This window comes from Panthera pardus, unplaced genomic scaffold (genome assembly GCF_024362965.1).
Source record: "Panthera pardus isolate Hobbes unplaced genomic scaffold, ASM2436296v1 HiC_scaffold_12, whole genome shotgun sequence".
Taxonomy (NCBI): domain Eukaryota; kingdom Metazoa; phylum Chordata; class Mammalia; order Carnivora; family Felidae; genus Panthera; species Panthera pardus.
The window spans coordinates 7,569,215-7,636,620 of NW_026526677.1; the positions used below are offsets into that span (position 1 = coordinate 7,569,215).

Genomic DNA, 67,406 nt, shown 5'->3' on the forward strand with positions numbered 1-67,406 from the left:
GACCCTTCTTCGGATTGTGTGTCTCCCTCTCTCTCTGTCCTTCCTCTGCTCGTGCTCTTTCTCTGTCTCTCAATAATAAATAAAAATTTAAAGAAAATCATAGACTTATACACCAAAAACAATGAATTGAACTATATGTGATTTTTTTTTTACTTTGTATTTATCTATTTAGTTTTAAAGTTTATTTATTTATTTTGGTGGGGGAGGGGCAGAGAAGGGGGGCGGAGAACGAATCCCAAGCAGACTCCATGCTGGGCACAGAGCCCGACTCGGGACTCGATCTTTTGACCGCGAGACCATGACCTGAGCCAAAACCAAGAGTCGGATACTCAATCAACCGAGTTACCCAGGTGCCCCTATAATTTTTTTTACATGTAATACTAGTTTAAAGTAAAAAAAAAAAAAAAATCCCAAGGGACCAGGCAGTCTTCAGGCCCACAGGTGGTGCCCCTCCCACCATCTTGCCTGTGGTGGCCAGGTGTGGTGGCCAGGTGTGGTGGCCAGGTGTCGGTACCACCTCTAACTCTTGAAGCAGGTCAACTATACAACCCTCCTGGGGGGCTCATGAAAGCAAGCTACAATTCTCCCATCTAGTTTGATTTCTGGGTCTCCATAATGACGGCTAATTTTGTCTTATTCACCAAAGTATCCCCAAAGGGCTAGAACAGCGCTTATAGTTATTCAAATAAATATTTGTTGATCGAGTAAATATTTGTTATCCCTTTATCTGACTGGCTCCAAATTCCTGAATCCACTCTCTTAATTGAAGTACTCACCTCAGCCCCCCTCCCCCTCCTCCAGTTACGTCACTCAGTTCCCTCCTGGAATTTTGTCACTTAACGTTCCTGCTCAGGGGGTGGCTCTGCCCCTTTTCTGGCCCAAGGGACACCTGTCGTCTCAGGTAAGAATTCCTCCCTATGGCTGCATCCCACGACGGGCCCTCAGCCAGAGCCCCCGTGGAGGCAGCCCTGGGCTCATCACACAAGATGGTGCCCAACATGGGGCCGACACCCTCCCCGAACAGGAAGGAAAAAACAGCGGACCACATGGGCGGAGAAGGCACCCATGCCTTGACGGAGTGTGTGCGCGTCTGTGTCCGCCAGGAGACACTTTGGTTGAATCTTCCTCGTTGAAAGTGTTTGTGTGCTCCTTTTATTTCACCCCACACCCTGTAATTGCAGACGACAGGAAGTGGGATGTTTGGTCATTTGGAGTTGTAAGTAAGCCTTTTGGTTAGAATCCCCTGGGTTCCTGCTTATTTCCCTTCCGGCCGGTTGAAACTGAAGACCCTTTGTGTCCAGTGATTATTTCCTGTTCATCACACCTGACAAGGGGCCCTCTTCCATAGGAGATCATGTACATCACACAAGTGGCCATTCAACCTTCTTTACCGCTTTGGGACAAATAATATCCAGCTAGGTAGATTACAAGTAATTAGCACATGTACACAACAGAAGCCTGATCCCTTTACCCTGCGTGGATCCTATCCCCACCCGGCCCAAAGAGGGGTCTTTCTCTTGGTTCCCAAGCATAAAGAGTGCAAGAGTGCATACAACAACTGCTGGAAAGCTGCCCGGTGCTCCGACTCAAGTATCACTAGCTTGGTCATCTTTTTCTCTGTGCCAAGCAAGGTCAGAGCCACAGATGGGTGTCTCCAGAGCTGTGCGCACAAATGTGTTAGTTTCAGTCCACAGTGTATTCAAGGTTTTCAATTAGTTGCCAACATTTTTTTTTTTTTTTTTTTGGTTAATGTTTCTTTATTTTTGAGAGACAGACAGACAGGGAGGGCACAAGCCGGGAAGGGGCAGACACACACACACACACACACACACACACACAGAATTGGAAGCAGGCTCCAGGCTCTGAGCTGTCAGCACAGAGCCCAATGCAGGGCCTGAACTCATGAGCCACGAGATCACGACCAGAACTGAAATCGGACGCTTAACCGACTGAGCCACCCCGGCGCCCCTAGTTGCCAACATTTTTAAATTGGGAGATTCCCCAGGAAAATCAGATCTGGCATTACCAGGCCACACTTCCCACAGGCCTCCCTTTAGTGGAACACTGGACAGCAGATGCCTTCTTTAGATGGGGCAGATGCCCAGGTGAGATATTTTCCTCCCCCTCCATCCACTTTTCCTTTTTCTTCCTGCCTTGCTTTTCCAGGTCTTTGCGTGTACTACTCAGTAGTAGGTGCTCAGTTGCCCTGGGTATAAAAAGACATACAAGACTCAGCCTTCAAAGAGCTTACTATTTGGGCATGTGGAGTAAAGTTTTCAGGTGGGGTGGGGGAGGCATTCCAAACAGAGGGAACACCATGAGCAGTGAAGAGGAAAGCAGAATGCAGGAGGACCGTAGACATAAGAGTTGGGATCGCCGGGTATCTGGGCAGGTCCATCTTCAGGAAGGCAGACACCCAGTCCCCCCCCCTCCCCCCAGATGACGTAGGGCCAAATCGCTTAATAATTCACATGGTCAGAATTTGATCAGCAGGGAGTTGGAGGGAAGGTGCTGGGCTTTGAAACCAGAGACCCCTGTTCCTGACCTCGCACCTCCGCAAGTCGCTCCCATTCCCACGCCTCTTTCAAAATAGGATATGAATAACTGCTTTACAGAGGCGCCCGAGTGGCTCGGTCCGTTAAGCGCCGCCTCTTGATTTCGGCCAGGTCATGATCTCACGGTTTCTGAGTTCCAACCCCAGGTCAGGCTCTGCGCTGACCGTATGCAGCCTGCTTGGGATTCTCTCTCCCTCCCTCTCTCTCTGCCGCTCCCCTGCTCGTGCACTCTTTCCCTCTCTCAAAATAAATAAATAAACATTAAAATAAAATTTTAAGGGGCGCCTGGGTGGCTCTGTCGGTTAAGTGTCCGACTTCGGCTCAGGTCATGATCTCATAGTCGTGAGTTCGAGCCCCGCGTCGGGCTCTGTGCTGACAGCTCAGAGCCTGGAGCCTGTTTCAGATTCTGTGTCTCCCTCTCTCTGTGACCCTCCCCCGTTCATGCTCTGTCTCTCTCTGTCTCAAAAATAAATAAAAACGTTTAAAAAAAAATTTTAAAAAAATAAAATTTTAAAAAACCTGCTTTACAACACTGCGGTCGGGATTTATCAAAGAAGAGCGAGTATGAAAACTGCCTTCACGATGCTGGACACATTAGTAGGGGCTCCGCAGGACACAGCTCCCATGGCAGGCACGGACTATGCGGTAAGTGAACAAACAGTGGACAGGATGAGTAGTGACAAAAAGGCCCCGGCCGGGGTGGGGCCGCGAGCCATTCGGGACCTGAGCGGCGGACCACCCACGGGCCCGTGGCGCCGCGCCGCGTACGCGCACATCACGGCCAAACCTCGGCGCGCGCTCCCACAGCGGCAGGCGAGGGAGCACATCTGCGCGTGCGCAGAACGCTCGGCCCCGGCGCGGGGGTGGGGCGGGGAGCGCGGTTGCGCGTGCGCAAAAGGGCTGGCGGGCGCGCGGCATGAGCCAAAGCGCGAGCGAGCGCCTGCGTGAGTTCGCGAGCCGCGCTTCGTGCGCAGTCGACGCCCGCACGTTTCGCGGGCGCTCCGCGGGCGGAACTGCGGCCGAGGCCGCTTTTACGAGGCGCGAAGAACCCGTAGCCTGTATAAGGGCCCGGCCTGGCCTGGGAAAGTCTTGAGTCTGAGGTAACGGCCCACAGCGGCCTGGTGCTCCCGTGAGGGTGGCGCTTCGTGGCCTTTTATTTTCCGAGGGAGAGTTACAGCCCCGGCGGCCCCTCCCTTCAGCGGCGCGAGAGGGCCAGGCTGCCGCGGCCACTTGCAGGCCGCGAGGGTGGCCCGGGGCGGGCCGGGCAGGGGGGGCGGCGGCGGCGGCCTGGGCCGACCCCCTTCGCCGGGCGAGCGGAGCGGCGCAGCCGAGGCCGAGATCGCGGCGCGCTGGCCGCTCTTCCCGCCCCCGAGGGCCGCCCCGTCTTCCGAGGGCCCCGCGCCCCCCTCGCCGCACCCTCTTTTTTAAAACCCCCTTTCCCCGTAACGAAAGCGTGCCCTCTGCTCTGCCGCCTCCCGGTGACCCCAGGCTCAGCGGTTGCCACGGAAGCAAGACCTCGCCCACGGAGACGTTTCTTGTCCCCACCATGTCTTAGTGATCTCGGGGAGTGACTCAACCTGGGAGGGAAATACTGGAGGCGTGGCACTCAGTGAGACCGCCCCTTCCCCCCCCCCCCGCCCGCCCCACCCCCGCCCCGTTTGAATCTTGGCATCTGCCAAAGTGGAAAGATTCAGCCTGCCTCGGTCCTTGATTTCCCTCAACTTCAGTTCCTCCCCTTGCGCGTGTGCAGGTGGTGAACCTACCGCAGTCTCCCAACCGTCTCCCTAAAATCGCTCTTTGGCTGGCTCGTGGGCACCTTAAAATTGAGCACGTCCCACTAAGGAGGTCACATCTTCCCCCTGAGAAATGGACTTTCCAGGGGCGCCCGGGTGGCTCAGGAGTTGTGGGGTTCTTGATTTCAGCTCAGGAGGTCATCGGCAACCCCCGGTTGGTGAGTTCCAGCCCCACTTCGAACTCTGCTCTGGCAGTGGGGAGCCTGCTTGAGCCCTCTCTTTCTCCCTCTCTCTTACCCCTCCCCTGCTCGCTCTCTCTTTCTCAAAAAAGGAATAAACTGAAAACTTTTTTAAAAATGTACTTTATAGGGGCGCCTGGGTGGCTCAGTCAGTTGAGCGTCCGACTGCAGCTCAGGTCATGATCTCATGGTTGGTGAGTTCGAGCCCTGCGTGGGGCTCTGTGCTGACAGCTGGGAGCCTGGAGCCTGCTTCAGATTCTGTGTCTCCCTGTCTCTCTGTTCCTCCCCGGCTCACACCATCTCTCTCTTTCAAAAAATAAAAAATTTTTTAAAGTTTACTTTCTAAGGCTACTTTTTCAGGAAGTGGTACTTTTTTTTTCTCTTCCATTAGCTGCTCAAGCAATTAGGAATCATCTTTGTTCTCTCTCCCTTCCCTCATCAGTTGACAAAATGACGACTAGACATCTTCGCAGGCATCCTCCAAACCAATCCTTCTTCATCTCCACTTTTGTCACTGTAGACCAGGCCACTTAATCAGCTTCTGCCTAGCACCACAGGCATCGCCTAGCTGGTCCTAGTCCTTTTTTATCTGTTCTTGTTCTGGATTATTTCCCACGTTACAACCGGATCCATACAGATGTGTACTTTAACTCACAGCTGTGTGGTCATTTCTTTATTATACCCTTCAGCGCCTTCCTGTTGCTTTCAGGATAGACTCCACAATTCATAACCTGGGCTGTAAGTAAGGCCCACATCCCTTCTTTACCTGCACTTTCTCCCCTGATGATCACATCTGTTCAATAGTTTCAGATACCACCTAAACACCGATTACTTAAATTTACATTTCCATCCTGATTTCCATCTCTTGCACACTAGGAGACCACCCTCTCAGCATATCCACTGGGATGTTGAACAGGCCTTAGACTTAACCAAAATAGAACTATTGAGTTTCTCTACAAATCTCTTTCCCTAGAATCCTTCCCCATCTCAGAAAAGGGTATGTACCATCCTCCACCTAATAGCAAAGGCTGAAAACATAAGAACCGTCCTTGACTCCCACATCGAGTCCATCAGTCTAAAATATACCCCCATTCAGCTATCCATTAAGACTCCCCAGTCAAAATCAGCATCATCTTTCTCCTGGACTACTACAAAAGTTTCCTCACTGGTTCCCTGCTTCTACTTTTACCCTTGTACAGTTCATCTTTCTAAAACAAATCAAATCCTTTCATTCTTTATAAAACCCTTAGCATAAAATTTGAACTCTTTACAGTGGCCTACAGGCCTTACACGATCTGGTTGCTTCTTATCTCTGACTTTGTCTTCCTCTATTCTGTTTTCATTCTCTGTGCTCCAGTCACACTGACCTTTCTGTCCATTAAACCTAAACCACCCATCACAAGGCATCTGTGATTGCTGGTTTTTTTTCTGCTTGGAATGCTTTTCCTCTTGACTTCGCATGGTTGTTCAACTTTCCATTTGGGCCTCAGCTCAGCTGTAATCTTGTCCAAAAAGTCTTCCCTGGCCACAGTAGTTAAGCACCCTCCCAGTTACTCTTTTCTATGAAACTCTTTTATTTTCTTTATAGTACTTAGAGTACTTCAAATTACATTTATGTACTTACATGTTTATTGTTGCTTCCACACCTGAAATATAAGCCCTTAAAGACAAGTTATCATGTCTCTCTTGTTATACTCTAGACATAGAGCAGTGCATAGTAAGGCTCTCACATGTATGCTGACTAACTCATTGCTTATCTGTATGTGTTATCTCAAAGCACTGTCCTTTTTGCCCACTAGGTTCCAAGTTTCTATACTTCTTTCTTTTGAAAGCGCCATGCTCTCTCCAAGTTGAAGACTCTTACATCTTCTGTTTCCTGTACGCACCTCAGACCTGCTCTCTTTTTGTGCGTCCCTAACTCATATTCATCCCTCAGGTATGAGTCTTTTACTTAGAATGGGCTTCCATGATTTCCTTTCTAGGGTTAGGATTCTCTGTATCATGTTCCCATATCACCCTGTTCTTTTTTGTAGCAGTCACCACACTTGAAATGATTTGTAAGCTCTTTGCAGGTGAGGACCAAGTTCCAATCCTCTCCACTGTATCTCCAGCACTTCCGCTTCTGGAACATTGTAGGCATGCGAATATTTGTGAGCTGAATGAATGAATGTTGAATAACATGAGATTGAGAGGCTCAGATCAGGTAAAAACTAGGAGAGCAGTTAGCATGGAAAATGAATTAGCTGACTCTACCTTTCCTACTTCAATAGAAGTTTTTGGATCTTGTGAGCTAGAGATAAGAAAGCATTATATACACTGAAAGTGCTTTATAAATATGAGGTTTGCTTGTTTGCTAAGGCCTCTTCACCGTTAGAGCCCTGTGGTTTGATGGTTATTCAAAGTACAAAACTTTATGTTTCTTAGCAATAATAAATGATTTGTTGTTTTAGAGCTAGGCTTAAAATGTAAAATATAAAGAATTGAGGCCAATATTGAGTGTAGGCCAGTTCATAATCAGTTGGACTGTCTTGCTTTAACAATACATCTGAGTTTTAGTCTTGCCCGTCATGGCCAAATTAGATGATCTCCTCAAGTCAGCTATATCTTTTTGTAAATACAGTTCTTATCTCTGCCCCCCCGCCCCACATCTCACCAGAATTGGATTAAACTTAGTAAAATATTTCAAATTTCCTGTATGAAATGTCTCTCATTACATAAAAAGTAATTTAGTTTTCTTATTAATTTCTTCAGAATCTGCCATTGTTTCCTAGCAAGAACAAAGCTGGATATTTTAGGAGCTTTCTTTTCTTTTCTTTTCTTTTCTTTTTTTTTTTTAAGTAGGCTCCACACTCAGCATAGAGCCCGACTCAGGGCTTGAACTCACGACCCTGAGCTGAGATCAACAGTTGGACGCTTAACCAACTGAGCCACCCAGGTACCCCTCAAGCTTTCTTTTCACACTTTCCTATATCAGTCTTCGGTCACTAAGACCATCGAGATATGTACATCAAGGACTCAGAGTTTTGAGCTCAGAGTTGTAAAAGATGTTCCTTTCTCTCTACCTAAGCATATTCTCTAAACCATTTGCCCTTCTGAAACTACTGATGCTTCCCCCCCCCCCCAATTTTACATATTCTTCCCTACATGTACGGGTGAGTACAGGTCAACTCACCCAATGGTGTAACCAAAAGATAAAATGTCTCTCATTGCCTTCAGTTTTACATCCAAATGCTTTTTGGGTTCCTGGGGTTGGTAGGATGTTTAGAGTGCTACAGTGAATTCAGTGTGATGTGAATGCTGATAGGTTGATCATCATGTAACAAGCCAGAGCTTCTGGGCAGGGTGATGAGATGAGATACCATTCTATTGCTTTTCTAGAATAAGGACCACAGTTCTGGACCTATTGACTACAGGTAGTTTTTCCAATAGCTTTTAGGATGGTTAAGATGTAAGTGGTGCAAAGGTAACTGAAGAGATTAACTTCGACTCCTTTCTGGTCTACGGAGTTGTCCATTAGGCCTTTTAATTTCACTTTAGGGCATCTTCCTACCTCTCTGTTAGAAACTTTAGTTACTCCTTACCTCTCAAACAAAACAAAACAAAACAAAATCTAACACAGTTCCAAGGGCAAATCTATTCCTGAACGAATGCCAAGAGCATTTTAAAGATTGTGTTTTACCAGAAAGAGTAGGAAGAAACCTAAAGAGAAAGAACGATACCAGTAAACACGAAAGTATTCTGGGTAGTCTTAGATCAGTCTCTCCCTGGCCCCTCCCATATCTTAAGACTTTGTTTTGTCTTAGAAAGGTTATTCTTTATTGAAAAACCTGTGTAGAGCACTAAAATAAGCAGTTATACCTGCATTATTTCATCAGCCATCCTAGCTACCCTGCAAGGTAAAGAAACGGCGAATAGTTCCTTTTGACAAGAGAGCTTGAAGACAAATGTGAACACTTTAACACTCCAAGAAATAATTCTAAGAACATTTGATCAGAAAAGCTTACATTTTGGTTTGATGCCTTTATACCCAGATTGAGTTTGCCTTGAGTCATCCACAATTACAAGAGTGACCAGGGTTACAATTTAATAAAGTGACTGACAGGGTATTGTGATGTAATGGGGAATGTGTGGGTCAAAGGAATCAGCAGTCTTGGGGAGTGCTAATCCTGGTTCCGTACTAAGTTATATGACACCTTGTGGAAGTTATTTCCTTCTTTGGTGAAATCACTTTATTCTCATACCGTCTAAAACAGAGGGCGCTTCCAACTATAGGCAACCATGAATCTCTGTTTGGAAATACAGACTTCAGAGTCTGAACATACTTCAGTAAAGCCAGGCAGACCCTGGAGACTAGCCAAGGACTTGTGAAGGTGGAAGGAGTTGCTGGTCATCTGTCTTCAATCTCAATTCTAAAACTTGGGTAGTAAATTCATAGTATCAGTGGGATTTCCCTGTTTTGTTACCCCCACTCATTAATGGTCACAGAGCCTATCATATTAGATCTGCTCAGTAAATGTATTTTGAATAAACGCTTATAAAGCTCTTTTATTCTTTAACACTGTGGAGGATTTTTCCATCCAATATCACCAGATATATTTAGTGACAGCACTTCCTTATCTTCCACCTCAATAGTCAATATTATCCTCATATAACATTCAGCCCTGCTTTAGGTTCTATGAACTGACCCAGATGTTTCTTTATGTGAAAAAATTACTAAAACCTTAAAAAATCTAACATCATTGCCTATGTGGAATTTAAATATAATTATTGGAAATTTTCAAAGAAAAGGTTCTTGATTGGGATTTGTCAGATTTTGCGCTGAAATTAAAGGTAGTCAGTTTTCCTCTCTTAAATTTGCTTTTCTAGTGAAGCATTAAGAGAGAAACTCTTCAAATCTATCAAAACAGCTAATGTTTATGTAATATTCTAGAGTTTATGGAGTGCTATTTACAGCATAATCGCATTTAATCCCACTACAATTCTAGATGGGATTCCCATTTGTAGATGCAGAAATTGAGAAATGGCAAGGCTAAGTGACTTGCTCAGGATCTACTGGCTAATAAGAAGCAGAGCTAGGACTCAGGCCTTGATCCTCCAATTGCAAATCTTACGCATTTCCAACTAATGCATTTTGCTTCTAAACTTTTCTTTGTTTTAACACCATCGTGTTGTTTGATCACCTAAAAATGGATTGAGAGTGACCCTTCTTCCTATGTTAAGACCCCATATTGTTATCTTGACTACAGTACTTAGGTTGAAAAATAACCTTGTGAAATCTTTGAACCAATAGTACTATGTGGTTGTTTTGGATTATGCTGTCTAATCTTTATTTTCAAATGAGGTAATTAGTGTGTGGTTGTTTCTGAAGCAGGCAGCCAGCAATTAACAGGCAGGCCCCAGCCAGAAGAGGGCTGTTGTTACCTCTTTCGGACAGCCACTGTGGTGCAGTACATGAAGTTTCCTCTCTGGATTGTCATTTCCAGCAAATGTCCTTCATTTCCTTTGCTCTGATCCCCCAGCCCTCAGTCTGTGGTGAGAGGTGACTGCATTTTAGTAAAACTCTCTGAATAACTGAAAGCTAAATTTTTGTGGCAGCAACTTTTGTGGCAGGTAGGCTCCTTTCCTACTTAGAAAAGTCATCTTAGCACCGAAAACACCATCAAATCTAGCTGGGTTCCTGCCATGCCTTGGGCATGGGAATCAACAAGATTCCCTCCCCCCCCCCTCCCCCCCCCCCCCCAGCCTTCCCCACCCCACCTCAGGATATGAACAGTATTTCCCCTCTGGTAACTTTGCAGTTGGCACCAAGTATTTCTTTTCACTTTTGACTGCAATTCTAGTCTAAATAGTCTCATGGGCTCTGGCTCCAACCCCCTGTCATTCTAATCCCAAGCAGCTGAGATCAGACACTGGGATATCTCTTTACTGGCAGCCCCAGACATGAACTCTGGAAATTGTGGGAAATTCCATTCTTTGGGCACGTAGATCTTCTGACTCCACCACACGAGAGTTTTCCCTGCTGAGTATAAATGGTACTGGGGTAATATGGAGGAAAGAGTAATAAAATAGTCCTTTATGTGTATATAGTATTTTAATACTTACAAAATGATTTATATTCATTATCTTATTTTTTTGTCCTAAAAACCCCAGAAAGCAGAGTAGGAAAGTGGTTAAGAGGTATCAAGTCTGGCTTCATATTACTTCATTTGAAACTCAGTTCCAACATTCATCTCTCAATGTCTCAGTTTCCTTATATATCAGATTTGGGCTGTTGATCTCAAAGCCTTGGTGTAAGGATTAGGTGAGATGATACATGTAAGACACTTAAGGTAGGGCATTTTAAAAAGTTGTTGTTAATTGTTATTATTGTATAAATAAGAAAATCAAGGCCCGGAGAAGCCAAGGAGGGATATTGGACCCGAGACTCAAACCTAAATTATTCTTTCTTTGTGCCTGTTCTGTCTACCCATCTTAGCTACCTCTGAAATCAATACTTTGTGTTGTGTGTAGGTAGCTTTTATCCTCAGGAACTCTGAACCTCTCATCTCATTATTTATTACTTACATTTCCATATGAAGAGACAGAAAATGCAGGGTTTATTATCTCTACAAGTAAAAAGAGGCACAGAAAAGTCCCAGTGACTTAGAAAATCACTAATCACTGTGCTTAATTCTTTTTAGTGTGTACCGAATGCCTGCTTGGAGAAGAGAGACGTGCCATTCTTCTTTTCCCATCTTTCCCTTTTCCTGACTCTCCCTCAAAGAGGACCTTAAGTGATAGAGATTCAGGAATAGGAAACGTAAATCTAGTAAGTGCTAGGAGGATAGTAGGTACTCTTGTGACACAGGGCTGTCTCACGAGTGGTGAAAAGGAAGAGTGGTTGAGAGGTAGGGAAGATAAGGCATTCCTTGGCAGCACTGGGAAACATTAGCGTACATCCTTATTTGCTGCATGAGCTGTGGCAGGAAGGTGTGTTCCTTCCTTAACTTCATCTAAAATTAATAGCAGAGGTCTTCCTAATTGTGCCACCTATTGGTACATTTGGATTGTTTCATTATTTGACTTGAGTCCTCTTCATACTGGCCTAGATTCCAAGGAAAGTGGGGACAAGGGGGGAGAATAGATTCAAGAGATGTTTGAGAGAGAGATTTAATTGTAACAAAAACCTTATGAGGCATCAGATGTTGGTTATCATTAGTCTCATGAAGAGAAGTGATTTGCCCGAGGTTGTCAGGTAAACTACAAAACTCGAACCCAGGTCTTCCGATTTCAAGTATACAGATTATTCCCAAACACCGTGTATCTTCCCCCATGCAGGTAGAAGAATGGTCCAAGTGATTAAAATAGGTGATTAATGTAAAATCTGAGACGGGACATAGGCAGTGGTGCCGAATGTTGGACATTTTACTCATGAAGAGACGCTACGGACTGGGCAGGTTCTCTTTCCCATATGATGACATAAGGAACCATCTTTAGCTTTTTAATAATTCTCTAATATTTGTATTTCATTTAGGCTATCATTTGGAAGCAATGAGTTTAAAACCCTTCACCTACCCGTTTCCAGAGACGAGGTTTCTTCACGCAGGACCCAATGTGTATAAATTCAAAATTAGATATGGCAACAGTATCAGGTAATTTTGAAGCTAAGAGAATAGCCTTTGCAAATACAGGTTAGTACATTCCCACAAGTATCCCTTCTCTACCTTCACCCTGTCCAGGGGACTGGCTGAATTAGCATCTTGTAGGACTCTGTTTCCCATGTATTTTATTTTATTTTTTTAAGCTTATTTATTTGAGAAAGACAGAGACAGTGAGAGTGAGAGAGGGGCAGAGAGAGAGAGGAAGAGGACGAGAATCCCAAGCAAGCTCCACACTGCCAGCAGAGAGCCCAGCACAGGGCTCAAACCCATGAAACTGAGATTATGACCTGAGCTGAAACCAGAAGTCAGATGCTTAACTGACTGAACCACCCAGGTACCCCTGTTTCCCAAGTATTTTATAGTCCATATATTAGTATTCACGTAAGTTTCTAAATTAGTGATGGCATACCTTTGGAGCAGTAGTTCTCAAGATTTTTTTATCTCAAGATCTCTTTGCACTCGTAAGATTATCAAGGATCCCAAAGAGTTTGGTTATGTGGGTCATACCTGTCAATATGTATCATATACAGTTTAAAACAGGAAAATTAAAATAACATACTTACTAATTTAAAAATAATATATCATTAGGGGTGCCTTGGTGGCTCAGTCGGTTAAGTGTCCAACTGCAACTTAGGTCATGATCTCGCGGTTTGTGACTTTGAGCCCCACATCAGGCTTTCTGTTGTCAGGACAGAGCCTGCTTCAGATCCTCTTTCCCCCTTTCTCAATGCCTCTCCCCATTTATTCTCTCTCTCTCTCTCTCTCAAAAAGTAAATAAACTTAAAACAAAAATAATATATCATTATGCTAAGGGAAATTAGAAAGATAAATATGATTTCACTCGTAGGTGGAATTTAAGAAACAAAACATGAACATAGGGGAAGAGAAGGAAAAATAAGATAAAAACAGAGACAGGCACCGAGGGATACAGGTGTGGTGTTTCGAAAGGACACATGCACCCCCATGTTTATAACAGCACTATCAACAATAGCCAGAGTATGGAAAGAGCCCAAATGTCCATCCATGGATGAATGGATAAAGAAGATGTGGTGTACATATATAAAATGGAGTATTACTTGGCAATCAAAGAGAATGAAATATTGCCATTTGCAACCATATGGATGGAACTAGAGGGTATTATGCTAAGAGAAATCAGTCAGAGAAAGACAAATATCATATGACTTCATTCATATGAGGACTTTAAGAGACAAAACAGATGAACATAAGGGAAAGGAAACAAAAATAATATAAAAACAGTGAGAGGGACAAAACATAAGAGACTCTTAAATATGGAGAACAAACAGGGATTACTGGAGGGGTTGTGGGACGGGGGATGGGCTAATTGGGTCAGGGGCATTAAGGAATCTACTCCTGAAATCATTGTTGTACTGTATGCTAACTAATTTGGATGTAAATTAAAATAAATTAAAAAAAAAAAAACAGAGGCAGGCAAACCATAAGAAACTCTTAAATACAGAGAACAAATTGAGGGTTGCTGGAGGGGTGTTGGGTGGGGGGATGGGCTAAATGGGTGATGGGCATTAAGGAGGGCACTTGTTGGGATGAGCACTGGGTGTTATATGTAAGTGGTGAATCACCAAATTCTACTCCAGAATCCCTTATTGCACTATATGTTAACTAACTTGGATTTAAATAAAATTCTTAAAAATTGCTGAAAATAATGTCGTTAAATGTTAACAAATAATATGTTTTATTAAAAGTAACTGTATTTTGGGGCATTTGGGTGGCTCAGTTGGTTGGGTGTCTTGATTTCAGCTCAAGTCATGATCTCATAGTTATGGGATCAAGCCCTGCGTCAGGCTTTGCACTGATGGTGTGGAGCCTGCTTGGGATTCTCTCTCTCCCTCTCTCTCTCTCTGCCCCTCTCCCCTCAAAATAAATAAATAAACATTTTTTAAAAAGGTTAACTATATTTTTAAAAAAATTAATGAGGAGATTGGCACTGTTTACATTCCTGGGATAAAGACCCTAGGAATGCAAGGATGGTTCAGTATACAGACATCAGGGGCACCTGGGTGGCTCAGTCAGTTAAGCATCTGACTCGATTTTGTCTCATGTCATGATCTCTCGGTCTGTTACATTGAGCCCCATGTCTGGCTCTGTGCTGACAGCCAGAGCCTGCTTGGGATTCTCTCCCCCTCTCTCTCTGCCCTTCCCCCACTCAATCTCTGTCTCTCTCTCTCTTTTTTTATTTTTTAATTTTTTTAATGTTTATTTATTTTTGAGACCGAGAGAGAGCATGAATGGGGGAGGGTCAGAGAGAGAGGGAGACACAGAATCTGAAACAGGCTCCAGGCTCTGAGCCATCAGCACAGAGCCTGACGCAGGGCTTGAACTCACGAACTGCGAGATCACGACCTGAGCCGAAGTCGGACACTTAACCGACTGAGCCACCCAGGCGCCCCTCTCTCTCTTAAAATAAATAAGCATTAAATATACACACACACACACACACACACACACACACAGAAGTCAACCAATATAATACACCACAGTAACAGAATGTAAGGGGAAAAAGTCACATGATTATCTTAATTGAGAAAGAAAAAGCATTTGACCAAATCCAGCACCCTTGCATGATAAAAACACTCAATAAACTAGGAATAGAGGGGAACTTCCTCAATATGATAAAGACCATATATGAAAATCCCACAGCTAACTTACTCAGTTATGAAAAACTTAAAGCTTTTCTCTCAAGATGCTCATTTTCACTACTTCCATCCATCATAGTACTTGTTTCTAGCCAGAGCAATTAGTCAAGAAAAAGAAATAAAATACATACAAATTGGAAAGGAAGAAGTGAAACCATCTCTATCTGTGGAGACCATGATCTTACCTGTAGAAAACCCTAAAGAATTCATATTAGAGCTGATCAATGAATTCAGCAAAGTTGCAGGATACAAAATCAACACACAAAATCAGTGGTATTTGTATACACTAGCAAAAAACAATCTGAGAAGAAAATTAAGAAAACAATTTCATTTACAGTAGTACCAATAAGAAAAATATTTAGCAATAAATTTAACCAAGGAGATGCAAGACTTGCCCACTGAAAACTACAAAAAGTTGCCAAAAGAAATTGAAGACTTAATAGATATCTATGTTTGTGGATTGGAAGACTTAATATTATTAAGATGACAAAGCAATCTACAGATTCAGTGAAATCCCTATCAAAATTCCAGTGGCATATTTTGCAAAACTGGACAAGCCCATCTTAAAATTCATATGAAATGGAGCATCCAGGTGGCTCAGTGGGTTGAGCATCCATCTCTTGATTTGGCTCAGGTCATGGTCCCAGGGTCATGGGTTCGAGCCCCACATTGGGCTCTACACTGAGAAGTGGAGCCTGCTTGGGATTTTCTCTCTCCTCCCACTCTCTGTCTTAAAAAAAAATCATGGAATTTCAAGAGACCCTGAATAGCCAAAATAATCTCGATAAAGAACAAAATTGGAAGATTCCTACTTCCCAATTTAAGAACTTGCTACAAAGCTCCAGGTAACCCAAAAAGCTATAGGTAATGGCGTAAGAACAGCTTACAGACCATAGAATAGAATTGAGAGCCCAGAAATAAACCTTCACATTCACATCTTTGGTCAATTAGTTTTGGACTAGAATGCCAAAACTATTCAATAGTGGAGGAACAGTGTCTTGAACAAATGGTTCTGAGAAGAATGGATATCCACATGCAGAAGAATGAAGTTAGACCCTTATACTGGACACAGAACTTACAAAAAATAGATCAAAGACCTAAATTTAAGAGCTAAAACTATAAAACTCTTAGGAGAAAACATAGGTGCAAATCTTCATGACTTTGAATTTGGCAGTGGTTTCTTAAATACCATACCAAAAGCATAGGCAACAAAAGAAAATTCGATAAATTTGGACTGCATTAAATTTTTAAAAATTGTGCATCAAAGGACACTATCAACAGAGTGCAAGGGCAACTCACAGATGGGAGAAAATATCTATAAATCACATATCTGATAAGAGTTTAATATCCAGAATATAGAAAGAAGTACAACTCAGGGAACCTGGATGGCTCAGTCTGTTAAGCATCCGACTCTGGATTTTGGTTCAGTTCATGATCTCATGGTTTGTGAGTTTAAGCTCCAAGTCTGGCTCTGTGCTGACAGTGCAGAGCCTGCGTGGGATCTCTGTCTCCCTCTCTCTGTCTCTCTGCCCCACACTGCTCGTGCTCTCTCTCTCAAAAATAAACACTAAAAATAAATAAATAAATGAACATTAAAAGGAAAGAAGTACAACTCAAAAACAACAAAATAAACCAGTTTAAGAATCGACAAAGGCTGGGGTGCCTGGGTGGCTCTTTTAGGTGACCAACTTCAGCTCAGGTCTTGATCTCGAAGTTGGTGAGTTTGAGCTCCCCGTGGGGGTCTGCACTGACAGTGTGGATCCTGCTTCAAATCCTCTGTCTCCCTTCTCTCTCTCCCCTCCCCCGCTTGTGCACATGCTCTCTCTCTCTCCCTCTCTCAAAAATAAACATTTAAAAAATAATAAAAATGGACAAAGTATTTAAATAGACATTACTTCAAATGAGATACACAAATGGCCGATAAGCACACGAGAAGATGCTCAGTATCCTTACACCAGGGACATGCAAATCCAAACTTTAATGAGATACCACTTCACACCTACTTGGATGGGTATTTAAAAAAAAAAAAACAACCCAGAAAATAACAGTTGGCAAGGATGTGGAGAAATTGGAAGTCTTGTATAGAACTGATGGGAATATAAAATAGTGCACCTGCCATGGAAAACAATTTGGCAGTTCCTCAAAAAGTTAAACATAGAATTACCATATAACACAGCAATTTCATTCCTAGGTATATGCCCAAAAGAATTGAAAACAGGGAGTCGAGCAGATTCTTGTACAACAATGTTCATAGCTGTATTATTCCTGATAGAAGATGGAAACAGCCCAAGTGCCATCAAATTGGTGAATGTATAAACAAAATGTAGTTATATGCGTGCTGTATACATATACGCAATAGAATATTATTCAGCTACTAAAGAAATTGCAAAAGAAATGAAGTTCTGATACCTGTACAACATGGATGAACCGCGAAAACATTATGCTAATTGAAATAATCCAGGAACAAAAGGAAAAATATGATACTACTTCTATGAAATATTAAACAGGAAAATTCATAGAGACAGAAAATAGATTAGGGGTCACCAGGGGAGGGGTGGAGGGGAGAATGAGGAGTTATTGCTTAATGAGTACAGTGTTTCTGTCTGGGAAGATAAGCTTTGGAAAAATAGTGGTGATGGTTGTACACCATGGTTGTGAGTCTAATTAATACTGCTGAATTGTATACTTAAAAATGGCTAAAATGGCAAATTTTAGTTTATATGTATTTTACCACAATTTTAAAATGTAGTAGTTAATTTAAAATAATGTATCCATTAAGTGTTAACACATTTTTATTAAAAATAGCTAATTTTCAAAGACAAAAAAATTAATGAGAAGATTGGCATTGTTTTAAATTTTTGCAAATCTCATTAGTCTGGCTTAATAGAAAGCTGATAGATTATATCTGCTTCTGCATTCAGTCTGGTTTTTTTGGTTGAATTATATGAAAAAAATCCAGCCCCACATAGATGTGTAGTCGGGGAAGGTAGAAATGTATTAACAGCCTTCACAGATTATTGTGGGCATTCTTTGACCCTACATTAACATTTAAGAAGTGATAGTTTTTTTGTTTGGTTTTGTTTAACGTGGTGCTTTTTTAAAAGTTAGTTGCAATATGGAATCTGAAATTCTATCACTGAACTTTTTGAACTCTGCTATATTAAAATCTGTCTTGTTCTGGGAGTGAATCTTTTACCTAGGATGATTTGTAACATAATGTGTTTCATTGGTCATTTGGAAAATATTGGTTGACTGACTTATATAGATAATCCAAATGTCAACACACTTCGTTGTACAATATCAAAAAATCATATCTGTTAATATCACGATCAATCTTAGAAAAGTGTTTTAAGTTTTTGAAATTTGCCAATCTCACTGTGGTGGATTGAGTTTTCCAGAGTTCAAATTTTGCTTGAAATCCCAAAATTCATCATTGGCACAAATAAATACTGTCAGTTGTTTTGCTTGAATTGATAAGCTCACTATTCATTTTTGAGGAAATGTCACACTTCTAAATCTGTATAATGACTATAGTTTGTTAGCTGATCGTTGAAGTCAAATACAATTCCATGAAAAGCAGCTCGTTTAATCTGCAACTTTAACAGTTAGTTGCCCAAGTGCTTTTCCTCAAGACACCCATCATATTTCTGTATGCAGCAGAAGTACTTAATGAATACTTCCCATTTTATCACATAGTGTATTGAAAAGACATGTATTTAAGGGTTGAGATTTTATAAAATTATTAATTTTTTTCTTGCTTCCTCAACTATATTAAATGAAGCTGGATTTTTTTTTCCTGTGTGGCAGTCAAGATTCCCACAACTGCTAGTACAGTTTAGTGTAACTAGCTAGATTTGTGCAAAGGCACCAGCAATTTTGCCCTCCATTGCTTTTGTACTAATGATTACAAATGTTAACACAGCAATGAAAAAAAAGGCAAATAACATCTTATTATTAGTACAAAAATAGTTATGCCTTCAAGAACACTTGACAGGGGCTTGAGGATGCCTGGTGGTCCACAGACTACACTTGAGTACAACAAGTCTAACAAACTATTAACTTAATTTCAGGTCTTGGCAAGTTAATGGGGAAGATATTTTGGAACAACCTTCTACCAGTTCTCAGACCATACCACCTAGGTGATCACTTCTTCCCATGAGCTGTTGGTCAACACACACGATTCTTACTTAGTCATGTTTCTGTAGCTCAGTGGAAGTGTCATTTTTGCTCTGCTGTCTACTCTGTACTGACAGTGGAGTCTACCGTCTTCAGAGCTTTCCTTCTCAGCTTATTTATCTCTCGTTTGTTTACCTTCTAGAGGGGAAGAGATAGAAGATAAGGAAGTCATCCTCAAGGAGCTGGAGGTAGGGGAAAAAGACAACTTCTGGGAAAGTTATTCTTTAAGCCAAGGATGCGTCCATATCCAGCTTTTAATTATTTCCTGTGAACTGAGTCACAACCTCCACTTGATCACTTGGCTTCTCCCTGCCGTAGTTCCTCTGCGAAGAAACTTAACTGTTTTTCCAAGGAAATTAAAGCCTGTATCCTTTCTCAGTTCTTCTAGTTGAAGTGTCAGCACCTTTGAGGCTTAGAGTTCTATTGTTTCCACCAGAGTTCCCAGCCCTCTGCAGCTCTCTTCTGTGGTGGCTGGCATGGAGAAAGCTTCTGGAGGACTGCCGCCTTCCAGGGCTCTGGGAAGCCTCACCCTCCCAACCACTGCCTGGTACTTGACGTTCAGGAAACTCAATTGTAAATACACATACAAGACTGCTGTGTCTTCATTTTAATTGGAAACATTTGCAATTGCTTTATTCCCACTTCATTTTCATTCCTCCTTTACCCAGCCTTACTTAGGTTCTCCCACAGGAGAAACACTGAGCAAGTGAACAGCTTTGTAAATTGGTGAACGCGTTGGACAAGGAGTCAGAGCTCTGGGTGCTGGCCTTGGATTCCAGCCCTGGCCGAGCCACTGATTAGCAGTGTGAACCCCAGCAAATCATTTCTGTCTCTTGGTCTTAATTGCCTTATTCATAAAATGACAGTTCTAAACTAGTTTATTTCTCTTCTGACTTCACAACTCAGTGATTTGGGACCGTTCAGATTTATAAAGACATACGCTGTCATATTTCAAGGAATTTGAATACAATGAAATATACAAACACAAAACTCTATGAAACCAAAAATTTGAGTCCTAGCCTTAAAGGTATCTATGGCTCTTTGGCTAAGTGTTGAAGGTACATTAGAATCTTGTGGGAGATCAGAGACATTGTTATAAATAACAATTATTTTAATAATAGAACCATGAGAGTTTTCTGCTTATTTTAATTGTAAGTAGAGCAGAGTTTATTTCACTTTGCTTCAGTTAACGTGGGCAGAGAAAAGTGCAAGGCAGTATCTAGCAAAGTGGAGAGACCAAAGACCTCAGAGCCAGTCACACCTGGATTTGAGTTAAGTTCTGCCTTCACAATGGGACTTTTGGGCAAGTTACCTACCTTCTCCAAGCCTGCTTCCTTACCTGTCAATGAGGTTGATAAACAGTACCTGTTTTCACGATTGTGGTGAGGGTTAGAAATAGATGTGTGCAGTGCCTGCCACACAGTAGCTCAGTATGTGGTAGCTAGGGAGCATTTATATACATTTATAACCAAAGTTTTCAAGGTGCTTTTTCTGTGTTCTTGCTCTCAGCTTTCAGGCAGATGTTCTCATCTTCTTTTACTCAGAAAACATTTGTTGATAGGCATTGTGCCTAATGAATGGTTAAGAGAGTAAGCCCTGGAACCCCATTGCCTGGAACCCCATTGGTCGTATCTTGGCCCCCTCCATTACTCCCCCATTACTAAGAAAGGGCATTTCAGGCAGAGGGAACAGAGCACAGAAATGGAGGATCAGAAGGCATGTTCAGGGAACAGCACATAGTTCAGCTTTAATAGAATGAAGGGTTTGCGAAAAGCAGTGACAGGTGTAAATGGACAGATTGGCTGGGACTAGACAATATTAAACTCATTTCAGATTTTTTTTTCCAGGATTCTATTCGTGTGGTCTTGGGAAACTTGGACAATCTGCAGCCATTTGCTACAGAACACTTCATTGTATTTCCCTGTATCCTTTCATTTCAGGATAGAAATAAGCTACAGGTCACATTATAGATTCAAATGGAAGCAGCAGACTCGTAGGACAGGGAAGGGCAAGGGTCTTATCCCTAGAATAGTACTCAGGGATTCGTACTGACTGCTTTCTTCACTCCTTAGCACCATTTCTCAGATAAAAGCAAATGGGAAAGAGTGTCCCACCTGAAATTCAAATATGGGGAAATCGTCTTGGCCCCCTATCCATTTGTTTTTACTCTGTATGTGGAGATGAAATGGTTTCATGAAAAGCCGTCACCTGGTAAGTAGAATGATGGAAGTTTTAGTGGTGGAGGAGAAATAGGGAAGGTTGAATGTCCGTGGGTTAGCAGTGCAAGGTCAGTATGGCAAAATGGCCAGCCTGACTGGGCCCTAACACCACACAGTGTAGAGGTTAGGAGCAAGTGCTCCAAGCCAGATGGCCTGGTTCAAATCCCAGTGGTTTTGCCACTTGAGAGCTGTGTGACCTTAGATGAGTTACTTAATCTTTCTATGCCTCCTTTGTGAAATGGCGGATAATAATAGCACCCATCTCACTGAGTTGTTAAAAAAAAATAATAAAAATTAAAAAAAATGTATATATATATATATAAATTATATATATTAATAAACAAAGTCTGACTGACAGTAATCACTCAGTGAAAGAGATCTCTTATATAAAAATACTTCCTTCCATTTTAGAGTATTCAGTGACTTTTACATTAGCGGTATCTTAAAGGCATCTCCAGGTTTTTAATCTCTGAAGGCCATTGCTATTTTTACTCGTAGAGGGACAAATAGACACCTGCCAGTTTGATTTGGAAAAGAGTGCAAAGGCCTTGCCTCAAAGTATCTCCCCAATTCATTTGTCACTGATGTCTGAAGTTCTGCCTTTTTTCTTTTTTTCTTCTTAAAAATTTTTTTAATGTTTATTTATTTGTGTGAGAGAGAGACAGACAGACAGAGTGTGAGCAGGGGAGGGGCAGAGAGAGGGAGACACAGAATTGGAAGCAGGCTCCAGGCTCTGAGCTGTCTGCACAGAGCCCGACACGGGGCTTGAACTCACAAACTGTGAGATCGTGACCTGAGCCAAAGTCGGACGCTTAACCGGCTGAACCACCCAGGGGCCCCTACCTTTTTTCTTTTATACTAAGGATCATTCCCTTTTAAGTGGCATATCATCAGAATATAATATAAAGGTAGTATGTTTCACCTTGTAGATGACAATAGTTCTTTAAGTCTAAAAAATAGGGGAAGAGAGTTTGAAGACCCCGGATTTCTAGCAAAAGTGGTACCAGGCAGAAAACGGAAAAGGCATACATAGAGCTTTTTGTCTACGACCAGTTGTAAGAAATAAGTGGTAGCCAGAAATCCAGGTGAAACAGCATCGTGATCCATTATAACCTTCAAATTTCCGTTGTAGGGAAACCAATAAATGACAGTCCTCTTGGATTGGTAAGTTTGCCTTTTCTATACAAGATGAAAATTGCCTTTATTGCCATGTCTTGTCCAAAAAGTCCTGCTCTTGTCTCTTCCTCTTACTTTGCCCCTTGGTTGCTGCCCAGGTCCAATCAGAATTGTATACATGAGACCATCTTTTTCCTCTTGGCTAAATTTCTAAGACTGTCTCTAACAACGATATCTAGCCTCACTTGCGAAGCTGGTGTTAAAAGTTGCTGTAGGCAATTTAGAGATGGGGAGTTCTCTTCACTGTGCCCTCGTGAACTGTGAGCAGGTCTGGAAAAGGAGTCACAGGAGTCTGGTTCCTCTCTGAAGGTGCCGGCGGAGACGAAAGCAGCAGGAGCCATGATGAGAGAACGAGCACGAGTGGAAGTACCCAGCCCCCTGCACAGGCCAGAGCTGGACAGGTCAGTGGTGTTGGGAGAGAGTTGAAATCCTGCATCCTCATCAGGCTTTGCCAGCTATTGCTGCTGGCCGATCTTGTCCTTCGCTGAGTCACTTTTTGTCTTCAGCCTTCATTGGTACCTGCTTATTTCCGGGGGTGGACTAAGGGAAGGAGACATGTTGATGTTTGCAAAGTAATTTGAACACAGTTCCTTCCTCGGCAAAGTGGGAGTCTTCTGCTCATCAAGACAGTGACTATGAGGAAAGGCGATCACATCTATGTACAATTGAATCCAACACATACTCAGTATGGTCACACTACCAGAAGGCCCAAGACTTAAGAAGTCCCAGCATATTATATAAGAACACAGAGAAATCCTCAAGAGAGTGAGAAAAAAATAAAATAAAATTCTATTTTACCTAGTAAGCAGTGAAGTTTTTTGGAAATCTGCCTTTAAGAGAGAATGTGAGCTAAAATGTAAATACGTACAAGAGGGTATGTATCAGTCAATGGGTGAAATACTGCAATATTAGGGTCAATGTTGAACATATCCTTAACATGTTGAAGCTGCTATTGTGGAGGCTACTTACTTTATTCTTTACAATCTCTGTCAGGGACAGAGTGAATCAGTAAAGATAAGATAATTCAGTCATTCTTAACTCGCACCCAGAGAGGGCTCCCCAGCCCAAAGTGCTTTCAGCCCATGTTCCCAGAGAGCAGCTGCTCCTTTCCTGGGGTCGTGTGGGCAAACAGTTCCATGAGGGAACTGAGGCCTCTACCCTCCAAATGCACATGTCAGGGAAGGGTCAGGAAACTTCTTTCCCAGACAGGTGGAATGTGAAGGTACTTGGAGGTGTGAAGCTTTGCTCTGTTCTATTTGACTGAATTTTCCATGGAGATGAGGCCTCACATCTTCCCTTTCTCTGGGTTTTGATGCAGTCAAGTATTTCAAAATCTGATTACCTGCTGTCAATCACATTTTCCCTTTCTCAACCCCTAGATCCTTAAATGTTTCAAATTGGGATTCTGCTGTGAATTAAAGCAGCACCCAAAGAAAATTTGGCCACGCAATTTATTCCGTAGGCCAGGAGTGGTATAAAAATAGCCAACCTGCTGAAATATTCATTTAGGCCACATTTGCTTAAATGTGATGTTGCTGCTGCCAGTAACATTTCCTGGGCTTTTTTCCCCACCTCAGGGCCAAGATGGGGATTTCCAGCCAAGGCCCCAGCAAAAAGAGGCCCCTTATGGAAACCAGGAGGGTAAGCACCAAAATGGAGGCTTCAAGGCTTTTGGCTGTTCCTGTTCTGTAACAAGTCATAATTCCTGTTACCAGCACATTTTGGTCCTAAGTACAGACTGAATTGACTGAACTCATTCTCAGGTTTCACCATCTGCGGAATAACATTCAGCCACTCTACTTTTGCCACAACCTGTCCCAAAAGTAGCCACATAATACACACATCGATGGATCCTTTTGTTAAAAGGCCTTTTCTTCTCAGCTTAAAAAGCTGCTGCTTGTACTCTGCAGTGAGAGAAGAAAATAGGTCTGTTGAATCGGGGTGGGATCTGGTATAGAATTTTTTCATTTTAGAAAACTTTTTGCCTTCATCTGCACCGGGGTCTGAGTCTGGGAGCATCTAGTTTTTATAGACAAGCTAGGCACACATCAGCATGGGATACTGGTAAGAGAAAACTTCACTTAGAGCAGTGATGGGCTGGCCCCAGTGGCATTTGATTTCATTTGTGAGGTTTATTCCCCATTTAGATACTCATATACCTGCTACTTATGCATTTCAGGGCTTCTTTTTTAGTAGCCTGTAGAAGAGTCCCCTTTTTCTTTTCTTCCCCTCTTGAAATAGCTGTTATTTGTGCCTTTTTCTTACTTTTCACTTATCTCTCCAAAGTAGCTCTGACCTTAAGTATTTAAAGTTACTTAAGGTCACACTCCCTGTTCACCTCCCTCGCCTTCCCAGAACCCGTAGCATGATCAGTTATGCAGTAAGTATCTGTAAAACATGTGCATTTATTCGACAAACTGACTGCGTGTCTGCTGTGTGCCAAGTACTAGAGATCTCCTGCTCTCCCCTAAAAATGCCAACTGTGTAAAAAGCTAGGCAATTATTGATAGATGTGCTACGTGCAAGAATAAAGGAAGCAAAGGGACCACAAAGGAGAACCTCACCCAAACCAGGGGGATGGGAGGGAGGCTTCTCAGAGAAGCTCAGAGAACTAAAGCCAAGAGGAACGAATATAGTGCTTTTGGTGACTGCAAGCCAGTGCACCTGGAGCTTAGAGTCCAGTGCTAAGAAATGTTATTGGAGAGATCAGCACAGGCTGGATCTTGAAAGACTTAAGGCCAACTTCAAGATCACAGGCTTTCCCCTAAAACGTTTTTTAAGTAGGAAAGTAAAGTGATTTTCATTTCTATATGATTATTCTGCCTCCTGTTTGCAAGGTATCGTGTTAGGTGCTGGGGTGCACCCAAACATGTAAAACGTGGTTTTTCTTGCAGGAATTTATTGTTTAGTTAGGGAAGGAGAGAACCCTTAGGGACTCAGTCCTCTGGCTCCGTGGGTAGGGGCAGGGTATAAGACCCATTATGCCATGGCCACCTGGCCCACTGAGTGATTGTAGACAGATGATTGCCCTCTTCTATACTCCTGTCCTTTCAAGAGGGAAGAAAAAGAAATGAGAAAGTACAGGAGGGGTACATGAAGCTCTGAAGAACAAAGACGCTTTATACAACCAAGATAATTACTATTAAAAGAACATTTCCCTCACTCTCTATCCTTCATACCTTCCTATTCTTAGTTTGACACATCATCTCCCTCAAGAACAGTACCCACAGTTTCTTACTCAACATAATTACCTTTTCAACCTGATACTGGGTTTAGAAAAAAACTCTTGAGTCCAAAAAAAAAAAAAAAAAAAAAAAAAACAACAACACCGAAACAAAACCCAAAAGGAACATGTTTATTGATTTTGACTCAAAGCCCAATGACAGTCTCCATTGTAGACCCTGTTCCCAGAAAGAGGATTTCTCTTGAATTAGAGTGATCATAGTGGCTCTCAGTGTAAGTCACTTGAGATGGAAAAATAGAATTTGCTCCTATGGTCCAATGCTTAATATTTTCTCTCCCCTTTGGGGAACTCAAGATGTAGGGACACAGTGTGGACTGTCATGTCTTAACAGGACACCACTGGGAGCTGATACAGGGAAAGCTTAGAAGAACATGGCTCATATCTAAATAAGGTCTCTGTTTCATAAGAGGTGTTTTGGGGAGAATGGGAAGGAAAGGCAGACCCATTCTCTTTATTACTCGAGGTGCCAGACTAGAGATCCAGACTTTGTAAGGACAAAAAGGGGGAGAGCAGATGTAAAACAGACTGCTGTGTGTGTGTAGCTTTTTTTTTTTTTTTTTTTTTTTTTTTTTTTGCCACTTCTGCTTGAACTGCTTGAACTTTTTTTTAAATTTCTTTTTTTTTTTTAATTTTGAGAGAGAGCGTGAGCCAGGGAGGTGCAGAGAGAGCAAGGGATAGAGGCTCTGAAGCAGGCTCTGCACTGACAGCAGAGAGCCCAATGTGGGGTTTGAATTCAAGAGCCACAAGATCATGACCTGAGCTGAAGTTGGACGCTCAACTGATTGAGCCACCCAGGTGCCCCTCGAACTATACTTCTAAGCAGATCCGGCCCTGAACATATAGAGGACAGTTTTGTGTTGGGTTGTCAGTGTATTATTATGTCTTGTTGGATGTCCCAGATGGTACCATCAGTTTAATTTCAGGCTGTGTTTTTCTTTTCTTGTGACATTTTCCTGAGGAGACATCTGGCAGGATTTTAGGAGAACACAAATGCTAACCTATATTGTGAGGGGAATCTGCCCTGGTTGAGAGATCTTTACCTCGGTCCCAGGGCCTTTGAACCCTTCTATTCCCCACTGCCACCCTTAGTAGATGCTTTCATTAGAGCCAATGCAGCAGAATTTAAGCTCCAAACCATAGTTTCATTAAATTTGTAAGAATGATTTTCTCAAGCTAGAAGTTAGAGCTGTGCCCTCTCAATTCCATCTCCACCCTGTGGTGGACTGCAAGCCAGTGCACCTGGAGACTTAGAAGAGGTAAGAGTTCCCCTTCACTTTTATAGGAGTATGACCCAGGTAGCAGCCTATGTGTTCTGGAAATTGAGGGTTTATGGAAATGTTTATCTTAGAAATACAACTCATGCTTAAGATGGAGGCTACATCCTAATTTCTTTCTTTCTTTCTTTTTTTTTTTTTCATCCTAACTTTCCTAGAGGCTTATCATACCTCTGTCTCCCAGACCCACCTTGATAGTCCACAGCCCCTGGCTGTAGAATTCTTCACCAGCACAATGGCTCAAGGAACTTCCCAGCACTGCTAAGGTAGTCAGGCCCTTTCCAGGTGAGGGGAGTGGCCAGTTAGCAGAGAGTCCCAAAGAAAATATATGAACCATGATTCTGAATATTGGGGTATCAACTGGAAATGTGGGCTTGGAACCAGGTTATAGGATGTCCTCCTCAAAGTATTAAAAGAAGTTCCGTAGGGGCTCCTGGGTGGCTCAGTCGGTTAAGCGTCCAACTTTGGCTCAGGTCATGATCTCACGGTCCATGGGCTCGAGCCCCGTGTCAGACTCTGTACTGTCGGTTACAGAGCCTGGAGTCTGCTTCGGATTCTGTGTCTCCCTCTCTCTTTGCCCCTCCCCAACTCATGCTCTGTCTCCCTCAACAAATGAATAAACTTTAAAAAAAGAAGTTCTGTAAAGGAGTAGCCCAGGGAGAAGACTGAGTTATAGTGTGCTGCCTGCTTATGCCATAGTCATATTTCCACTACCCCAGCTCTAGCCACACTCATCTTTTTAGTTGTTAAAGGTAGTGCCTCCTATACACCATGTCCCTGTCTAAAATGCCCTGCTCTCTCTGACCGTCTCCTCACCCCCATTATGATAAAATTTCACTCATCTGTCAAGACCCCATTCAAATAGCACTTTCCCTACGAAGTCTTCCTTGACTAACCACCAGCCAACAAATAGCATCCTGCCCACCAAGATGTATGGGAGTCAAGTTTAAAACTTTTCTTGGTCCTCTTTTTATCAGAACATGGAAAGAAAAACCAAGCAGAAATGTCAGGAGAGCCCAACGTTTGATATCACTGATGTCCAGGAACAGGGTAGGTTCTGGGAAATTTATTCTCTTTTAATAATCATCCTGACCTCTTTCGTTCTCTGATGAGCAGAGCAACACAGAGCTGAGTCTGGGCACACTTGCTGGGTGATATACCTGCTCCCATGAAGACTCTTGTTGGCCATCCTCTGGTGTGTGGGCCTGCCCTCGAATAGTAAAAGCTCCCTCAGCTTCCAAGAGAAGTGAGAGGAAACGATGCATGTCCTTCCTGTGCAAATGATGGTGAAATTGATGCTCCCACTATTTGAAAACATTTCTATACAGGTGATAAGTTTTACAGAAAAGTTGGGAGGGATGTGTTTCACTGTTCTGTCTCGTTGGAGAATAATCTCCGGGAAGCTGTCTTTCCTCCTCTTCCCTTCAGGGCATTAGTGTGAATATTGAAGGTGCAGTAGATGTTCAGCAAAGGCTGGAAATGCTTGTTAAGATGTCCAGCATGAGGATTCAGTATGGATTGTAGTTATCACAGATGCAGGGATGTAAGCACATGAGTTCTTCGACGAGTTGTCATTCCATGAGAAAACATCATGGTGGGTGGCTAGGACTTAAGCCGTGTAAAAATCTCAGGGGCCCAACTAAAAATCGTCCAAGGTCAGAGTAGTATCTTACTGGGCTGAGATGAAATTGGGAAGGTCTCAACAAACAGTTTGGCTAGCTTCGAACAAATGGTGTGAGGCTGCCCTTGGCCCATACTAGATGTCATGTGAAAATCCCTGGGCTAATACCTTTTCCCTGCCTGAGTGTTTTCCTTGCAGATTCTAAGCTGGGGGACAGCCTAGTGAGACAGATCATCCCCCCATTGCAGCAAGACAATCCATCTCCACCGGAAAGACCCGCAGAGCTGGCAACCAATGGCTTCTTTGGGTTTCTAAGGTAGGATGGATTTCTCTCCTGTCATTAAACTGAGACCCAGAGCAACCTAGCTCCAGAGTCCGCCTCATTGAATCTTTTGGGGAAATTAGAAAAGCAAGCAGATTCCCCACATAATCTCTATTTTTCCCGGGATACAGGATGGAAATGAGACAGCACAAGGGCCCTAACTGAATTTAATAAAGACCGTGTCTTGTTCGCTTTTACACATCCCACCCCACCCCACCCCAGTGTGCCTAGCATTGGACCTTGTCCCATAAATGCTGCTTAAACAGCCTGTTCTTATCGTTAGGTCATTCAGATGCTTCGGTTACCAAAATGTTTCCATTCTCCTCTCTGAATCGAGGCTGTCTTCGGAGTCCTTTTTGCGGAAGACAATTAGCAAATCCCTTTATCCATCTAGAGCTCAGCCATCCCATTGAATTCTCCTTCGTGTGTCCCTCCTGAGTATCATTGAATTTGGGTACCTTTTCAAATGCTGTTCCAGACTTGAATCCATTCAGTGGTTCCCCGAAGCAAAAATGTCCTAGCTAATGGAGCCCTAATGGGACTGGGAGAAGGGAGGGACCTCTAGAATCTCAAGCCACTCTGGTCTCCTTCCTGCAGCTCTCTCTTCCCCTTTCGTTATTTCTTCGGAAAGAGCAGCCGGTGAGTCTTCCAGATGCAGCAGTGGGAAGAGCGTCCTCTCGCAACGACTCTTCCCATTCCACCCTCCATGCGTGACATTTCAGTCAAGGGGAACGTGGGCCCTAAACCCTCTGAGTCCTCTTGTGGGTTTGTCCTATCCTTTGCCTCTTTACAGTGGATTTTTTTTTCAATTTAAAACACTAAGAAAAGAACTTCCTAAAATGTTCTAGTCTGAGAATTGTACGCTCTGAGGGCCAGTTTAGGTCTTTCGTCTCCAGCACTTAGGATCCTAATGAAAATAAATTATTTATGAAGAGTTATTGACTGAATTTCATGAAGTAGAGAGAGAGAAAACTTCTCCCTGAAGATACAGGGAAGCAATGCCTGAAACCTCCCCTGGGTCTGCCTGGTCCTTGTTGGTGGGATGCTTTGGGTGGGTGGGGTCTGCACCTGACCACAAACTTTAGCCTCCCTGCCGGGGCCTAGGGAATGAAGTTTGTAAGACTCAAGAGCCCCACAGACCCCCAAGAAATCATCTGTCCCCAGTTCACCCAGTTTGGCCCCAAAGTGCACCCTCAGTGCATAAATGCTTTCCACTCACCTACCCCCTCTGGGTTTTGATAGGAAAACAGTTTAGCTTCTCAGATCAACTGCAGGTCAGCCCAGGTTGGGGCCCCTGGAGAAGACCAGGGCACCCCAGCTCTGACTTCATGTAACCCAAAGGCTGGTCTGGGACAGACAGATTAGACTTGTGTTGTGTGGCCACAGAAGACCAAATAGATGGGAATTTAGGGAAACTCAGTTTAGCTCAGAACAAAGGGTTCTAACTGTTATAAATGTCCAGTATTAGAATGGGCCACCTTGTGAGGTAATGAGTCCTTGTCACCTCTAGTCTTTAAACAGAGCTGACGGTCCAACAGATGCTAAAAGGTTCCCATGATTAATGGCAGTGTTGGGGCCGGAATGCCTAGGTCCCTCGCAGGCCCCTTGTTAGGCTGCCTCACCCTGGATGGGGAGAAGAGATGGATGCTGTGGACATGCCCAGGTCCCGAGGAGAGAAGTGGAGGATTAAGGACAAGTTGCGGTTACGGCCTTTGCCCTGTGGTCCCAAACATGGCCTGCTTTAGAAAGCTGCTGAAGGCACACTGCAGAACCTAGCGAAGTGAGTGCCATTCTGACCCTGAGTAGCTTACAGCGAAGCCTTGGCAAAGTCACCTTCCTCTCTGGTTCTGATTTTCTCATCTGAACACTGAAGGGGAGATCCAGTGAGCTCTCAAGCACCTTCAGGCCATGGCAGTCCGTGTGGCCCGCTCTGCCTTTCTGAGCAAATCAGTGAAGTAGTGGCCCTGGGGTGTGAGGGGCCAAATCACCATAGGCTTCTTCCTGATGTCCTGCAGCTACTGCTGATGGGGAGCTTTTCCAACTTGCCACACTCTTGCCCCAAGTGTAATTTAGCACCATGTGTGGATAGCAGATTTAGCCTGATGTTAACTAGCTGTGTGACTTTTAGCAGCTTTCCTTCTCGAAGACTTAGCTGCTTTACCTGTAAGACCAGAGCCAGAGCTGGACTAAACAATGGGATTTACTGGGGTTGACAGCTCCAGACTGTTCTAGGAGTCAGGACCCTGTCATTCCAGGAACTAAGGGGATCCCCACTCTGTGGCTGACGCCCAGGATGAGAAGTCATCCACCTGACAGTGAAAGTGAAGCTCTAAAGATGGACTTAGAGCCCTCTGTTCCCCCCCAACTCTGCCACCAAGCATATCTCAGGAGGCCCTTACTGGTGTCATTTCCCTTGTCCCTCTGCAGTGGCTAAAGGATAACCTGGGAGGAGCTTAGGAGCTTTAAGTTCGGGGTGGCAAGGCCCTGAACAGGGGAATGTCCTGTCCACGGTCACACGGCAAAGAAGAGTACCCTCAGCCCACAACTCGGCCCGGTCTTGAGCCCTCTCTCCCCAGCTGCCGACGAGCCACCCATTCCACCGGCTTGTGGGCTTTTTTCCACATCTCACTTCCCCCAGCCCTGGACCTCAGACAGCAGAAAGCGGCAGAAGCCATTCTCTGAGGACCGCACCTCAGAGAAGAGCCTGGATCTCCCAGGTGGGATTTGCTCTAAGGCCTCTGGCAGGGAGGCAGGCATGAAAGCTGATCCCCAAGAGGGCGTGGCTCCAGAAAGCCGGCAAATAAAAATCCGGAGAGCCAGCACCGTCTGGAGACCAACAGAGGACCTGAGGAACCCGCTCAGCAAGCCACTCGGTTCCTGGGCCTTGGAAGCGGTAAGCCTCCCGAGGCAGGAGGAGCCCGGGGAGGACCTGGGGACTGCGAGTGGGGCAGATGGAGGGAGGCAGATGTTTGTGCCCCGATGGTGGAAGAAATTCCAGGGGAGAATCACTGCAGCGAGCTGACAGCTGCTCACACTCCCACCCAGCAAGGGAGACCCCCAGGCAGACACACACATGCGCCCAAAGACGGATACCGGGAAAAGCCAGCCCCGCTCACAGGCTTGCCTCACCCCAAGCAGAAAGAGCGGCCCAACCCTGGCTCATTCACCCGGAGGCACACAGTAAAGAGCCCCCCCTCCCACCCGCACGCTGATCTAGAGCCCGCTCTTTACCCGCCGTGTTTCAGATACCCATGGCCTCCCCCCAAATGCTGCTCCTCTGCCTGCTGGTCCTGGCAGTCACCGAAGGCTGGGGTCGGCAGGTGGCCATCCCAGGCTGCCACTTGCACCGTGAGTAACCCGGGGAGCAGAAAGCTGGGTGGGAGCAAACAGCTAATGGACCGGACCGAAGGTCAGGCAGCACCCTCAGTGGACCCCCCCCCCCGAGGTTCCCGCAACAGGAGCTAGGCGAGGCTTTGCAGAGGCTCCGTCTGCCACTTGCCCGTCTCCTTCTAGCCTTCAACGTGACAGTGCGAAGTGACCGCCAAGGCACCTGCCAGGGCTCCCATGTGGCACAGGCTTGTGTGGGGCACTGTGAGTCTAGCGCCTTCCCTTCCCGGTACTCTGTGCTGGTGGCCAGTGGCTATCGACATAACGTCACCTCTGTCTCTCAGTGCTGTACCATCAGTGGCCTGAAGAAGGTGAGAAGGCCTAGCCCGGTGGTGGCTCATCGGGGGTGGGGAGAGACCAGAGGAGATGGGGATCTAAGATGGCCCAAGGAAGGCGAATGGAACATGGACCCCCTTCTCCCACAGGTAAAGGTGCAGCTGCAGTGTGGGGGGGACCGGAGGGAGGAGCTGGAGATCTTCACGGCCAGGGCCTGCCAGTGTGACATGTGTCGCCTCTCGCGCTACTAGCCCCTCCCTTCCCTTCCTCCTTCCCCTTGGTCAGAGGGTTTGAGTTGGAGTATATCCCAAATATCCTGAGCCTCGTTGAGGACAACAGCTCCAGCTCTCTTAAGAGTCCGTGATTGTCACCTCCTGAGAAGAGGGGAGTTTCTCTCTCTCCCCTGCCTCTGCCTGGCCTCGTAACCAGCCTATCTAATCATTTCACTCCATTCTTTGTCCCTACCCCTAAATAAAGCAAGCAATTCTCAAGTTTCTCTCTTTATTAAGTCTACCCCCAGGCAGGGGAAGGGGGACAGACCATGGTAACTGTGACACCCCCCCACCCTAGGACACGGGGAATCTCTTCTGCCTATGCCCTCACCCCTCCCCCTGCCCAATAAATAAAAAGGGGACAAGGAAGTACAGGGTGAGGGAGAGGAGGGAAAGAAAATGCCCCAGGCCCAGGACAGCATCTGTGTTGGGGGTGAGCTGGGGAGAATAAATAGACCATGGATCCCATGGTGGGGTGAGGAAGGACCTCGTGCTGGCACGAGGCAGGGCAGGCAAGGGGCTAAGTGCCCTCGCTCTAGGCAGGAGCCGGGGTGGGAACCTGCCTGCAGTCTGGAGCCCAGCTTTGCGGGGCAGGTGCAGTCCCTGATGGCAGCTTCCTGGTCGAGTCCTGCCACAAAGGCCTGAGAGTTCTGTTGCCAGGACCACCATCTCTCCTCCTCTCCCCATAGCAAAAGCTGCCCATGCCGGGCCAGGCAGGGAGCCCTCCAAGCCCGCTCTGGCAAGGCCAGGGGTAGGTGTGTGTCTCTCTGGGCCCCTGGGCAGGAGAGGGGATGGAGGGACTGAGAGCTCCGAATTTAGCTCTTCCCCTTCTAGGGGATCTCTAGCTCTGACCCCCACTGGTGGCCACCTGGGGTGTAAGCCGCTGGAGGGGGGCCTCTTTGGCCCCTTGGGTCCCCTGTAACCGGCGTAGCCGTAGCTCCTCCAGGCCTTGCCATAGCTCCTGACGCTCCCGGGCCTTCTGCTGCTCCCTGGGGAGAGAGGGTGAGGCAGCTCCCGTACCCGGGCCGCTCTACAGTCCAGCCTCCCTTACCACCACCCCCGCTGTAAAGGGGCTGTATGGGAACCTTCCACTTAGGGCAGAGGGCATTGGGAAACTGGCCCCGGTCTGCGGTGGTGAAGCTGAAGGGGAGGAAGCTCCATACCTGGAAGGACGTGGGAGCACGACTGGAGGAGGCAGTGGGGGGCTGGGCGTGGATGGCCCGGCACTTGGCAGGAACACAGGGACACTAAACATCTGATCAGATAGGGTGTGGGGCCGTCCTCTTAGGCTCCCTCCAACCACGAGGAGCTAGCTCCTTCCTGCTTTTTCCCCTCTCCCCCCATGCCCAGCCCGACACTCACTGCTGCTTCTCTAGCTTGTAGGAGGCTGTGAGCTCATCAAACAGCTTTCCATTCATCTCCATGAATGTCTTGAGCACATTGTAGATCAGAGATACGATGGTTCTTAGCAGGGTCCAGCGAAGGGGGAGGGGAAGAGAAGAACTTCAGTTAGGCGCCACCTCCCTCTCTAGGACTCTGCCTGTCCCAGACGGCATGCAGCCGTGAACAGCACAGGCACTGCTCTCTCCCTGCCCCCTTTACCATCCCTGACCCTCTCCAGCTAGGAGTCATCCCACATCTGGACTGGCCGACCCTGGAACCAGCTTCTGTGGGGTGGGTCAAGGCCTGGGCACTCACTGATTCCAGTGTTCCTTAGAGACTTGGTAGAGGGTCCCAAACACAGCAGGCAGCACAGTGTGGCAGTTGTCCTCAATGAGGCTCAGGATATACTCGTTGTTCCAGAAATACAGAGCCCGCTCTGCAACCTGGGGGCAGGGCAGCAAGGTAGCAGAGTGGGCGCCTGGTAATGGCTTCCCTGCGTGTGCAAGGGCCCGGTGTCCACCCCCACCCCAAAACCCAGGGAGCTCTGCCTCAGCTCATCTGACCCACTGGAGGAGGCAACGCAGTGAGGAGAAAAGAACACTGGGTTTGGAGTCCAACGCTCAGGGCTGAATCCTAGCTCCACTACACATGGGACGTATGACCTAGGGTGAGGCATTTAACCTCTCAGCCTCAGTTTTCTCATCTGTAAAATGGGGCTCATAATAGCTCTCTCCCCCCACCCGGGGCTGCTGTAACCATCAAATGAGGTGTTTAATAAATTTAAGTACCAGAGTCACTGTGAGAAGAACTGACTTCCACCAGATTGAGGCTCATAAGATTGAGGGAGACAGTCTGCACACACGTGCAGGAAAAGAGCAGTTATGGCCAGCCTGAGAAGTGGAACCGCCTGGCTGTGCCCTGGAGTGGGACTGATGAAATCAAAAGCCACTAAGAAGAGGGAGCAGGGATAACAAGCCATTCTGGAGCACACTGCAGCTTACGAAATAGGTTTGCACTACGTAGTTCTCGGACCTCATCACCATCTGGGGAGGAGATCCCTGTGGTCCCCTTCACAGATGAGGAAGCTTCGTCAGATTCAGGTGGCGGAGTGATTGCCTGTGACCCCTTAGCCCCTCGGGAGTACAGCTGAAGCCTGACCCTAGGTCTCCTGACCTGAAGTCCAGCATCTACCCGTCACCAGACCCTGGAGGGTCCAGAGGAGACACTGAGGGCGCAGGGAGCGGTGTTTGTTCAACTGGCCAGCCCTCCTAGTCCCTACCCTGGCTCCCACTCTTACCTGTTCAGACCCCATACCTGGAAATGGGGGCTAGACACACAGCGGGCCACCTGCTTGAAGAGGGGTTCCTGGATCTTCACAAACTGGGAAGGCTCGATGACGTCGAGAATCTCTTCCATCTCCCCCAGAAACATCACCTGGAGGTAGGGACACAGGACACAGCAGTTCCCATCTCCCCCCCACACGCATCTGACCGCCCCCCAGATCCCTCCCCCTGGTGGGCATCAAAGCCCTTCTTCGTACCTCCTTCTGGGTACAGGTTTTTGGCCAGTATTTGAGCAGCCCCCGGATCACCTGTGGGAGTTGAGGCAGAGAGGAGTCAGACCCGCAGGGGTGGGGCCTGCCTTGCCCCCCAGAGATACTCACGTGCTCTGTCAAGGTGGCGTCTTTCTCCAGGAACTGCACCACACAGTATGCCAGCTGAGGGGGGAGGCGGGTGGGTGGAGAGAAGGAGGACTGGGGTCAGCAGGGGACCAGGACGGGAGGCCAGATGTCTGCTCACTTACTGTGTCTACTCTCTCATTACTAAACGTTTACTGACTGACTGCCTGTGATGTGCCAGACGCCGTGCTCTGTGTGCAGGGACATAACCGTGTTCCCCCAGGAGGAACATTCAGCACACCAGTCCTTATACATATTACAAAAGCTTCCATAATTGAAATCTGTATCACAATCTGTGGGACCGTGGCAAGAGAAGAGTTTAATCCTGCCTAGCGCAGGTCAGGAGGGAAAGGGCTGGGAAGTCTTTACAGAGCTGATGTCTGAGATCAGCCTTAAAGCGTCATGGAAATTCTCTAAGGTAGACGGAACAGAATTAGTAAAGGAAAAGAAGGTAAGGGAGGGAGGATCCCATGAGTTCAGGACTTAGTGTATGGCCGGAGCAGGATGTTGGGCTGACCCGGATGACCGGATGGCTGCCCTGACTGTGTCAGGATCTCTCTGCTGTGGCAGGGCCAGGCCTGGGCCTCACCTGGGCGTGAAAGACAGACAGTGACTTGACAGAGTGCAGGGGAATCAGGACCCGGACCAGGAACTGCTTGTGCTCGGTCTTCAGGGGCAGCGCAAAGCCATTGATGATGCTGAGGTGGGGGCAGAAGAGAGGAGGAGGGCTCAGAAGACCGGGCCTCAGTCTTTCCTCCCAGAATCCCGATGCTCCGGCTGAGGCCCAGAGAGAATCACCTTCCTAAGATCTCCAGCAGCTCAGCCACACCATTGAAGTGCTCGAGTTCATAGATGAACCTGCAAGAGAAAGAGAAGGATGCGGAAGGGCTCAGAGGGGTCGGAGCAGGCCCGGCCCCTTCTCAGCCATCCTGCCTGCCACCCCATCCTGCACACTAATCCAACTGTCTCCCAGCCCAGAGGCTGAGCTCCCTTCCCAACACCCCAAACCACGCCCCACTGAGATCCACACCCACAGCTGAATCACCCTCCTCAGCCCAACCGCTGGTGCTCAAACCTCTCTTCTAGGAAGCATTCCAACTCTTCTCTTTCTCCCCCAGACCCTAATTCTCATTTTCTGGCCCCCCATCCAGTCAGCAGGCACCCAGGCTGCAGCCTTCCCTCTTCATGCCTTTCAACCCAATGAATAACAGACACTAAGAGCATCTAGTCTGTGCTATGGACTTCTCAAAATGATCCTGAGAGATAGGGTTTATTAGATCCATTAAACAGATAAAGAAATCGAGGCTCGGCAGTTTGATGACACCCGCCCCAAAGTTAATAAGCAGGATTATTATTGAACTACAACTCCTGGAGGACGGGGATCAGGTCTCACCTATTCTGTAGCTAATAACAACAAGAACAAATGTTTCAGCCTTGGTCAAGGAGCTATATGCTGTGTGCTTTGGAAGCACTGCCTTGTTTCATCGTGATGACTGTCCCTGGGTTAGCGTAGCTAGCATTCCCATTTTAGAGATGGGAGAACCTAAATAATTCGCCCACAGTCACCCAAGCATTTGAACCAAACTCAAAACAGGCCACCTAGCTCCAAAGCCAATCTCAACTCCTTCCTACCCTTGTCCAGACCCATAGGGGCCCCTGATGCCCAGTGGGCATCATTGCTCAATACACATTTGCAGAAAGAATCTCTTCATTTGGGTCTTTATGGTCCAGCACAATAAAGATCAAAAGATTTGGATCCTAGGCTCCTAGGCTCCCGGGACTGACCGAGTCCCTGCAAACTACTTCATCTCCCTCAGCCTCTATTTTTTTCATCTGTAAAATGGAAATAAATACCCTTTCCCTGCTGACCTCACGGGAGCCTTTGCCTCTGTCTTCTCCCCTGCAGCTCCCCTCCCTCCCCAGGTCTCAGCTGGGCAGGCAGCAGGCACCCACCGGAGGAAGATGTGGCTGCACTGTTTGCGGATGTAGGCCCGGAGCCCCAGGAACTTGCCATAGACCCGGTGCAGGATGGTCTTGAGGTACTCACGCTCCCGGGGGTCCTCACTATCAAATAGCTCCAGGAGCTGGGGGACCCAGGGTCAGGGGTCAGGGGAGAGGCCAAGCCCAGGTTGCTCCCATCCTATCCCCACACCCCTCAGCGAGCCTGCCCCTGTCCCATGGCACCACCCGGCCTGGGCTCCCCACTTCACCATCAGGACAAACTTTTGATCCACATATCTCTTGGCCACAGAGGGTTGGAAGTCTGGGCTCTCCAAGAAACGCAGGAAAAACTCATATACCAGCTGAGAGAGGGGAAAGACAAAAAGGTGACTTCAGGAACAGCCTCCCTCCTCCCCCTACCCGCCCTCTGCCAGTCTAGGAGGCCATCCCCCCCTCTACTGAAACTCAGCTCCCTGCCTTCCCCAGCCCCCGTACCTGCAGATGTGGCCAGGAAGGCTCAAGGTTGGGCTCATCCTCTTCAGGATCAAATTCAGGGTTCTCACTGGGTGGCAGGGTCCGGAAGATATTCACTGAGATCTGAAGGGCAGGGGCAGGGTTCTTTTAGGAAGAGCCCTCGAAGGCAGAAAAGCCAGGAGGTCCCTTATCCAAAGGTCTAACGAGCCTCAGCACCTGCCCCGGCAAGCAATTCACTCCTCAGCGATCATGACCTGAACATATGGAAGCCCTGGGTTGGGGGCTGGGGACCCAGGGATAAACAAGTCACATCCCTGCCCTCTATCGGGTACTGGAGTCCAGCGGGGATGACAAGATGTTAAGCAATAAGGTCTACGGACATCCTAGTCAGCAGAAAAGGAGGTGTCTAGCCTGGACACGGAGACGCTTCTCTTCACTGAGAAGAGGCTGCACCTGAGCTAGGCCATGGCAATAAGGGACACGATGGGAGCGCACGCCAGGCGTCAGGAGAGCATAAGCAAAAGTGCAGGGTGGGACAGGCCCAGGAGGCACCGAGGGACCTACACTGGCCAGATGCAGCAGGGCTGCGGGGAGGAGGGGAGGAAGATGTAGGCCCCGAAGCTAAGCCAAAGAGCATGGGGTTATCCTTTGCAGAAAAAGGGGAGCACAGGCAGGTCAGTAGGGTTCCATGTCCCCCAAGCCCTCCCCCAGAGGCCGGGAGCCAGGCAGGTGCTTACCATGCGGATGATGTCAGGGTAGACAGGCTCAATGAGGACCCCCCGGGTGCTCCCCACACACTCCACCAGCTCATTGAGCGCTGCCCGCTTCACCTCCTTCCCCTTCAGGTCAGCCACACAGTCCAAGAAGTCAAACATCACCCCACACTGGGCCAGCTTCCGGCTCAACAGCTCGTGCAGCTCAGAGGCTGGCACATCTGGGGAGAAGGGAGGGGGCTGAGCCTGCGCGCCGGTTACCACAGCTCTGGGCATGGACGAACCTTCCTAATCCATAGAGCAGCCTCCCCCTGCCCCCAGCCCCAATGCTCGTGTCATCCTCCACTCTTTGCAGAGAGCAAATGCCTCCTGTCCCACCCTCCATTCCTGCAGGATAAAGGAGCTGCTTCTCTTCCTAACCCGGGCTCAGAGAGCAGGATGGCCTGACTCAAAGCAAGGTAAGAGACCCTGGATGCCCGGGCTTGCCACGGGGGCCCAAAACAACCATGCCACCCTTTCACAGGTGGCACTCTGTTCTAAGAGCCAGAGATGAGAAGGAGGGTGGGTGCTGAGGATCTCCAGGGTACCCTCTGGCTCAGCCAGTCGAGCCCCATGGCCCAGAGGTGAGGACCCTACGTGGTGATCACAGGGAGCTGTGCCGAGCACCTGCTCCAGGACCCTGGCGGTAGCCTCCTGGAACCCAGACTGTGGGCCCCACCCTCGGCCGTGGTTTGCCCCCCCAGGGTGGTGCCACTTCCAGATGCCCCACCTCCAAGGATGACAGGCCAGTCAGGCTATGCGTCAGCAGAGGGCTGGAGCGCTGGGGGTGGGGGTCATCTCCAGTGCTGGAGTCCCCAGCCCAGAAGGAGCCATCTAAACCCTCTGATCACAGTGGCCAGCTGCTTCTCACTACCCGCCGCAGCGTCGCTGGCCCGCTCTGGGACGCGGGTACCCTGGCAGCCGGCCGCAGGGCTCACCTTTGAGCAGGGGCAGTGGAGTGAGCTCTTGCTGGTTGCTCTGATAGCGGAACTGAGAGGAGCTGTGGGAGCGCCGGGGCCGGGCCCTGCGGAGGGAACGGCGGGAGAAGCCGTCCACCTTGTCGGGTGGGGGCACAGGCGACAGCCCGGGGGAAGAGGGGCTGGTGGGGGTGCTCGCAGGGGGCAGCTTTGTCTCCATGGTGGCCAGGCGGTGGGTCAAGCCTTCAGGGCCCCCGGGGTTCCCTCTGGGCCCGGAGGATGCCGAATGAGATGAGGCTGACTAACTTGGGCCCATCCTGGGGCGGGGGGGGGCACACAACCACAGTCTGGCCCCCCCCCCCCCCCAGGGCCTTCGGCAACTGCCCAGTCCTGGGGGGCAGCAGAGTAGAGAGGAGGATGGCTCAGGCCTCAGGTCCTGGGGTTCCCGAAGAGTCCAGTTAGAGTTCCCACCCTGGTTCTTTTGAAAATGAAGTCAAGGCAGAGACATCAGCAAGAGAGACAGAGAGAGCCTGTCAGTTCTTCCCAGAAAGACCGCGTGTGCGGCTGCTCCAGTCTTCCATTCCCTCCTACCTTTGCCCAGACCCTAAATACAGGTGCAGCCCATTCCCACAGGAGCATATCCCACCTTCTCCTAGACCTAAAGGCCCCAGGCTCCAAAACAATCCCTCCCCAGTCCCTACCCAGAATGAGGAAACCCCATCCTCATCCCTGGCCCCTAACAGCATGGGGCCCCCTTCTGCTCTACTAATTCAGGCCACCAGCGACTTCCCCAAGAATGGGGTCCCTAATCCCACACACCCCCCTCCCTCCTAACACCTGGCATCCTTCCCCACCCCACCTCCTCCTTCCGTGCCCCGCAAATCTCATCTGCCTCCCGGTGCGGGGACACTCACTTCTCAGAAGCCCAGACTTCCGTCCCCGACCACAGGGGACTGCGGGTGGGGAGGGGGCGGCCGATCAGGGCTCCTTCGAAGAGGTTCCGCTCCGGGCGCTGGCGCTGGGTGGCGGCGCTCCCGGGTTCTCTCTTGGGCTCCGGAGGGGCCGGAGCATGCCCCCAGCTCAGCCCCTGGTCGGGGTGCGGACGTCTGGCACGCTCTGGGCTGACCCGAGCAGCGCGCGGACCTCTCCTCAAGTCGTGGGACCCGACCCAGCACGGCGCGACGCCGCGGGAGCCCCGGCTCTGGGCGCACCGGCACCCGCCGCCCAGCTGCTCAGGATGACATCAAGTCACCTCCCCCCTCCCGGCCCGCACCTCCCCGAGGGCTGGGTAGTTGCGGGGGGGGGGGGGGGGGACTGCGTCAGGATGTTCCCGGGGGCCGCTGGGAGATGTAGTCCCCGCACCGCTTAAAGAGGGCTGCCGGAGCAAAGGGAGAGCCCCTGCACGGTCCTGGGGTCAAAGCTTAAGCAGAGCGGGATGAAGTCCAGCTGGGGCTAGGCTCCCGGGTTCTAGAAGGGAGACTACCTAGGAAGAGAGGACTCAGGAGTCTGCATCGAGAAGCTGGGGGTGATGCTGGGACCCTGGCAGGAAAGAGGCCCCATCCTATACCAGAAGCAAAGATTTGGCCTGCTCCCTCTGTGCTCCAGGCATTTCACCCCCATGGGAATCCCACCCTCACCCCAGAATGGCAGGACACTTGAGAACCCACTAGGAAACTGGCACTGAACTGGTTAATAATCTGCAGTGAGCAAGAGCCTGCTGGGAGAGGTGTGGTGCATTCAAGACTGCTGGGAAATGCAGTCCATCCTTAGGCCTGCAGTCCCCCTCCCGTCCTTTGCTGTCTATGGTGACATCATGGTCTGGGGTTTAAAGGGCCAGCCTTGGAATGGCAAAGCATCAGAACAGAAGGTGCTGCCTGGCGCTGCCACCCCACCCCAGGCAAGCTGGCCTCCCTGGACAGACCTCCCTTAGCCCCTCTGGGCCCTAAGATGTGCTAGTGGGGTCTCTTGTTCAACACCTTACTGTAGGTATCCAAGGTACAGGTGGGATTTCAAAAGTTTGGCATTCTGGCCAAAAGTTCCTGGCCTGCAGTCCTGGGTCTCCTTCTTAGGACCCTAGACCCCAACACTCTTTTATTTCTCTGAACTCCATGCCCTACACTGCACTGTGAAATCTCCACCCAGAAGTTTTGCCTGGCTGAACAACTAACCGGTCCATGTAAGCAGCAGCAATGGGCAATAAGAATTGACACCGAGGTCAGGGAGGGGACTGGGGCAATTTTCAGAGTCTTCTCATTCTGCCTTATACCTTAGCAGCCATCTTCCCTGCTACAGAGGGAGCCCGGGTGCCCACCTGCTGGTGCAACAGAAAGCAAAGCCCATGGATTAGCCAGATGGGGTACAGGGCCGTATGACTTGCGAGCTGGCCAGCAATCCCTTGCTCAGAAATCTTCAGCAGGCCTTATCCACCTGACCCTTGGTGTCCTCGTCTGTCAAATGGAAACCCATAATTTCCTCCTTGCCCACCTCCCAGGCTCAGGAAGTGAAGCCTTGTCCCACATCCCTGCAGAAAAAAACTGGGGGACAACAGGCCCACGGAGCCTTCTACAGCCAAGTGAGGACCCCCACGCCCAGAGAAGAGAAGTGCTGTGCCCAAGGTCACAGAGTCTGTCATCAAAAGCTGGAACCACAGGCCTCCCAGCCTGAGTCAAGAGGGTACCACCTCCAGCCTCCCATCCTTGGCTCCCTGGGCTAGGACCCTGAACTCTGAGGGTCTCCAGGCCAGAATGACTGTGGACGGTTTATCCTTTATATAAAGGGTACTATGCTCCATTTGAGGATATTGGGGATTGAATGGTGGAAGAGGTAAGACTTCTTACAAGACGTGACATTTGAATTGGGTCTCAAAATAGATACAGTGTCACCTGGAGGTTATGGGGTAAACATTATTTTTATTTATTTATTTATTTATTTATTTATTTATTTATTTTTAATTTTTAAAAAATGTTCATTTTTCAGAGAGAGAGAGAGAGAGAGAGACAGAGCGTGAGTGGGGGAGGAGCGGACACACACACACACACACACACACACACACACACAGAATCCGAAGCAGGCGCCAGGCTCTGAGCTGTCAGCACAGAGCCCGATGTGGGGCTCAAACTCACGAACCGTGAGATCATGACCTGAGCCAAAGTCTGTTGCTTAACCAACTGAGCCACCCAGGAGCCCCAACATTATCATTTTTTAAATCATCATTATTAAGACACCACTCACATAGTATACAATTCACCCATTTTGGTATTGTTTAATGCGTATAGAGTTTCAGTTTTGCAAGACGATAAAGTTCACAATGTGAATATCCTTAACACTACTGTATGCTCAGAAATGGTTAAGGTAGTAAAATTTGTTATGTGCATTTTACCACGGATCAGACAAAATGCCAAATCCAAGCCCTCCACCGTGGACCCAGTCAAAGGCACAGCCCCCAGGCTATCTTCCATGATCCCTTCTACACCTATCGAGACCCCATTGAGGGATTTTCCTGAGGGATTTCTTCTGGGTGGACCATCCCTGGGAAAGAGAGAGCCTCAACCCCAGGGCCCCTGAGGCCTACAGCACCCAGTTTGCCTGATGAGTTTCTACCTAATCTAATTTGGAGAAGTCCCCAAGGGGTCCCACAAACCCTGACCCTCTCCCTTTTCTCTCTGTGGAGAGGAACCGTGCCCTGGATCTTCATCCCAGGAATACCCCTGTGAGGCCCCGTCCTGAGAGAACACCATCCTCTTTACTCTGTTCTCTCTCTCTTTACTCTGTATTATTTATTTTCTCATTCAGCTCCTACTCCAAGGCCTGGGTCAGGTTGCGGAATGACTACATCTTTGGAGTTGGGTCTTCTGCGGATCTCATGGCACGTTGCAGGAGGCAGCATGAAAGACCTTTGTGTCCTTCTAAGTCCTAGTTATTCCTCTGCTGTGGCACAGACACTGTGCTGTGTCACAGACGTGAGTGCAGCCTCCCTGGAGGGAAGCTGGCCTAAGAAACAGCCACCCAGACTGAGGGCCTAGATGCTGGGAGTGGTTCTGTGTCCCCAACCTTTGCACGTGACGCACCCAGTTCCCACAGCAGGGGAATAGTTGCCTCTCCAAGTCTGGACTTCAGGACTTTTCCTAGACTCCAGTATACACCCTTCCGCTCCCACTGCCTTTGGGAGAAGTGATGCTTGTTCATTCACTTGCTCCACAGGCACTTACACACAAGGCCTCAGTTTTCCTCTCCTGTAAAATGGGGATATTAATAGTACCTACCACCAAGGACATAGTGAAGAACAGATGAAGTAATGCGTATAAAGTGACAAGCCCAGGGCCCAGGACATCACACAGGCTCAATTCATGGTGTCTATCATTTTAATTGTTTAATTTTTTAAAAAATCTTAATTTATTTTTGAGAGAGAGAGACAGAGTGCAAGCCAGGGAGGAACAGAGAGAGAGGGAGACACAGAATCCGAAGCAGGCTCTGGGCTCCAGGCTGTCGGCACAGAGCCCGACATGGGACTCAAACTCACAGACATCGAGATCATGCCCTGAGCCAAAGTCGGACACCCAACCGACTGAGCCACCCAGGTGCCCCTATCATTTTAATTATTAAAAAAATGTTTTTAACGTTTATTTATTACTTTGAGAGAGAGAGAGACTGCACGCTAGGGAGACTGCATGAGTGAGCGGGGGAGGGGCAGAGAGAAGTAAGACAGAATTCGAAGCAGGCTCCAAGCTCTGAGCTGTCAGCACAGAGCTTGACGTGGGGCTCCAATGCAGGGCTCAAACTCACAGACCTTGAGATCCTGACCTGGGCCGAAGTTGGTTGGACGTTTAACTGACGGAGCCACCCAGGCACCCCTCTCGTTTTAATTATTATTAATTTAATAAATGTTGGATGAACATAACACTGCCCCTGGCCTATTATGGGAGAAAGGTTAATCTCTTGATTCATTCCACATTTTCCTATTAATCTGCCTTGAATGGAACCTTCCCGGTACTTCCCAAAATTACCTAGGAGGCTGTTCCTTAGTCCCTTCCAGGTAAATGGACTGTACCACCTACCACCCCAACTCCAGGTTACCGGGGATAAAACAGGCTCTTGGAAGAACAGTGACTTGCCTGAGGCCACACAGAGCTGGGACTGGAATCCAGGCCCCTGGCTCTCAGGTCAGGGTGGTTGCCCTTGCTTCAGGCTGCCTTTATTAGATTGCAGTAGAGTCCCCCTCCCTAGTAAGGCTAAAATAGAATTATAATTACCTGTCGGTATCCTTTAAATCACCTATGATGTCAGAGGGCTTGGGTGGCCAACCCTGTAGAATAAGAGTTGGCAAACTTTCTGTACATGGCCACGAAACAATTATTTGGGGCAACAGCTCCCCACCTTCCAACAAACAGCCCCAGACAGTACTTAATCGAGCGTGGTTGTGTTCCACTAAAACTTTATGGATACTCACATGTGAATTTCATGACATTATCATGTGTCATGCAGTCTTATTCTTCTTTTGATTTTTTCCAACTATTTAAAAATGTAAAAAAAAATTAAAATTAAAACTAAAAAATGTAAAAACCGTTCTTAGCTCACTGGCTGTACAAAAACAACAGACCCCTGCTCAAGGGATTAAGTCCATCTGTTATTAATTTTAGGTTAGAGATAAGAAAAACTAATTGTTTTCCCCCAGAGAGGAGCTGGAGGCTTGACCAAATGCGGAGAGAAGGGAGGGTCGGTAAATCTCCTGCCCAGCATTCCAGGTAAGGGGGGGGGGGGGGGAGACTTCCTCGGTGATGGACTTAAGAGTATTTATAAATCGGTTTTCTTATCTGTAAAATGGTTTTCTTATCTTTCAAATCTCCACCTAAAAAGGTCATGAGGGTTGAATGAGATAAAAGATGGTAAAGCGTTTTGTAAAATGCAAATGCTTACTCACTTAATTGTTTCTATGACGCGCGCTGGGGCTCTCACACAGACTTTATTCCTCTGGGAAGCTTAAGTTTGATGGGACACTGTCCCTTTAAATCCTGCCTCACTACCTCAAGTACTTGGAAGAGTCGGCACATGCGCATTCTTCTGCGGGGCTGGTACCTCCTGCAACAGCCTTCCCAGAGCCCGTAGAAGGGAGGTTAAAGGTCCTCCCACCGAGAAGTTTTACGCAAGCGTAAATCAGGATTAGGAGCACTGTGTCGTGCGGAGAGCCCAGTCCCTTTTTCGTGCTCGAAGACTCCGCCCCCCGCGGCCAATCAGCAAGCCTCGCCCTTTACAACGGCGAATGGCATTGAGCGTGGGGGGCGTGGCTGAGGGTCCGGGGGGCGCGGCCTGGCGCTGAGAGAAGCGGCGGGGAGAGCCGGGGGCTCTAGTGAACAGCGAAGCCCGACAGGCATCGCCGGCGGGTGGCGAGCGCAGGCGGCCCGGGCCCGACGGTCTCCGAGATGTCACGATGGCTGTGGCCATGGTCGAACTGTGTAAAAGAGCGGGTATGCCGCTACTTGCTGCACCACTACTTGGGTCACTTCTTCCAGGAGCACCTCAGCCTGGACCAGCTCAGCCTCGATTTGTACAAGGGCAGCGTTGCCCTGCGGGATATCCACTTGGAGATCTGGGTGAGGAACCAGGCCCGAGCTCGCGAAAGGGGGCGGGGGGCGCCGCAACGACCTAAGGATTCTGACTGAAGGGTGGGCTGGGGACCGGGCATACGGCGTGGAGAGGCCATGGGAGTCAGGCCCTTTCCAGGCGACTGATCGCTTCCAGAGCCAGAAGCTGGGTAGGACTGGGTCCCTGCCTCCACAGTAGGAGAAACTGAGGCTGGGGAGGGGGATGTCACTTGTCTGAAGAATGCCAGAATAAGCACATCGAGTTTGGGGCCTGAGTTGGGAAGCGTGGTTCTCAGGGGCTAAGGAGAAGGTGAGGAGGGAGCGGAGCAACTAGGGGGCTCTAATAGGACCGGGCCAGGGCAGTGACAGAGTTGGGGCCTTGCAGCTGGTCAGGGAAAGCTGGTAGGGGTCCGGAGTCCTGCCGAGAGCACCTGTGGGAAAGGTGCTCTGACCTCCTGACCCTAAGATCCTGGGCCAAGTGGGTGGGGTTCCCGCCTCCGGACGTGGATGTCAACAACCGCGTCAGCGCCGGTGTTGATCAACACCTCGTGTGACTGGCGACTGCCGCCCCTGCCTACTTCCTGCTTTGGGGAGAGTGGGATGGACCCAGTAGCGTTTGGGGAGGGGCTTGGGAGTTAGCATCCGTCCCCACCTGCCAGAGAGTCCCTGAGGAAAAATGGAGGGGTTGGGCTTCAAGCCGGGAGGAGGCCAAGGGAGATGCTGGGGAGGCGGGAGGAAGAAGGTCTGGGTCAGAGGCCTGAGGCTGGGGGCGGTGAGAGGCAGTGACTCACAACTCAGCTGAACTGGGAAGTTGCAAAGAAGCCACCAATTAGAGGCATCAGCCCGGGACTGGCACTGGGTCAGCCCTCCAGTCCAGAGCCGCAGGGGTGGGCATGGGGCAGGGGCTTCTCAGTTTTCTGGCTGGGCCGACAGAGTGCCTGGCCTAAATGCAACGTGGGCCAGGAAGAGCTGAGCTTTAGGGGTAGGCAGGCCTCCCTGGGCAAATGTAAGGTAAGGGGAAACTCCTGAGCCCAGAGCTGGGGACACTTCCCGATAGCTTCTTGCCTGTGAATCCTAGTGGAGGAGGCCTTTTCTGACCTCTGACTTCAGCCTCTTAGGCTGGCCTGAAAGAAATGGCCAAGACCTCTAGGCTGCCTCTTCCTACTTCCAGTCCCAGAAAACACTCCCACCCTGCCCAGCCCTGCCCTGCCCTCTTGGTGGAGATTGAAATGGCTCCTAGCTAGGATGCTTTCTGGGCTGGCCTCAGGAGTTGTCCCTTGGAAAGCAGGTGCTTTCCCCATAGCCAGCCCCTCCTCCAAGCTGCTCTGCCTGCCGCTCCTGCCTTGAAGACCCCAGAAGAAGCTGAGTGCCTGGGGATCCTGGGATGGGGTGAGGAGAGACACTTCAGTCACAGTCCTCACCCCACACTGAGTGGTTAAACTAGGCCCTTCTCTCTAGGCTTCAGTTTCCCATCTATGGATCTCTGGGTAAGGAATTTCAGCTTGACCTCTATGAGTCTTCTAGTTCTGCCATGTGTTTGTTTACTCACTGATCCAACAAGCGTTACTGGGATCCTCTCTGGGTGGTACCACACACTACCTGGGGTCACGTGAAGCAGGCAGGTGAGTTCCTGCCTTCAAGAAGCTCCCAGACTGGCAACGGTGCTATTTCCCCATTTGTAACCAGGGGTTCTCAGCCTCATACCTCAGAGAGGTACAGCTACACCAAATGTTTGAAGTTGGGCAGGGGTCCCCTCCGGCTCAGCTCGGCCCTCTGCCAGCCTCTCGTGTACACTCCCCTTGAACTCCACACTGATCCAGAGAGAACATGGGTGCTGCTGCACTCCGCTGTGCCTTTGCACGTGCTATTCCCGTGCCTGGAACATACCACCTTCCATCCCCTCTGCCTGGCTTCCTCCTTCTCATCCTTCAGCTCCCCCTCCTCTGGTTTAAAGGATGGACCACGTTTGGATGGGCCAACAGTAGGGATCAGCTAGAGCGATAGCAGCAGTTTATAGGTAGCACAGGGGCAGTGGGTGGGAGGTAGGGAGGGGGCAGGGAGAGCGAGGGAGCTCTCGAAGGTCGCGGCAGCCCACCAGGAGTGCTGCAGCCAGGGAGACAGCCACATTTGGAGGTTTCCCTGAGCCGGATCTGTCCCTTCCCTGCTCCCAGTCTGTGAACGAAGTGCTGGAGTCCATAGAATCACCCTTGGAGCTGGTGGAAGGCTTTGTGGGCTCTATCGAGGTGGCCGTGCCTTGGGCTGCGCTGCTCACCGACCACTGCACCGTGCGTGTGTCAGGCCTCCAGCTCACTCTGCAGCCCCGCCAGGGCCCAGGTGAGGGCTGGGCAAGGCTAGGGGCAGGGGGCTGGGGAACAAGTGGTAGGAGTAGGCCTGGGCACCTCTTCTGAGACCCTCTGCCTACTCACAGGGCCAGGGGCTGCTGACTCACAGAGCTGGGCCTCATGCATGACCACGAGCCTACAGCTGGCTCAGGAGTGCCTTCGGGATGGGCTGCCCGAGCCCTCTGAGCCACCACAGCCCCTGGAGGGACTGGAAATGTTTGCCCAGACCATTGAGACTGGTAAGTAGGCCTCCCATGGCCACCCTGCTCCCTGCCCCCCTGTAGCCCACAAAACAGGGGCCCTAGACAGTGGGATGGCCACTCCGCCGCCCCAGTGGGGAAACTCTGCCTGCTCCCTTGCGGCTCTACCTGGCCTGAGACCCCTTTCTGCCCCTCAGTGCTACGAAGGATCAAGGTGACCTTCCTGGACACTGTGGTGAGGGTGGAACACTCACCGGGTGACGGGGAGCATGGCGTGGCGGTGGAAGTCCACGTGCAGAGGTAGGGGCATGCCAAGCGGGGTGTTCTGGTGCGAAGAGGAGGGGGAGTGAGGGGCTGCCGCATGGCCTTGGCGGTGCCCCTGCCCCTAACCCCAGCCTGGGCTCCTGAGAGGTAGCAGGGCGAATTTTGGGTGGTCCTGGTGGTGGCTATGGTGGTGGGAGGACCATATCGTGAGCCTGGAATGGGGCCCGAGGGCCAGGGTGACACAGGCCCAGAGTGGCTGGGGCCCTAAGGAGCAGGTTACACACCAGCGTCTGAGGAAGAAGGGCCGGCCATGGAGGTCCAGGATGGCCTGGCTCTGGTGGGGAAGCTCTGCTGTCCAGACTCTGACCCCAGACACCTAGAACAAAGTGCTGTGTTCGGAGAGGGGCGCCAGCCTGAGGTGGCTGGGGCAAGGGCTCATCCTCCACTCCCCAGACTGGAGTACTGTGACGAGGCAGTGCGGGACCCAAGCCAGGCCCCCCCAGTGGACGTGCACCAGCCCCCTGCCTTCCTGCACAAGCTGTTGCAGCTGGCGGGGGTCCGCCTACACTTCGAGGAGCTCCCCCCACAGGTGGGCTGACTCTGATCCCCACAGTTTCTTTCTCCTTCTGATCCCTGTCTTCTCTCCCATCTGCCCCCACTGACCGTTCCCCCCATTCCTTCTGACCGTCTCTGACCTCAAATGTTCAACCCGTTCCCTCCTGTATCCTCTTGCCTCCAGGAGGAACCCCCGAAACCCCCCTTGCAGATTGGCAGCTGCTCAGGGTATATGGAGTTGACAATGAAATTGAAGCAGAATGAGGCCTTCCCAGGCCCCAAGGTGGGTCCCAAGCCCCTGTGGAGGATGGAATGGGCTCCATTTCAGAATACTCCTCAGCAGTGCAAAGCAGGGTCATTGAGCGGGGGAAGTTACTGCCTTCTTAGCAATGAGAGAAACAGGCTCAGTGGTCAAGTTGTGGCCGGGGTTCCAGAACTAGCTGGTGACAGCTTAGCCTGGCAACTGGCATCCTACGTCCTCTGGGTGAGGGCAGGTGAGTGGTGGCTCTCAGAGGGCCTAGGTGGCAGATGTAGGCTCCATGGTTGTCTCCTCTGGCCCCTTCTGGCCCCAGCTGGAGGTGTCTGGACAGCTGGGCTCCCTGCACCTGCTCCTGACCCCTCAGCAGCTCCAGCGGCTTCAAGAACTGTTCAGTGCCATGAGCCTTGCAGGTGAGGCCTCTGGGCGCTCCAGGGGAACGGATGTCTGGGGAGGGGCCAGCCAGGCCGGGCTGACAGAAACAACTGTCCTCCTCCTTAGACCCCGAGGGCCTGGTGGATAAGCTGAACAAGAGCCGCCCGCTAGGTGCCGAAGACCTGTGGCTGATTGAGCAGGACCTGAACGAGCAGCTTCGGGCAGGGGCTGTGGCTGAGCCCCTCAGCCCAGAACCCCTTGCCAGCCCTCTTGTCAACCTGGACAACACTGGTGGGTGTGGGGTCACACTTGGCATTTGTCTGGGCAGCGAGCATGGGTGCAGGAGTGGGGACCAAGTGTGGCTTTCCCTAACCTCCCCTGTCCTGCCCCACAGACCTCTTCTTCTCCATGGCGGGCCTCACAAGCAGTGTGGCCTCAGCCCTCTCCGAGCTGTCCCTCTCCGACGTAGACCTAGGATCTTCTGTGCACAGCGACATGGCCCCCCGCCGGCTGTCTGCTCATGCCCACCCAACTGGTGAGTGCTCCTGGGGCAAAACAGCTGGAAGAGGCCTCAGTGCCCCTGTGATGTCACGTGGGTGCAGGAGGCCTCCACTGATGCTTAGCCGTCCGCGTGGGTGACTTGGTTCCCTGGGGATGCTCGGGAGGCTGGTGACACAATAGATAGAGGGCTAGGTGTCAGAGTCAGTGATCTTGGGCAAAGCATTTACATTCTTGGAGACTCCGTTTCCCCTTCCATAGAAAGGGTGTAATAAGATCTAACCTTGCCGAGCTATACGTATTGACCGGTGTTTGTCGAGAGATCATGTGTGTCAGGCGCTGGACTGAGTGCCTTATCACCTGTAGTCCTTCCAGCTCCTTGAGAGGGTTGAATTGAGCTTGGGCTCAGTTTCTGGCATGATGAGGCTCTGTGTCGCCCCTGCCCGGCCAGGCGCCGTGCCAGAGTCATAGTCCATCTGGGCCAGGGCTTCTCCCAGCCCCTGGCCCAGCATCTGACCATCACTTTACCTGGGGTGCCCGTGAGCTCTGGGAAGTCCCTGGTAAAACCTCTCTCCTCTCAGGCAAGACGGCCCCCACACCCCTCCCGGACACCCTGCGCCCTGACTCGCTGCTAAAGATGACCCTGGGGGGCATGACCCTGACCTTGCTTCAGACATCTGCCCCATCTTCTGGACCACCTGACCTCAGCACCCACTTTTTTTCGGAGTTTGATGCCACCAAGGATGGGCCCTTCGGCTCCCGTGACTTCCACCATCTCCGACCGCGCTTCCAGAGGGCCTGTCCCTGTAGCCACGTCCGGTACAAGCCTGAGGCAGGGGCCCAAGGAGAGACTCCCCGAGCCCCCCGAGCCCAACCTCTGATGCCCAGCTTCTTCCTCGCAGGCTAACGGGTACAGCTGTGCAGCTGTCCTGGGAGCTGCGGACAGGCAGGGGCCGGCGGACTACCAGCACACAGGTGCACTTCGGGCAGCTCGAGGTGCTGGAGTGTCTGTGGCCCAGGGGCGCTTTCGAGCCTGAGTACACGGAGGTGAGGGCCGAGAGCGAGTGGGGATGTGGGAGGGCCCGCAGGTTCAGGTGGATCTGGAGGCCCCGCCTGACTCTTGCCTCCTGTGTCCCATCCCAGATCCTGAGCTTCCCCGGCAGCCTGGGTTCCCAGGCCTCAGCTCGGCCCTGTGCCCACCTGCGTCACACGCAGACTCTACGCCGTGTGTCCAAGGTAACCCCCCCAGCCCGTGCCTAAGGGCCCTTGGCTGTTTCCGTGGTACCTTGACCCCACCCCATCCCCCAGCCTCCCCTGGTGGCTGCCTGCTCCCACCCTCCAGCCCCCTTGCCTGTGCTCCAGCTAGAGCACACCTCCCCATCTGGGAGCCCTTGAAGACGACGTCTGGGCCCTACACATGTACCCTTTGGCCTGGTTGCCCCTTCCCTGGCTCATCTTGGCAACCCCTGCCCGTTTTGAATATTGGATGGCTTATATTAAACAAACATGGTCCTCTTTGTCAGGCAATGTGGTGAGGGTCTCCCTCTCCCTTCCTAGCTTTGTCCCCTGTGCAAGCTTTTCTCCACACCAGCCAGGCGGCCTCTGCGTTTTGCTTTTGCTCAAGGGGGTCCCTTCCCATCCTGCCCTTACCTACCCCACAGCCCTCGCTGACCTGAACACCTTCACCCTCAGAGCCGACCCCGGCGCCCAGCCGCCTGCCATTGCCACTCAGAACTGGCCCTGGACCTAGCTGACTTCCAGGCAGATGTGGAGCTGGGGGCCCTGGACCGGCTTGCTGCCCTGCTGCGCCTGGCCACCATACCCCCTCCCGAACCACCTGCTGGCCTCCTGGTAAGATACCCAGCTGGGGCAGGGGGCCGGCACGGACCCTCTAGCTCACAGCCATAGTGCTGGGGCCTCTGGCAGCTCTGATCACCCCCCTCGTCCCGCAGACGGAACCCCCACCGGCTGCCGAGCAGCAGACAGTGGTGCGGTTGTCAGCACCCCAGGCCACGCTGCGGCTGCGCTTCCCCATTGCTGACCTGCGGCCCGAGCGGGACCCCTGGGCAGGCCGAGCTGTGCGGGCTGAGCAGCTGCGGCTGGAGCTGAGTGAGCCCCAGTTCCGGTCAGAGTTGAGCAGTGGTCCTGGTCCGCCCATCCCCACCCGCCTGGAACTTACCTGCTCCGACCTTCACGGTGAGAGCCCCCAGAGGACAATACCCAGGGCAGGGCCTCAGGCCTCTGGGAGAGGGGGGCCCGGGGCTACAGAAGGGACTGAGACACAGTTGGGATGGACTGGGGCCCAAGGCCTCACCAGCTCTGTGAGATGCCAGCATTACCTGTCTTCAGGCTCCTCTGAGAGTGTGCAGAGTGGACCCTTCATCACTGGACTGCTGCCGGCCATGGGTGTGAGGGAGGGCGCAGGCACCACGATGGAGGCTCCGGGCCCCCGCTAACCCCACCTGACACTGGGGAAGAAATGGGGAAAGGCAGCAATGGCCACCCCTCCTCTTTATCCTCGCAGGCACCTACGAAGACGGAGAGAAGCCACCCATCCCCTGCCTGCGGGTCTCCAAAGCCCTGGATCCCAAGAGCCCTGGGCACAAATACTTCCTGCCCCAGTAAGTGGGGGCTCAAAGGGCAGACAGGAGAGGAGTGCTTTGCTCCTGAGGGCAGCAGGAAGCTGGAGGGGGCAGGGACCAGGGGCTAAGGGAGACTTGCAGCCCGGTGACAGGCCTGTGCCCTGGCAGGGTGGTGGTGACCCTGAACCCCCAGCTCAGCAGTGCACAGTGGGAGGTGACCCCCGAGAAGGGAGAGGAGCTGGAGCTGTCGGCTGAGAGTCCATGTGAGCTGCGGGAACCTGAGCCCTCGCCGTTTTCCTCCAAGAGGACCATGTACGAGACAGAGGAGGTGAGGCCCCAAACCCAAGGGAGCCACTTGGTGGCTGTGGGCCGGGAGGACAGGATCACTTAGGGCACCAGGTGATGTGACCCAGCAGCAGCAAGAGTGGCATCGCTTCCATCGTCTTTGATCAGTGGGGAGTCCGAAGCACCCCAGCTCATGGGGCCTAAGGGTGAGGACGCTGGTGGGGGCAGGTCCTTCGCTGGGAAGATCAGGACCTTGTCTCTCGACAGGGACCTCGGGATCCTTTTCTCTGAAGGTGATGAGATTTGAGTGAGAGACAGTTAAGGGCCTGGTCTCTGGGCTAAAGTGGGTTTGAATCTAGGCTCTGCCACTCTAGCTTTGTCATCTTAGAACTGGTCTAATCTCTTAGAGACTTATACTCAGATGAGTTTCCTTATCTTGAAAGTGGGTGCCATGACCTGTGTGGTAGGCCTATCATGAAGATAAAGGAGTTAACATATATGAGGCCCTCCAAGCAGATTTGGCATGCTGCCAGCGCTTCTCCCGAGATGGCTGTCCTACCTCCCAGCAGAGAAGGGCTCCCATCAGTGCATGAGAATGAACGAATGATAGGAAGTCAGCGTGCAGACCAGAGTCTGATTCCCGAGCCAGCGGCAGACCCTGACATCTCTCAGATGCCTTTCCCCACTCCCCTGACTAGATGGTGATTCCCGGAGACCCCGAGGAGATGAAAACCTTCCAGAGCCGGGCCCTGGCACTATCGCGCTGCAGCCTTGAAGTGGTCCTGCCCAGTGCCCATATCTTCCTGCCCAGCAAGGAGGCCTATGAGAGCCTCTATAACAGGTGGTGACTCAGGCGAGTAGGGGGAGTATGGGGAGGGGCCGGGCTGGGCCACCCTCACTGCTGCTGTCCGTCCACTTGTCTCAGGATCAACAACGACCTACTCATGTGGGAGCCTGCGGACCTGCTTCCCACCCCTGACCCCACTGCTCATCCCCCTGGCTTCCCCGGCCCCTCAGGCTGCTGGCATGCCAACTTCAAGATGTGCAAATCGGCCTTCAAGCTGGGTAGGAGGGATGCCCTGGCACGGGTCCCAAGGTCCCCAGAGCTGGGTAGGGCTGGGGCAGCCCTCCCAGGTCTCCTTCCCACTTGGCTCTTTGATCTCACCCCAGACTCTGACTCGGATGAGGAGGATGCCCACTTCTTCTCAGTAGGGGCGTCAGGCGCCCCCCAGCCCCCTGCCCCTGAGTCCCCAGGTCCTCGCTCCCAGAGTACCTTCTCTACACTGGTGACGGTGCTGAAAGGTCGGATCACAGCCCTTTGTGAGACCAAGGTGAGGGCAGCCCTGGGGAGGTGAGCCCCCCCCCCCCCCGACTCCAGAGCTCCCCACCCACCACTGGCAGGAGAGCAAGACCTGTCTGAGCAGTTGGGGAATCTGGGGGAAAAAGCCCCAGTGGGGCCGAGAGTGGCCCATCCAGCTAGCAGCACCCACCCGCGACCCACCTATCCCATCACACCCCATTAGCGCCCGTTGTATGCAAGGTGCCACGCTAGGGCTCCAGATGGGTGCTGTCTCGTGCTGGATGGCGGGGAGGGCGGGGATGACTCCCCTTCTGGCAAAACAGGCAAGTGTTGCTCCAGACCTTTAGCAGAATCTGGGTAGAGCTGGGGCTGGTCCTCGGCGGGCTGGGGCTCCAGGGCCCCCTCCCCTGCCAGGGGCCTAGGGGCTACTGAGTGCCCTGGTGGGGCCAAGCCACGTGCTTTGCCTGCAGGATGAGGTTGGGAGGAGGCTGGAGACCTCACACGGGGAACTGGTGTTGGACGTGGAGCAAGGCACCATCTTCAGTGTCTCCCAGTACCGGGGCCAGCCAGGCCTCGGCTACTTCTGCCTGGAAGCCGAGAAGGCGAAGCTCTATCACCGAGGTGTGAGGGGAGGGGGCTTTCAGGAGGGACCGGGCCCCGGGTGGAGGGGACGGCCAGCCAGCTTGGCAGGGGGCTCACCGGCTTCCTCCCCAGCGGCTGTGGCTGACCGCCTGCTGCCCAGTCGCCTGGAGCCGCCCAGCTTTGCTCCTCCGGCCCAGCTGGCCCCAGCCATCTACCCGTCAGAGGAAGGCGTGACCGAGCGGGGAGCCTCGGGCCACACGGGCCAGGGCCGGGGCCCCCACATGCTGTCCACTGCTGTGCGCATCCACCTGGACCCCCACAAGAACGTCAAGGTACGATGGTGCCCGCTCCCGGTCCACCCGCTTGGCTGGGACGACTGCCTCTCTGGTGCCTGGCGGGCTGGCCCCACCATGCTGACTGTGCCCCACCTCCAGGAGTTCCTGGTAACACTGAGGCTCCACAGAGCCACCCTGCGCCACTTCGTGGCCTTACCGGAGCAGAGTTGGCACGCCCAGGTGAGTGAGAGTGGTACAGGCGGGCAGGTCTCTGGACCAGCGGGGAGGCCAGTATGAGGGGTCTGGGCTGGGCCAGAGCTGACTTCCAGGCGAAGCCCCTGGGCAAGGGGTATGGTGGCAGCTGACAGGTGACGGGCAGCAGGTGGGGAGCCGTGCTGGGGTGGTGGGGGTGGGGGTTGCTTAGAGGAAGGAAGAGGCCCCTTGTCCTCACAACTCCTGTCCTGGTCCCCAAAGCTGTTGGAGTTCTTAGATGTGCTTGATGACCCAGTGCTGGGTTACCTGCCCCCAACAGTCATTACTGTCCTACACACTCACCTGTTCTCCTGCGCCGTGGACTACAGGTACCCAGGCTGGGTGGGCCAAGAGCCAGGGGCGGGGGCGCAGGCTCTCATGTGTCAGGAGCCTACTCTAGCCCGCGTGTGACCCCCAGGCCCCTCTACCTCCCTGTGCGCGTCCTTGTCACCGCTGAGACCTTCACGCTCTCCAGCAACATCATCATGGACACTTCCACCTTCCTACTCAGGTATGCGCCACCCCCACCCAGCTCACTTTCCATCCCACTCCAAACTGGGCTGCAGCTGCTACTCCCCTGGGTCCTGCCTTTCTGCTGTGTGTCCTCGGGCCGGTCTTTGAGCCTCTCTGTACATTAGGGTGATGATCCCTCCCTCGGGAATGAGAATTGGTTCCGCCTTCCCGGAGGACAATTGAACCTCTGAATCAGAGCCTTAAAAGCATTTGTGCTCTCTAACGTGACAGTCTCACTTAGGTGGTTGTCCTAAGGATCTATAAGAAAAACAGGTGGAATGTGATGTCTCTGGAGTATAGTTCAAAACAGTTCAGGGGCACCTGGGTGGCTTAGTCGGTGAAGCATCCTACTCTTGATATCAGCTCAGGTATCGATCTCAGGGTTGTGAGTTCAAGCCTTGCATTAGGCTCCATGCTGGGTGCGAAGCCTACTTCACAATAAAGAAATAAAACAGTTGAAACCTAGAAATAATCTAAATACCCCCAGATTATAACCTGAGTCAGTAAACATGGGTTGCCCAGCTATTGAAGTCAAGTCAAAGAATGACCTTGAAAAATATGGAAAATCCCTTAATGCAGCATGGACTGAAAAAACCTACGTCAAGGCTTATGAGGGGTTATGTGTATCCGTGTCTGTGGCTTCACAGAAAGGATGAAAGAAATGTATAGGCGCTTTTCTCAGAATTTGGGATCAGGGAATGTGAATAGAGATCATTTCTTTTTTCTTTCCACGTTTTGAGAGGTCTCAAAAGGAGGTTGTGCTACGTTGCCATTAAAATAACTTATTTTGGGGCACCTGGGTGGCTCAGTTGGTTAAGCATCTGACTCTTGATCTCAGCTCAGGTCTTCATCTCAGGGTCAGGAATTCAAGTCCTGCATCGGGCTCCACACTGGGTATGGAGCCTACGCAAATAAGAATAAAATAAGAACATATTTTGAAAGAACAATGAATGCCGGAGGGCTGGGGGGGAGGGGGGGGACGCAGGACACGTCCCTCCCGGGGCCACTGTGAGGTGAGGGGGAGGAGCAGGAAGTACTTGGAGAGCCCTAAGTGCCATGTGACCTAAGCAAGCTTGTGCTATTTCGGGCCTTCGGCTCAGGAGACAGGCCCAGTCTCCCCACGGTACAGACAAGAACACTGAGGCCGAAGAGGACCCAGCGCTGGCTTCTTGTGGGCTTGGGACCCCCTGTGGGTGCCCCTTGCCCATCTCTAGGAGCCCCAGCCCTGTGGCTCCCATGGAGCTGCAGTCTGCAGCGGCTCCTGGGCCCTTCTCAGCCCTGTTCCCCACCAGGTTCATCCTCGACGACTCGGCCCTGTACCTGTCCGACAAGTGTGAGGTGGAGACCCCGGATCTGCAGCGAGGTGGGCAGGGCCTGGACGGGGCTCCCTCCCCTCCGAGGGACCCCAGCCCCCGGCCACACCCAGAGCAGCCAGATGTCCTCGCCTAGCTGCTAGCTGGGCCCTTAGCATGCCCGCCAGGGCCGCACTCGGATGAGCCCCACGTTCTCCCCTGTGGGGGTGGGCCAGGCGCTGGGTGTGAAGAAGCCACTGGAACTTCTCTTACTTTCTGCTTCAGATTACGTCTGTGTGTTGGATGTCGACCTCTTGGAGCTTGTGATTAAAACCTGGAAGGGGAGCACCGAGGGCAAACTGGTGAGTGTTGCCCGGGGTGGCCCGGAGCCAGAGCAGTCGCAAAGGCCGATCACCGTTTCCCTCGCGGCCGTCTCTTCCCTTCTGCTACCTGGGCCTGGGCTGGGGTTATGGTCACTGCCTGCCCTTCAGTGCCGGGCTCTGTTTATCGGCCCTCCCGGAAAGGGCCAGGCCCACCGTGCGTGTCTCAAACTGGGAACCCCACCACCAGAAGGCAGCTGTAGCCAGAGCAGAAAAGGGGCCTTGAGAGTCAGACGGCGTTTGGGGGGCCCCGTTTCCTCCTCTGTAAAATGGAGATAATCGGCCCCACCTCCCCAGCTTGAGGCGAGGGATTGAGGACGGACACGGGAACATCGGCAAGCCGGGAGCACCCCTGCTGCCTTGGGTGGCCCCGAGCGAAGCCCCTTTTAGTCTCGGGCTCAGTTTGCTCAGCGGGGTTGCCGGGCAGCGGGCCGTGTGGAGGGATGGACCCTGGGCAGGTGGGTGTGGAGCCTGGGCTGACGGCGCCCCGCCCCCCAGAGCCAGCCGCTGTTCGAACTGCGCTGCTCCAACAACGTGGTGCACGTGCACAGCTGCGCGGACTCCTGCGCCCTGCTGGTGAACCTGCTCCAGTACGTAATGAATGAGGGCGACCTACACCCCCCTCCCCGGCCCCCCAGCCCCACGGAGATCGCCGGCCAGAAGGTACAGGTGAGGCCTGGCCCTGCAGGCCACTAGAACTCCGCCAGGCCCCTGCCCCTGCCGTGGCCCCCTCGGGGTGGGGGTGGGGGTGGGGTGCTGGCTTCGGAGGAGCAGGCGTGCCTCCTTCCGGTCATTCGTTCATCCCTCCTCCCCTGCCTGGCCCAGCTCTCCGAGAGCCCTGCCTCCCTGCCCTCCTGCCCCCCAGTGGAGACAGCCCTGATCAACCAGCGGGACCTGGCCGACGCCCTCTTGGACACCGAGCGCAGCCTGCGGGAGCTGACCCAGCCTTCAGGTGGGATGGGAGCGCTTTGGGGCCGGGGGACGCAATCAGGCGCCCAAATCAGGCATCGCACCCCCCAAACTGGACTCTCTCTCCACAGGTGGCCCCCTCCCTCAGGCCTCGCCCGTGTCAGTCTACCTGTTCCCCGGTGAGCGGAGTGGGGCCCAGCCCCACTCGCCCCCTGTTGTGACCCCTACTGGCAGCTTGGGGTCCTGCTCAGAGGCCAAAGAAGATGCAAAGGAAGAGGAGGGAGATGGAGACACTCTGGACAGTGACGAGTTCTGCATCCTTGACGCTCCTGGTCTGGGCATCCCGGTGTGTTGGTGGGGAAGGCTGGGCGGGGCCAGGAACTGGTGGGAGAGAGTGGCTCCCTTCAGCGTGCTTCTAGAGCTCCCGGGGAGGCTGGGTCTGTGGCAGGGCTGGGGGCGGTGGGGTGGTGGTGGGCTCTGGCTCTGGGCTCTGAAGGATTTTTCCAGAGGAAGGAAGAATGGCATCCAGGACAGAGGGATGGGACATAGGACATCGAGAAGAGGGAGGGCGATTAGCAAGAAGGGGGTGGAAAACCATTTGGCTGCAAAGGTACGGATCTGCTGGCCCCCGGGAGCCAATGTGAATGTCATGTGTAAGCAAGACCCAGGGCCCAGAGAGACAGGCCTGGCAAGAACAAGGGGCACTTAGCCCCCACCCGGGAAAGAGCACTCTGACACAGCTTCTGGGGATGGTGGCCCAGGGGAGTCATCTTTTGTCCAAAACAGGGAGGGAAATGTGAGGATGGGGACGAAATCGCGAGAGGGTGGTCTGGACTGAGGAAAGAATCTGTACACACGTGTTCACTTGGCCTTCTCCCTGTAGCCCCGAGATGGGGAGCCCGTGGTGACACAGCTGCATCCGGGCCCCATCACCGTGCAGGACGGGTACTTCTCACGGCCGCTGGGCAGCACAGACCTGCTCCGGGCCCCTGCCCACTTCCCTGTGCCCAGCAGCCGTGTGGTGCTACGTGAGGTCTCCCTCGTCTGGCACCTCTATGGAGGCCGAGACTTTGGCCCCCACCCTGGCCACAGGTGAGAAGGATGGGTGTAGGTGGCAGCTATGGCCATGGGGCCCACCCACTTAGGAGATGGGGCCCGGGCTGGGGTTCAGCTCTGACCTTCAGCCACTGATAACCTCGAGCAGGATCCTTGCCTCGGTGGCCTCCGTTCTTCCTTCCTTGCCCTGCACCCACCTCCCAGGGCCGAGCTGGAGAGTGTCTCCCGTCCCTGGCTGAAGGGCCCACTCAGGGGAAGGGGCAAGGGAAGGGGTTCCCCTGAGTGCGTTTGTCCCCTCTCCGTCTTTCCAGGGCAAGAGGCGGCTTCGTGAGCTCCAGGGGCTCCCCTTCTCGCTGCTCTGGCCCCAACCGGCCCCAGAACTCTTGGCGGACGCAGGGGGGCAGTGGGAGGCAGCACCACGTCCTCATGGAGATCCAGCTCAGCAAGGTGAGCTGGGGGCAGAGTGCAGAAAGCCGCCGGGGTGGGGGACAGGGCAGGCTATCCTGTCCCTGCCCCTCAGCCAGCCCTTCGTGGCAACTTACCTCAGGGTCCCCCGTCACGCACTGAGTCACCGAGCGGCTGCCGTGCTGCACGCTACGTGCTGTTCTAGATGTTGGGTGTCGCGACAGGCAGAGCAGACAGCACCCCTCCCTTCCTGTCACTTGTGTGGTAGTGAAAGGAGCCACGGATCTATATGGTGTGGAACGTGGTGAACGTTTGGGGAAGGTGAACCAGGGAGGGGCACGGGGAGCGCTGGGGAGGGGGGCCAGCCGTGTTCTCGAGAAGGTGCCGTTTGCACGAAGCCCTGAGGAAGGGAGCAGGAAGAGGTTTTCGGGCAGAGAGCACGGCACGAAGGCTGCCAGCCAGGAGCCTCCCTGGTGTGTCCAGAGCGGCAAGGAGGCCAGCAGGCTGCGGCCAGGCCGGGAGGAGGGCGGTGGAGGCCGTGCGTCCAGCTGGCAACCAGGCTCGCAGGCCCCACAGACCACGGGACGGCTTGGGTGTTTACTGGAGTAAGGCACCCTCAGCAGGAGACAGTGGCTGCACGGGGTGGCCGCTGTAGAGCCCATGATGATGGTCGGATTCTGGAGAAATTTTGCTGGGGAAGAACAAGTTGGGTGGGTGGCCAGGCTAACCTGAGAGATTGTGCAGGTAGAGGTGCCGCCCATTGAGTGAGCACACGGGGCTGTCGTGGGGCTGGCACATCGGGAGCAAGGGTGGAGGGCAGGCTTTGGAGGGCGAGGCCAGGGCGCAAGGTGAGCAGGCGTGTGCTTTGTGAAGAGCCCTGTCGTGTGGAGAAGGGGCTGGGGGCACCACCAGGAGGGGCTGTCCAGGGGAGAGGGGACAGCAGTTCCAAGATGAGCCGAAGGCGGTGGACAGGACACAGGTGCGGAGGGACTGGAGAGATGTTCTAAGGAAGCAAGCCTGATGGCCTCGGTGACGGAGAGGTGGGGGCGCAGTGTGGGCACTTGGTGACAGACAGGTGACAGGCGACAGGAAGGGAACGGGAGCAGGTAGATTCAGGGGAGGAGTTCAGTGTGTTAAGAGGAGTTTGAAATGCCTGTGGGACAGCGACAGGGAGGCAGCCGGGTGGGGGGCGGAGGGGGGTGCTGGGGGCAAGAAGGGTGGCCGAGAGACAGGGGCCCTGCCTGCGTGGCTCAGGCCTCCACCCACCCCTCAGGTAAGCTTCCAGCACGAGGTGTACCCAGCGGAGCCGGCCCCCGGCCCCGCGGCCCCCGGCCAGGAGCTAGAGGAGCGGCCACTGTCCCGCCAGGTGTTCATTGTTCAGGAGCTTGAGGTCCGAGACCGGCTCGCCTCCTCCCAGATCAACAAGTTCCTGTACCTGCACACGAGTGAGCGGATGCCACGTCGCGCCCACTCCAACATGGTACAGGCCCCACCCCGCCGTCCACGCTGGGCAGAGCCGTGTGCGCACGCACGCACCGGCCTGTTTGGGAGAACGCTGGGGCTCGGGCGGGCTCAGCTGCGGCGACAGCATGCGCCGATGCCGGGCCGGCTGGGCACGGGGTGGGGGCAGGGACCCGAGGCCCCGCGGGCACCCAGAGCTTGCCCTCTGCCCCCAGCTCACCATCAAAGCGCTGCACGTGGCCCCCACGACCAACCTGGGTGGGCCCGAGTGCTGTCTCCGTGTCTCGCTGATGCCCCTGCGGCTCAACGTGGACCAGGTGAGGAGGTCAGATGGGGGTAGAGCTGGAGGTGAGCCCCGCTGCCTCCGGGCCTGGGCGCCTGACCTGCACCTTCCCCTGCAGGACGCCCTGCTCTTCCTCAAGGACTTCTTCACCAGCCTGGCGGCTGGCATCAATCCTATGGTTTCGGTGGAGACGTCCACTGAGGGTGAGAGGCTAAGCTGGGAGGGGAGGGTCCGGGCCTCCCACCTCCCGGCCATCCCCAGGCCCATCCCCAATCTGTGCCCCCCACCCTAGCTCGCCCTGAGACCCGAGTCCAGCCCAGCAGCCTCCAGGAAGGCCAGGCTGAGGACACAGAGACGCCTGGCTCCCGGGAGACCACAGGCAGCGGACACCGCTCCTCTGCCGAGCAGCAGCCTATCTACTTCAGGTGGGGCTGCAGGCTGGGGGGTCCCAGCCCAGGCCGCAGAGGGCCGGGTCAGTGACCAAAGGCCCCTCTCCCCGTTCCCCACCCAGGGAGTTCCGCTTCACGTCTGAGGTGCCTATCTGGTTAGATTACCATGGCAAGCACGTCACCATGGACCAGGTGGTAAGTAGGGCTGTCAGGCAGGCTGGCTGTGTGGGCCCATCCCGCTCGTCCCCATCCTGCCCAGGTGTGGCCTAGGGGGCCGGGGCTTGCATCCAGGCGACATCAGCTGCTGAGTCGGCCTTCAGTGGCTGCCGTGGGCTGGGCAGGCCCCTGTGCCCAATCGCATAAACCCCAATCCCTTCTCCGTCCCCAGGGCACTTTCGCTGGCCTCCTCATTGGCCTGGCCCAGCTCAACTGCTCTGAGCTGAAGCTGAAGCGGCTTTGTTGCCGACACGGGTGAGCCCTCCTTGCCCTGCAGCACCACTGGCCTCTCTCCAAGGTCCTCTAGCTTCCCTCTGCTCTGTTTCTGACTGGTTGTGTGGCCTTGGCCAACTCATCACCCCTCCGGGCCTTCAGTTTCACTCTGTATAATGGGGACCATCATCCTCCACAATCCTCCGGGGGGTGCTATAGAGAGCATTGGGGTACCTCAGTTCCTGGTCCCATGACCCCTCAATGTGTGGCTCTACCTCTCCTCTCCCCTCCCCTTCCCAGGCTCCTGGGTGTGGACAAGGTGCTAGGCTATGCTCTCAACGAGTGGCTGCAGGACATCCGCAAGAACCAGCTTCCTGGCCTGCTGGGGGGCGTAGGCCCCATGCACTCAGTTGTCCAGCTCTGTGAGTGGCTGACTATGGGGGCTCTGGAAACTGCTCTTACTCTTGGGCAGCCTGGAAGCTGCCTCAGGGATAGGTAGAGGAGGTCTGAAGTCAGGGCTTGTGTGGGCAGCGCAGCCCTGAGCTTCTCTGACAACCCTGTCCCTGCAGTCCAAGGGTTCCGGGACCTGCTCTGGCTGCCCATCGAGCAGTACAGAAAGGATGGGCGCCTCATGCGGGGGCTGCAGCGGGGGGCTGCCTCCTTTGGCTCCTCCACAGCTTCCGCCGCCCTGGAACTCAGCAACCGGCTGGTGCAGGCTATCCAGGTGAGTGGGCACATGGTTCCAGGCCAAGTAGGGCAGGGAGGGTGCTCCACAGCACCTGACCCATCCCCAGATTTCTACTGAGGATAGTCTTGGGTGTGTGGTCTCATGAGACACAGTCATGGATGAGAGAGGCCCAGTGACCAACTTGGGGCCCACACAGCTCCCACGCTGGAGGGTGAGTGCCCTCCAGGCTCTACAGCCCACTGGTGTCTGTTCGTGGCCACCTCTTGAACAGGAGGGCAGGGGGTGTGACCCTGTTTACAGACGGAAAATCTGAGGCACAGACCGGCCCTCACTCATTCAGGCCCTGCATTTTGCTAGGCCCAGACAGATCCCAGGGACACCAGGGCATTGTCCTGTGAGCAGCTGTAGGTCAGTGCCGTGAACTCTGGTAGAGGGACTAGGACGGACACGCCCTTGTCGGGGAGCTCAGTGCTTTCTGGGATCTGCAAGCCCAGCCCCCTGCGGGCAGGGGGCAAGATCTCTAGAGAGGAGGCTGGAAGGATTAGCAGGTCCCAGAGAGGCCCCAGAGGCACAGGTGAAGAGACTGGGTGAGAAGTGAGGGGGCAAAAGGAACAGAGGAGCCAGCTTCGGAAGGTAGAGGGGACTCGGTGGGGGTGAGCAGGGGGGAAGCGAGTGCTCTGCCAGAGCTGCCTCTGCAGCGGACAAGGCAGGGCAAGGTGCAGGGTAGGAGAGACGGTGCACTCAGTCTCAAGAAAGCTGCCTGTGTGGCACCTCACAAATGGGGCAAGGGCACACAGATGGTCCACACGAGGAGGGTTTGGGGTCCAGAGGACGTTGGGCGAATCCCCTCAGGAGGCATGTGCCCACCTGAAGCCCCTTGACCTGAGTCGTGGAAGCATCAGCAGGGCCCCAGGAGCGGCACCATAAAGCACAGCTATGGAGGGAGACAAGAGTGCGGCGGCTCCCTGGGCTGGCCAAGGGTCCGGCACGGTCCTCTGGGGCTGGCTCGGGGGCCTCGGGGCCGGACGTGTGTGCCCCGGCCAGGTGTCCTCATCCGGTGCCCTCCGTGTTCCTCTAGGCCACAGCTGAGACGGTGTATGACATCCTGTCCCCTGCGGCACCCATCCCCCGCTCCCTGCAGGACAAGCGCTCCGTCAGGAGGCTACGAAAGGGCCACCAGCCCGCCGACCTCCGGGAGGGTGTGGCCAAGGCCTATGACACAGTTCGAGAGGTGATGAGGCCCCGTCCCCCCTCCCAGCCCCACAGCCACCTCCCCACCCAAACCCCCGCGCTGACCTCCAACTTCCACAGGGCATCCTGGACACGGCTCAGACCATCTGTGATGTGGCATCCCGGGGCCACGAGCAGAAGGGGCTGACCGGCGCCGTGGGGGGCGTGATCCGCCAGCTGCCCCCAACTGTGGTGAAGCCCCTCATTCTAGCCACGGAAGCCACATCCAGCCTGCTCGGGGGGATGCGAAACCAGATCCTTCCCGACGCACATAAGGACCACGCTCTCAAGTGGCGTTCGGATGAAGGCCAGGACTGAGCGCCAGGCGCCCAGGACCCAGGGGCACTGCTGCCCACCTCGCGCAGCCAGCCCCAGTGGCATCTTGGTCCCTGCGCCTCCCCAGATCTTCGGCCCACAGCTGGGCGGGCCCTCGGGGGAAGGGCCTGGAAGGACCCTGCCTGGCCCACCCTGCCAATCGCTGTGAGAATGAGGCCTCCCTGCCTGGGGCCTCAGCCCTGTCTCTGCACTTTTCCTCTGGGGAGAAAGGACGCTGCCTCCACTACTACCTGGGCCCACACTGCCGCCTTGTCCCAGAACAGGAGGCATTTGGACCCTCAGACCCCAGCCCCACTCAGCCAAGTATCTTTCTACGTCTGGGGGGAGGTGGGGAACAGACCCTGTGTGGTTCAATGTATTTTTAAGCTCCTTGAGCGCGTGGGTCAGTGTCTGCATGAAGTGGAATAAACTGCCCACCGCCAGCCCCCTTGTCCCGTGTACCTGCGCTGCCCCAGCCTCAGCCTTGACCTTGGCTCTCACTCAGATCCCCACCTCTGTACCCAGCACCTCCCATGTCACCACCAGGGGTCACCACACCTGCCCAGCAGGTTCAAACTGGCCCCCAGCTACCTGCCCACCCCTGCACCCCTTCCCCTGCCTGCCCTGCCTCCGCCCTGGGCTCCTCGCCACTCGGCCCCGCTTCTGCTGTGGCAGGAGCGGAGGGGGCAGGAGGAAGGCTTGGAGCCCGCCTCACCCGACCATGTTTCTTGGCTCTATCCCTGCAAGAGCCCAGGATCCAGCCTTACCTGGGGCCAGGTATTAGGGGAGAGCTGGGAGGACACTGGCCTGCAAAGGGTAGGGCTGTGGGGTGCCCCCGGGAGATGCAGACCCTGAGCATGTGGCCTGAGGCTAGGCCCTTGGTCTCTGAGCCTCAGGTGCCTCCCGGTAATCCCTGCCCGGGGACCAGGAGGGTCAGTCAAGGCCATACCTGGAAGGCTGGGCCCTCTGGAGGCCGCTCCCGCGTCCCTAGCAAAAGGCTGTTCGGGTGACTGGAGCCTCTGCCCTGGGGTCCCAGCTCCAGGGCACCAGACAGGGAAGGACACTGGGGGGTAGCACTGGCCAGCAGGGGTCCTGACAGGCTTTTCCCTACATGGGGAAGGGAAAATGCCCACTGTCCCCACCACCACACATGCATGCGCGCACACACACGCCTTGTTTCAGAACAAGAAGGGGCTAATCTTATGCCCCACCCCACCTTGCTCCCCCAGGCAGGTGGGTCTGTGGGGAAACTGAGGCTCAGACTAAGAGGCACAGACTTAGAGAACCCTCACCTTGCTAGGGTCATCTGCAGACTTCTCTTTGGTGAGCAAAGGTTCTCCCCCCAACCCCAGTCCCCTCTGTGCCCTTGCTGTCCCCTTTGTGTCTGGGCACCAAATGAACAGGGCAGAAGTTTTGTCCTGGTGGATCCCAGGGGTCTCGGCTGCCCATGGTCACCTGAGGGGGCAGGGAGTGAAGGAAGACAGGCCGTGGGTGGCTGGGGTCTGATGCCACCAGAAGGGACAGATGGGGGCCCAGCCTGATGCTTCCTAGAAGTGCCCCACCCCACCTGGGCACAGTCCAGGGTTTCATGCCCTTCGAACCACACTTGTGATCAGTATTGACAGGCAGCAGAGTAATCATTAACCACCGCCAGGGGCTGGGCCAACGGCTCAAAAGGCACTGGGCCCAGGGCGTCCCCACTTCCTCCTTGTGCCCCGAGGGCCAGCCAGACACCGAGGTAAGAGCGGGTCCAGGCGGTCA

General features: G+C 52.0%; 4 protein-coding genes and 1 long non-coding RNA gene across 16 annotated transcripts in view; 4 read left to right on the plus strand and 1 right to left on the minus strand.

The window, feature by feature from the left end:
• Positions 1-3,446: 3,446 nt before the first annotated feature.
• MAJIN (membrane anchored junction protein) lies at positions 3,447-29,805 on the plus strand. 9 transcript variants are annotated; one of them, XM_019414911.2, is made up of 13 exons: positions 4,124-4,164; positions 6,327-6,463; positions 6,561-6,599; positions 12,041-12,158; positions 19,158-19,203; positions 20,863-20,938; positions 21,101-21,226; positions 22,367-22,398; positions 22,699-22,811; positions 23,988-24,051; positions 27,906-27,978; positions 28,748-28,865; positions 29,469-29,805. In XM_019414911.2, the coding sequence occupies exons 3-13, from the start codon at positions 6,578-6,580 to the stop codon at positions 29,512-29,514; spliced, it is 834 nt and encodes a 277-aa protein (XP_019270456.1). In that variant the 5' UTR covers positions 4,124-4,164; positions 6,327-6,463; positions 6,561-6,577; the 3' UTR covers positions 29,515-29,805. The 9 variants fall into 9 exon arrangements, with proteins under 9 accessions (XP_019270458.1, XP_019270456.1, XP_019270460.1 ...); XM_019414915.2 differs by lacking the exon at positions 6,561-6,599; XM_019414913.2 differs by lacking the exons at positions 4,124-4,164; positions 6,327-6,463; positions 6,561-6,599 and adding an exon at positions 3,447-3,655.
• Positions 29,806-30,806: 1,001 nt separating this feature from the next.
• Positions 30,807-33,025, plus strand: GPHA2 (glycoprotein hormone subunit alpha 2). The gene is made up of 4 exons (XM_019414905.2): positions 30,807-31,764; positions 32,117-32,219; positions 32,385-32,569; positions 32,684-33,025. The coding sequence occupies exons 1-4, from the start codon at positions 31,627-31,629 to the stop codon at positions 32,783-32,785; spliced, it is 528 nt and encodes a 175-aa protein (XP_019270450.2). The 5' UTR covers positions 30,807-31,626; the 3' UTR covers positions 32,786-33,025.
• PPP2R5B (protein phosphatase 2 regulatory subunit B'beta) lies at positions 33,019-41,233 on the minus strand. 2 transcript variants are annotated; one of them, XM_053899480.1, is made up of 15 exons: positions 40,866-41,233; positions 39,973-40,429; positions 39,020-39,216; positions 38,304-38,405; positions 38,078-38,170; positions 37,821-37,951; positions 36,666-36,725; positions 36,457-36,565; positions 35,853-35,906; positions 35,730-35,780; positions 35,504-35,623; positions 34,505-34,632; positions 34,169-34,270; positions 33,970-34,061; positions 33,019-33,795 (listed from the first exon to the last, which is right to left on the minus strand). In XM_053899480.1, the coding sequence occupies exons 2-15, from the start codon at positions 40,169-40,171 to the stop codon at positions 33,134-33,136; spliced, it is 2,100 nt and encodes a 699-aa protein (XP_053755455.1). In that variant the 5' UTR covers positions 40,172-40,429; positions 40,866-41,233; the 3' UTR covers positions 33,019-33,133. The 2 variants fall into 2 exon arrangements, with proteins under 2 accessions (XP_053755455.1, XP_053755456.1); XM_053899481.1 differs by lacking the exon at positions 33,970-34,061 and having other exon boundaries at positions 33,530-33,795; positions 40,866-41,230.
• Positions 41,234-46,251: 5,018 nt separating this feature from the next.
• Positions 46,252-66,088, plus strand: ATG2A (autophagy related 2A). 3 transcript variants are annotated; one of them, XM_019414896.2, is made up of 41 exons: positions 46,252-46,538; positions 48,701-48,863; positions 48,958-49,110; positions 49,269-49,371; positions 49,789-49,924; positions 50,075-50,173; positions 50,463-50,559; positions 50,648-50,812; positions 50,916-51,056; positions 51,601-51,838; positions 51,922-52,066; positions 52,163-52,255; positions 52,712-52,870; positions 52,972-53,215; positions 53,544-53,640; positions 53,770-53,929; positions 54,585-54,727; positions 54,812-54,951; positions 55,057-55,217; positions 55,657-55,807; positions 55,901-56,100; positions 56,203-56,283; positions 56,518-56,624; positions 56,714-56,806; positions 58,101-58,171; positions 58,386-58,462; positions 58,979-59,149; positions 59,306-59,432; positions 59,521-59,735; positions 60,273-60,481; positions 60,757-60,892; positions 62,124-62,330; positions 62,527-62,628; positions 62,713-62,797; positions 62,887-63,019; positions 63,106-63,178; positions 63,372-63,454; positions 63,713-63,834; positions 63,982-64,136; positions 65,179-65,331; positions 65,412-66,088. In XM_019414896.2, exons 1-41 carry the CDS (start codon positions 46,368-46,370, stop codon positions 65,646-65,648), a joined length of 5,796 nt encoding a protein of 1,931 aa, XP_019270441.2. In that variant the 5' UTR covers positions 46,252-46,367; the 3' UTR covers positions 65,649-66,088. The 3 variants fall into 3 exon arrangements, with proteins under 3 accessions (XP_019270441.2, XP_053755457.1, XP_019270443.2); XM_053899482.1 differs by having other exon boundaries at positions 62,217-62,330; XM_019414898.2 differs by having other exon boundaries at positions 58,979-59,143.
• Positions 66,089-67,398: 1,310 nt separating this feature from the next.
• Positions 67,399-67,406, plus strand: part of LOC109246689 (uncharacterized) — a 3,531-nt gene continuing 3,523 nt past the window's right edge. The window contains exon 1 of the long non-coding RNA XR_008421104.1: positions 67,399-67,406. This exon is cut by the window's right edge and continues 544 nt beyond it. This is a non-coding gene — a long non-coding RNA (uncharacterized LOC109246689).

Bases quoted from the DNA above. Each gene is read 5' to 3' on its own strand.
- PPP2R5B (XM_053899480.1), bottom strand. From the start codon at position 40,171: ATGGAGACAAAGCTGCCCCCTGCGAGCACCCCCACCAGCCCCTCTTCC. The intron at 37,952-38,077 runs GTGAAGTGGGGA...TGGGTCCCCCAG, and splicing joins ATCAAAAGTTTGTCCTGATG to CTCCTGGAGCTATTTGATAG. The intron at 35,624-35,729 runs GTACGAAGAAGG...CCCTACCTCCAG, and splicing joins AAACCTGTACCCAGAAGGAG to GTGATGTTTCTGGGGGAGAT.
- MAJIN (XM_019414907.2), top strand. From the start codon at position 4,422: ATGGACTTTCCAGGGGCGCCCGGGTGGCTCAGGAGTTGTGGGGTTCTT. The intron at 20,939-21,100 runs GTATCCTTTCAT...ACCATTTCTCAG, and splicing joins ACACTTCATTGTATTTCCCT to ATAAAAGCAAATGGGAAAGA. The intron at 22,812-23,987 runs GTCAGTGGTGTT...TCCCCACCTCAG, and splicing joins CACAGGCCAGAGCTGGACAG to GGCCAAGATGGGGATTTCCA.
- ATG2A (XM_019414896.2), top strand. From the start codon at position 46,368: ATGTCACGATGGCTGTGGCCATGGTCGAACTGTGTAAAAGAGCGGGTA. The intron at 52,871-52,971 runs GTAAGATACCCA...CTCGTCCCGCAG, and splicing joins AACCACCTGCTGGCCTCCTG to ACGGAACCCCCACCGGCTGC. The intron at 54,728-54,811 runs GTGGTGACTCAG...CACTTGTCTCAG, and splicing joins TATGAGAGCCTCTATAACAG to GATCAACAACGACCTACTCA.
- GPHA2 (XM_019414905.2), top strand. From the start codon at position 31,627: ATGAAAGCTGATCCCCAAGAGGGCGTGGCTCCAGAAAGCCGGCAAATA. The intron at 32,220-32,384 runs GTGAGTAACCCG...GTCTCCTTCTAG, and splicing joins CCCAGGCTGCCACTTGCACC to CCTTCAACGTGACAGTGCGA. The intron at 32,570-32,683 runs GTGAGAAGGCCT...CTTCTCCCACAG, and splicing joins CCATCAGTGGCCTGAAGAAG to GTAAAGGTGCAGCTGCAGTG.